We start from the raw sequence: 72,089 nt of genomic DNA on the forward strand, positions 1-72,089 counted from the left end.
CTTACTGTATTGCCTGATGATTTCCAAAAGCTTCTTGCTGGATTCCTTAGGTTTTTCTATGTATACTACCATGTCATCTGCAAATTGGGAGAGTTTGATTTCTTCTTTTCCAGTTTGTATCCCTTTAATTCCTTGCTCCTGCCTGATTGCTATGGCAAGAACTTCCAACACTACATTGAATAGTAATGGTGATAGTGGGCAGACCTTTGTAGTACCTGATCTGAGGGGAAATGCTTCCATTTTTCACCATTGAGTATGATGCTGGCTGTAGGTTTGCTATATATAGACTCCACTATCTTCAGGAATTTTCCATCTATTCCCATTCACTGTAGTGTTTTGATAATAAAGGTTTGTTGTATTTTGTCAAAGGCTTTCTTTGCATCTATTGATATAACCATGTGGTTTTTGGTCTTGCTTTTATTGATGTGGTGGATCACGTTGATGGATTTACCTATATTAAACCAAACTTGCATTCTGGGGATAAACCCCACTTGGTCATGATGAACAATCTTTCAAATATACTGCGGTATCTGATTGGCTAGTATTTTGTTCAATATTTTAGAATCTATGTTCATCAGAGATGTTGGCCTGTAGTTTCTCTCTCCCCTCTACTGTTTTCTGGATTTCATCTATTTTGTTACCCTGTTCTGATTCTGTTTTAGCTTGTTCAGATAGTTGTGTTCTTAGCTCAGCTATTTCAGCTTTCATCTCTCTACTGTCTTTGAGATAATTAGTGTTTTCTTCCAGAGTCTCATTTGTTGTTTCTGCATTTCTGATGACAATTCTTTCAAACTATTTACTTATGTGATTATTTACTTAACTAATGTTTGGATGTTGACCTCATTATTTTTTGGTTCACTTTTTGTGGGCTTTTAGCTGGACTCTTGTCCTGTTTCATTTCTCCAATATTTCTTTTTGTTCATTTAGCCATCCTATATAGTATGCTATGAGGTCCCTCTCTCAGTACTTTTCAAATTACTGATCGCTCTTGCCTGGATTGACTTGTGTCTAAGTCAGGTACTTAAAGGGTTCACAGTTGTAAAAATTAACAGTTGTTACAATATTAGTTTAATCTCTGATTTGGAGCACAGTAGCTTAAAAACCACTTTTGCAAAAACCCTTTTTTTGTCATCTTTGCTTCACAGCTCCAAGCTGACTTTTTCAGATGGGGAAGGGCAGAGAGCAGAGATAGAGAGAGATCACAACACTGAAACCTCTTTCATTGTAGTGAGTGCTGGGCTCAACTCTGAGCTGTATGCATGCTAAACCACTGCATTAACCAAGGGATCTATTTTTCCAGCCCTATAAGGAGACATTTTAGTAAATGAATTAGACGTGACATAAGAGATCTAACTTAGGGTCTCATGCATCCACTGTACTGCTGAAACAATTGCCTGGTGCACTTTTTATTTTTTTAAATAAAGGAATATTCATTTTAAATATTTTCTTTATTTTGTTTTCTTTATCATTTTATTGGGAGGTAAATGGTTTACAGTACAGCTCTGGCACATGGATACAACTTCTCATCTAAACAAGATCAGTGCAAAGCATCCATATCCCCCAAATTAGGTCCATCATTGTGTACCAGAATCTGAAACCCCCATTCCCCACCCACCCCCAACCCTCTTGCTGTCTTCCTTCCTCAGAGTCCTTTGATTTGGTACAATTACCTAGAGCAGTCCAAGTTTGACTTTATGTTTCCCCTTTCTGTCCTTGTTCCTTAAGTTCTGCCCATGAGAGAATGAGATCATCCCATATTCATCCTTCTCTTTCTGGTTTATCTTACTTAACATGAGACCTTCAAGGTCTGTCCAAGATGAGAGGGAGAAGGTGAATTTATCATTGTTAATAGCAGAGTAGTATTTCATTGTGTGTATATACCACAACTTTCTCAGCCACTCATCTGTTGTTAGACACCTCTTTATTTTTATTTTTTAATGAGATATATAAGAAGAGAAGATAAAACAAGAGAGACCAGAGCACAGCTCAGCTCTGGCTTATGATGGTGCTTTTGATTGAACCTGGGACCTTGGAGCCTCAGGCATGAGAGTCATTTGCATGACCATTATGTTTGTCTCCCAAGTCCTCCCTCTGCTCCTCCCCACCCCCACTCCCCCCACGATTTTTTAATTCTTTTTTTATTTATAAAAATAAAACATTGACAAAGCCATAGGATAAGAGAGATACAACTGCACACAGTTCCCACCACCAGCACTCTGTATCCCATCTCCTCCCCCAGTAGCTTTCCTATTTTTAATTAATTAATTACATAGGCTGAGTCTTTGATATGTTGATTCTTTCAAAAGCCTAGACCAGGGAGAACAGAAGCAACTGGTTGCACAGCTATATACAAATAATGTCAAAAGACATAAATTATGGTGATACTGGGTACTATACAGCTTTCCTATTCTTTAACCCTCTGGGAGTATGGACCCAAGGTCATACTGGTTGCAGAAAGTGGAAGGTCTGTCTTCTGTAATTGCTTCCTCGCTGAACTTGGGCATTGACAGGTCGATCCATACTCCCAGCCTGCCTCTCTCTTTCCCTAGTGGGGTGGGGTTCTGGAAAATCAGAGCTCCAGGACACATTGGTGGGATAGTTTGTCCAGGGAAGTCTGGTTGGCATCATGCTAGCATCTGGAACCTGGTGTGTGAAAAGAGAGTTAACATATAAAGTCAGACAAGTTGTTGACTAATCATGGACCAAAAGGCTGGAGTAGTGCAGATGAAGAGTTGTGGGGGGGGGGTCTCTGTTTTGTAGATAGAACCTGGTACCTTGGAGCCTCAGGTATGAGAGTCATTTGCATGAGTATTATGTTTGTCTCCCGAGTCTTCCCTCTGCTCCTCTCCATCCTCACTCCCCTCCCCATGATTTTTGTTTTTTTACAAAACTAATAGAGAATGAAAGGCAAATGGGGGAGGAAAATAGTGTGAGAACTAAGTACCACTCTACCATTCCTGGGGTTCTCCATGGGACTGCTGTGGGTCTCTTTCATTCATGTTCTACTGCCACCACCCCTGTTTCTGCTTTTTTTTTTTTTTAAGCAGAGCACTGATCAGCTCTGGTTTATGGTGGTGCAGGGGATTGAACCTGAGACTTTGGAGCCTCAGGCTTGACAGTCTGTTTGCATAACCATTATGCTATCTACCCCTGCCCCTGTTTCTGCTTTTTTAGTTGTTTGCCTGAAAGAGGCCTGGGTCCTTTCTCAGAGAGAATATGTTAAATAATATTAAGTGCCAGCAAGTCTTTGTGTTTCTTCTCCTCCTCCTCCTCCTCCTCCTCCTCCTCCTCCTCCTCCTCCTCCTCCTTCTCCTCCTCCTCCTCCTCCTCCTCCTCCTCCTCCTCTTCCTTATTCCTCCTCCCTTATTAGTTCTTTAAAATGGTTTGAAATTGGGTGGGGGGAAAATGGTTTGAAATTAAATAAACAATGATGATAAATTAAAATGATTTCAAATAGTTCTACTTCTTCATTCCAATAGATATGGAATCTCAATAGAGAAAACCAGAGATAGCTTCTCTCTGTGTTCTGTTCTTTCTCCCTGTCTTGAGCATTCTCTGTGTCTCCTTTTTTAGATTTACTTTTATTTTTTTTGTCAAGAGTTAACTTCAATTAACAGTTTCAAAGAGGCCTCTCTGGCACAGTACATGCAGGTTAACTATGCACTTCTGAGCACATTCTGTTTTTACATTCTCATCTCTTATTTTCAGGATACTATGCATTTCCAGGACATTCTACTTTTTTCTGTCTGTTCTCCTGTCATTTAGTTTACATTGCATGTCTACCAAACCGAGGACCAAGAACAAATATCATAATTTCCAAAGAAGTAGACCCCTGATCATGGGACAGATGACCTACACAGTAAATCAGAAGGTAGTCTGGGAAGTGGTGCAGTGGATATAGCATTGGTCTCTCTCTCTCTCTCTCTCTATATATATATATATATATATGTGTGTGTGTGTGTGTGTGTGTGTGTGTGTGTGTGTGTGTGTGTGTATTTCGACTTTAATCTGTATTAGTTTATTATTGTTATTTACCAGAGCACTGCTCAGCTCTGGCTTATGGTGGTGCAGGGGATTGAACCTGGGACTTTGGAACCTCAGGCATAAGAGTCTCTTTGCATAACCATTATCCTATCTACCTCTGCCCTTTAATCTTTATTTATTTATTGGATAGAGACAGCCATAAATTGAAAGCTAAGGGTGTTACAGGAAGGGAGAGAGACAGAGAGACGCCTACACTCCTGCTTCACCATTCACAAAGTTTTTCCCTTGCAGGTGGGGACCGGAGGCTTGAACTTGGGTTCTTGCACACTGTAACATGTGCACTCAGCCAGGTGCGCCACCACCTGGCCCCTAGCATTGGACTCTCAATCTTCAGGTCCTGAGTTCACTCCTCAGCAGCACATGTACCAAAGTGATGTCATCTCTCTCTCTCTCTCTCTCCCCATCTCTCTCTTTCTCTGCCTATCTTCTTCATGAATAAATAAATAAATAATTTAAAATAAGTAAATAAACCATAAGCAAACTAACACAGATGAAAAGTAGCATTGTAAACCAGCAGTAAGATTTCCTGTATAAATTCTAAATCCTCTCTCTTTACCTAAAGTTCACTTCTCTCTGCCTTCTGTCTTCTGTAGTTCTCTGTTCAGCGTATTTCCAATAAACATCCCCCTGCTCCGTCCACATTCTGCTTTCTCTAAGTTCTTTCACAAACCTGCAAAATTTGCCATATTCAGGCATGCCGCTGACCATCACCCATCTCATTTTTTTCTCTCCCATATTTTTTCTCCATGTTTCTCATTTCTTTTGCCTTATTTCCTTTCACTGTTTTTTCTTTCTTTCATTTTATTCTTTAGCCCCCATCATCACAGCTCTCTTTTAGTAAACATTTTAAAGAATTATAATTGTTTTTTTCTTTTTTTTTATTTTTAAAATGGGAACACTAACAAGACCATAGGATAAGAGGGGTACAATTCCACACAATTAGCACTACCAGAACTCCGTATCCCATCCCCTCCCCTGATAGCTTTCCTATTCATTACCCCTCTGGGAGTATGGACCTAGGGTCATTATAGGGTGCAGAAGGTGGAAGGTCTGGCTTCTGTAATTGCTTCCCTGCTGAACATGGGCATTGGCAGGTCGATACATACTCCTAGCCTGTCTCTCTCTCTCCCTAGTGGAGCAGGACTCTGGGGAAGCAGGGCTCCAGTACACATTGGTGGGGTCATCTTCCCAGGGAAGTCAGGTTGTCTTCATGGTAGCATCTGGAAGCTGGTAGCTGACAAAAGAGTTAAGACATAAAAAAAAAAATTGTTGACTAATCATGGACCTAAAGGCTAGAATATTGCAGATGAAAATTTGGGGTCTCTATTTTGGAAATAGCTAGTAGGTCTATTTTAGTTATATTCCAAAAAGTCCATGATTATACTAGTTTTTTCCTGAGCCTGACTTCTCATATGCAGGTGGACCGAAGTTATTGTCTGAGGAGATGATATGACGGCTGGAAAAATGGTTACAAAGCTGAATCAGGGAAGAGAGTAGCTCCTAAATATGGGAAAAATATATAAATATTATTGACTCTAAACCCCATCAATTTGAACTGGGGCCCATATTCAGCATAGGAGCCTATGTAACCTCTGCATTCCTGTAGGTCTGAGCTCACATTCTGTGGTCAAGAATAGGAAGGTCCCTAGCTGCCCCAATTCCAGGACCCATATTCCTCAGGTGGTAGATAAAGTATGTTTTCCAGCATCCCTTCAGAGGATGGAACATTCTCTACCTTTGTTGATCCACATTGAGGTCGAGGTCCTATGGGGCCCCCCAAAGGGGTCCTTTGTGTTGTTCCTGATGGAGATGACCAGTGACAATGGAGAGATGGATCTATTTGAGTTCTAGTCCCATCTTGTCTGTGTGGGAATGCCAGGACTCCTTGACTAGGGACCCAGATTTTGGGGTGGCCTGATAGTGACTAAAGAGTCATCATTAAAGTATGCCAGTCTCTTGCCCTTATTCAGCTTTTGCAGTCCTTACTTTGATAAGGTTAGCTTTGGAGTGACTGAGGGAAATTAATAGGAAGTAGGTAAGGAGCATATCTAGTTCTAAGGAGAAACTATTTCATTAGGAACTTTAAGGTGTCTTTTTAGGTCTTTCTACTTGCTTGCTTCATTTATTGACTCACTGCAGACTATTGTGCACTTTTACTTTCAGGTATATATTTTGCCCTAATTGCATTTGAACATATGCCCTGTCTCATGGGACCTGGTCTATATCTAGGTTTTGGGGCTTTTTTAGGAAGTGAACCACCCAAAATGGAATTAAGGAGTCCTATGAGAAAGGAAGGGTCATCACCCAAGTAATGAGGCTGAAGGGTTGACATTCCACGTCTGATGTCACTGGACACAGTCCAAAGTGAAGCATGCATGGTAGTGGTTGTATTGATTAGTTTGGGATCAGCAGATGCAGTATCAGTTGGTATGGATTGAGAGAAAAATGAAGGAAAATGAGTCCAGTCCTAGAGGTTCCAGGACTGGGGGAGATATGGACTTTATAGAAGAATCGGGAGGTTCCTGCTGTCTTAAGGATTAAGAAGACAATCGTTACTGTTATAATCAAATTATTTGGCAATTGGGTTAACTTTGAAAATTCCATTGTTAGGATTTTCTGTATCATAGAGGACCTCAACATAATTTATGTTCTTTGATGTTATTTTTATATAGCTGTGTCTTATAAAGTAACTTCACCGGTTGCTTCTGTTCTCCCTGGTCTAAACTTTTAGGAGAGTCAACATTTCAAAGAACAAGTCATTATTAGAAATGTATGAACAATTTGAGCCCACTGTTAAAATTCAGTCTGATTGTGAGCTCAGATCTACAGGGATGTAGAGGTCACATAGGCTCCTAAGCTGAATATGGGCCCCAGATCACATCAAATCTATGGGGTATACAATCAACAATATTTATACACCTTCCCCATATTTAGGAGCTACTCTATTCCCTGATCCAGATTTCTGGTCCTTCTGCCAGCCATGACATCATCTCCCCAGACAATAATTTGGATCCACCTGCATATCAGATTTCAGGATCAACAACAACAAAACCCAGTAGTACAGCCACAGGCCCTTTGGAATATAACTAAAATATGCCTACTAGATATCTACAAAACAGAGAAAACCCCCCCCCCCCAACTCTTCCTCTGCACTATTCGAGCCCTTAGGTCCGTGATTGGTCAACAGTTTTTTTGTCTTTTTATGTTAACTCTCTTTTCAACCACCAGGTTCCAGATGCTAGAAGGATGCCAACCAGACTTCCCTGGGCAGATGATACACCAATGTGTCCTGGAGCCCTGCTTTCCCAGAGCCCTGCCCCACTAGGGAAAGAGAGAGGCAGGCTGGGAGTATGGATCGACCTGCCAATGCCCATGTTCAGCAGGGAAGCAATTACAGAAGTCAGTTCTTCAACCTTCTGTATCCCACAATGACCTTGGGTCCATACTCCCAGAGTGGTAAAGAATAGGAAAGCTATTGGGGAGGGCATGGGATACAAAGTGTTGGTGGTGGGAAATGTGTGAAGTTGTACCCCTCTTATATGGTTTTGGCAATGTTTCCTTTTTTTTTAACTTTCTTTTTTTTATTTAAGAAAGGATTAATTAACAAAACCATAGGGTAGGAGGGGTACAACTCCACACAATTCCCACCGCCCAATCTCCATATCCCACCCCCTCCCCCGATAGCTTTCCCATTCTCTATCCCTCTGGGAGCATGGACCCAGGGTCATTGTGGGTTGCAGAAGGTAGAAGGTCTGGCTTCTATAATTGCTTCCCCGCTGAACATGGGAGTTGACTGGTCGGTCCATACTCCCATTCTGCCTGTCTCTTTCCCTAGTAGGGTGGGTCTCTGGGGAAGCTGAGCTCCAGGACATATTGGTTGGGTCTTCAATCCAGGGAAGTCTGGCCGGCATCCTGATGGCAATGTTTCCTTTTTATAAATAAAAAATTTAAAAAAAAGAAAAGAAAAAAATAAAAATATTCAGTCTGATTACCCATTTGAAGTCTTAAGTGCTTAGATTGAAGGAACATGACTCAGCCTATGGTCTGTGCATTAAAAAGTTTCAGACATTCAATCAGTTTTTCCCCTCACATTAATTAAATATTTATGAGACTACAGGTTAATAGAAGTGTACATCAACACCATTCCCACCACCAAAGGACTGTGTATTTTAATTGTTTTATGAGAAAGGGGGCTAGGTTCCATCCCTGGAAATACTAAGGAATTAAAACTTTAATGGAGACGGTCTCTGGATGTTCTTTGTGTTTATATTTCACCCCATCCCTACCCACTACCCCCCAGAAGTGCCCATATCTTACCAAGGTGTCCCGTACGCTTACTACTTCCTGTACACCTGGTTCCATTAACAGGACGTCATCACTATAACAGAAGAACTGCAAGGTTCTCCTCAATGTCCACTTCCCTTTGGACTATATTAAGACAGAAGTCTGTGAAGTCCATGTAGCATTGAGAGAAGATCATAAATGTCTTGTACTATCTTGTCATTCCCACGTAAATGTGAACTGTCTCTAGCAATTTTTTTTCTGATGGGATGGAAAAGAACTTGTCTAGATCTCAGTGAGGCATGCCTCATACCTGACACTGTTGTAAGTCACTCCAGGAAAGATAGTTTCGAAGCAGCACAGCAGCTATAATTAGGGCTACTACTTGGTTAGGCATACAATAGTCTACTATCATGCTGTAGGTTCTGTCTGCTGTTTGCAGTATCTGTCCTGGCAAGTTCAATGGTAATGTGATAAGGACAGACACTCCTTATCAGTGAGATGGCGCAGTATGACGCTGATCTCTTTGGCTCATCCAGAGGGTTTTAATTTATTCTGCCTGTGGGGGTTAGAAGTCAATGTCAGTAACACATTAAGTCTTGTAGAACAAGCAAGAGAGGGATAGGGTAATTCTACAAGACTGGAGGATCTAGAGGAAGTTGAAGAGTTATTAATCCAGATTCACTTGCCTATATTTTAGGTTCTTACTCCTTAATCAGACCCTCACCTCAACATACTAAGTCAACTGGGGATGAAGATTCGACTTTCTCTAGAGACCTGCTACTCTGACAATTAAGACCAGGGTGTGAGATTTAGAAGGAGCAAAATACAATGTTTTTCTTAGTTTTTTGTTTGTTTGGGTCCAGGGTTAACTCTGGGGTTCGGTGTTGGCACTACGAATCCACTGTTCCTGGCTATTTTTTTTTTTTTAATGTGAGTCCCTGTCATAACATCCCTTGTTTCCTAGCTGCATGATTCGGAACAGCAAAAGTGGGTGGAAGGTTGCCTCTCAAAGTGACTACACAGTAAAGTTCAAAGAAGAGAAACTTCTCAAACTTGGCAACTTGTGTCCGGTTGCAGTATTCAATTCCATTTGCAGCTGCGTGCTAATGAGTAAGGCTGTCAGAAAGCTCCAGCCTTGATGGGTGAAGAAACACCAATCTGCAGCCCTGTCAGATGCCCTGTGGGAGACGAAGCATTGTTTACTGAACAATCTGGTAACAAGAGGCTCTTACCTTCCCTCATACTAGAAGCCTTCCTCTGCCAACTTGAGGGAATTATAAGTACAGGAAGTTGCCCTTGAGTCCAGTGTCATCACAAGGAGTCATTTACCATTGCTGCATTTTGTTTTGTTTTTCATAAATGAACAATTATTCTAGGACTCCAGGAAAAAACAAACCTGAACACTATTACTATAGACAAATGGGAACTTTGAGTTGTTTTCTTTCTTTCTTCCTTCCTTCATTTCTCTCTTTCTTCCTTCCTTCCTTTCTTTCTCTCTCTCTCTCTTTCTTTCTTTCTTTCTTTCTTTCTTTCTTTCTTTCTTCTCCTCCTCCTCCTTCTTGTTCTTCTTCTTCTTGTTCTTGTTGTTGTTCTTATTCTTCCTCCTCCTCTTCTTCCTATGTTTATTAGTAATTTAATAATAGTTTACAATATTATAAGATTACAGGGGTATTGTTCTATACCAAACCCACCACTAAAGTTCTGTGACTCCTCATTTTTATTTATTTATTTTTTTTTAAAAAGACTGCTTAACCCTGGCTTATCATGGTATGGGGGATTGAAACTGGGACCTCCGACTCAGGCATGAAAGTCTATTACTTAAATCTTTGTGTTATTCCCTAACCCTATAAATTCCCCATTTGAAAGAAATTGGCCAAGAGTATAAGTTTCTCACAAATGTACAAACAGGCCTGGGAGACCACTACAGACTTATTCTATTTTTTAAAAATCTATTTATTTATTTCCATGAAAGAGAAAGACAGAGAAAGACAGAGACCAGAGTACTGATCAACTCTGGTGTTGAAGTTGGAACCTCTTTCATGAAGCCCTGTGTGTTACCATTGATCTACCTCTTCAGCCCCACAATGAGTTTTAATACTAAGTGATCAACTGACCTTATTAACTGAGCCCTGACAGTGGTGTTTATAGGTAGCAGAAAGGTATATTCACACTGTGGTCAATTATTGCAATCAAGAAATATTTGTTGGGCTCTGGGAGATAGCATGATGGTTATGCAAAAATACTTTCATATTGAAGGCTCCAGAGTTCCAGGTTCAACCTCTGGCACCACCATAATACAGAGGTAGGCAGTGTTCTTGTTTAAAAACAAAAAATAGAAAAACACGGTATATCTACTTAACCATTTATGATTTGCATCCTTCTTTTTTATTGATTTAATACTGATCAACAAGACTATAGGATAAGAAGGGTACAATTCTATGTAATTCCCACTACCAGAGTTCAGTATCTCATCTCCATCCATTGGGAGCTTTCCTATTCTTTATTCCTCTGGGAGTATGGACCCAGGATCATTATGGGGTGCAGAAGGTAGAAGGTATGGATTCTGTAATTGCTTCTCTGCTGGCCATGAGTGTTGGCAGATGGATCCATACTCCCAGCTTGTCTCTATCTTTCCCTAGTGGGGTAGAGCTTTGGAGAGATGGGGTTCCAGGACATATTGGTGAGGTTGTCTGCCCAGAAAAGTCAGGTTGGTGTCATGGTAGTATCTGCACCTTGGTGGTTGAAAAATCATTAAGATATAAGGTGGAACAAACCATTTAATAATCAGGAACCTAAGGGCAAGAATATACCAGATAATATTTGAGGTCTCCATTTTGGAAAAAGCTAACAGGTCTACTTTAGGTATATTCCAAGGTGCTCATGACTTTATAAAATTTTACCTGAACCCAATAGCTAACATGCAGGTGGGCCAAAGGTGTTGTCTGGGGAGATGGTGTCAGAGTTGGAAATAGGACTAGAAAGCTGGATAAGGGCAGAGAGTAGCTCTCAAATATGGGGAAAGTATATAAATATTGTTAACTATAAACCCCATCGATTTGATCTGGAGTCCACATTCAGCACCCTAGTAGTCTGTGTAACCTCTGCATCCCTGTAGGTCTGAGCTCACATTCTGAGGTCATAGCCAGGAATATTCTAGGCTGCACTCATTGTAGAGTGTGTTGTCCAAACCTCCCTTTGGGAAATAGAGTTGCCCTACGATTGTTGATCCATATTGAGGGCAAGGTCCTGTAGAGGCCCACAAGAGGGTCCACTATGTTGTTCCTCATGGAGATGACTAGCTTCAGTGGGGAGAGGGATCTGCTAGAGGTCTAGGCCCATATGATGTGCATTCTTTTTTTTTTAATTTCTTTATTGGGGAATTAATGTTTTCCATTCAACAGTAAATACAATAATTTCTACATGCATAACATTTCCCAGTTTTCCATATAACAATAAAACCCCCACTAGGTCCTCTGTCATCCTCTTTGGACCTGGATTCTCCTACCCACCCACCCCAGGGTTTTTAACTTTGGTGCAATACGCCAATTCCAGTTCAGGTTCTACTTGTGTTTTCTCTTCTGGTCTTGTTTTTAACTTCTGCCTGAGAGTGAGATCATTCCATGATGTACATTCTTATCACCTCAACTATCTCAGCTTTCTCCTGAACTGATACAATAGTACTGATGTTTTTGTCACTATTTCCTTTGAATCTTTCCTTCCAACGGCTTTATATAAATGCTCCTATACCACAAGCTTTCCAACATCAGTCCTTCCACTTAATCCCTTCATTGGCAACTAGGTCTTACAGCATAAGGTACTTTGACATGCCTCCAATTCTCCTGTTATTATGGAGGACAAGCTTTATGTTTGTAGTATACTAATGGCTTTATGCTTATCATTTCATTAAACTTCACAACAACTCTAAGAAGTGAGTATGATCATTGATGCAATTTTTTTTTTACAGATGAGGAAACTTTAGTTTCTGTATTCAGTGTGATAAGGCCAGGAACTGCAGAGTTGAAATTCAGATCCAGACATTCCCCCCAATACTAAAGCCATAGCAATAACCCTCTCGTGTAAATTATCTCTGTAGCTTCCTTCCTTGCTGTGCCTATTCCTATTCCATTCTCTTAGCAACACCAGACTGCCATGTTTTCCCCCAAACCCTGGGCTTTATTCCTTTGCTCACACTGTAATAGAAGTTTTGGATTTTCGTTTTTATTGTGAAATTCTGAGAATCAGAAACCATTCTACACCATATAAATCTCTACAGTTATCTACAACTGCCTAAAAAATCATTGCTGCAAACATCACATGGTGTCTGAGAGGGTCACATACATATTATCTCACAACTCCCATGAGTCAGGAATCTGGGCAGAGCTTAACGGTTCCTTTACTTAAAGTCTTACAGGACTGAAACCAAGATGTCAGCTGGGACTGCTGTCTTATCTGAACTTGGACTGGGAGAGCATTTTCTTCCAAGTTCTTGAAGTTGTTGACAGGATTCAAGTCCTAGGAGGCTGTTCAGCTGAGGGACTCCATTTGCTATGAGATTTTGGCCAGCGGCCATCCATCTGCAACTCCTTCTCCATGTAGCAGCTCACAAAATGGCTGCTTTCTTCCACAAAGCCAACAGAGGAGAGCCTCTCTCTTAGGGAATTAAATTTTTATGTAACAAAACCCCACATATATGCACTTTCTTTGCTGTATTCTATTATAAGCAGTCACAGGTCATGCCAACACATTAGAGGAAGGTAATCATTCAAAAGTGTAAAAAAACAGCAGTAGATGGGGGTGGGGTCACGAGCCTCCAGTGACTCATGACTTAGATAGACATAGACATACAGGTTTCCCCCACTTCGTGAAAGTTTAGTACCTCTTTCTTTTTTTTTTTTAAGATTTTATTTATTTATTTATTAATGAGAAAGATAGGAGGGCAGAGAGAAAGAACCAGACATCACTCTGGTACATGTGCTACCAGGGATTGAACTCAGGACCTCATGCTTGAGAGTCCAATGCTTTATCCTCTGCACCACCTCCCGGATCACCCTCTTTCTTTCTTTTTTCTTTTTTTTTTCTTCAGTTTGTTTTGTCATTGCCAGTGCTTCACCACACCAAGTCAACTTTTTCAGTTAGGAAGAGACAGAGAGGGAAAAGGAAAGACATTACAGCATTGACACTTTACCCAGTGTGGTGAAGAGTTGGGTTAAAACCCAAGTCTTGAGCCCAACAAAGCAGGAACACTATCTAGGTGAGCTATACTACTGCATCGCACCTGTTTTCACTTGCTGAAAGAAAGCTGAAAAGGATTTCTGCTAATGGGACAAAAGAAAAGCAAGATCAGCTCTTAGCTCAGTACCAGATTTGTGGAGGCCTTTCTCAAAGAAGCTGCTCTGTGAGCACGGTGACTTCCACCAAACTCCTTCCCTGGAAATGAACTTACATGTGCTAAGCATTTATCACGCCATTCCTGATCTGACTAGTCATTAGGCTTTTGTTTTTGTTTTGTTTTGTTTTTTCAACACTTCTTCTATCAGAGGTTAGCGGGTCTAAAAATACAAATACAAATAATTTGCTAGTCCCATTCTAATCTGCTCTGTTCCGACTTTTGGGTTTCTATTCTTTAATCATTTTGTCCTGCTTTGTATCCTGCTGCTTCTGGTGTATATAGCACACTGTCTCTTGCTCTAAAAGGGATAGAAGAGAGCGTGAGTGAAGGAGAAGAAACCAATTTTCAAGGCTTGACGGGGTATAGTTAGGATTTCCTTTGCTCTCATGATTCCAATTTGAGGCTTAAACACCCCCGAGTGGAAGGAAAGGGAGACCAGTTATCATAGCTCTTGCTCAAATTGGGCATCTCAGCAGAGCATGGAAGGCAGATTGGTCAAGCCACAGATCAGCACCATTAGCAATGGGAGAAAGCATCCCAAAAAGCAAAAGCAGGGAATTAGAAGACTTCACCTGCCTCCTCGTCCTAGGGCAAATGCCTTTTCCCCTGTGACTGTTCTGACTGTTTGGCTGGACTATGCTTCTTTCAGGTTCGCAATTTCCAAGTTGCAAAACAAGTAGGGAGGGGGCAGGCTTGTCTGGGTGGGAGTTGGGTGATTAAGGCATTGGAGCAGAACATACCCCAGAGTGACAGTCTCTTATTCATTAAATTATCAACTCCCTGACAAAACAGACTTGATTGAGTCCAAGGAAATCCTTAGGCCTGAACTGGGCAGGCTTAGTTCAGACACACTGCTCCATCAGGAACTGGATTTCTTTAGCAGGTATAATCCTATATCAAAGAGTAAGGTGTATTCAGAGGATTTTTTTTTAAAAAAGTTATTACTCTACTATGAAGTGTTGGTTTCTGATGCAAGGAATGAAATAGGGCTAAACCAGGCATTCTGATCTCTCAACCCCTTTCTATCTAAATGAAATAGAATCATCCTGAGTGGCCTACTTCATTGCACCCATGGAAACATCAGTTTAGGGTTTTTTTTATGGGATAAAATCAACAATTTAATGGAGAGAAATAAAAAGTTATCTCTTTAAGGATCACTTAGGAGAGAATGAAAACTCTGGCAACCTCTTTCACCCAGCCTGCAGAATAAAAGGGGGCTTTGGGAGTGGGGTGGGTTCAGGCCCATGGGGCATTCAAGCAACATCTATAGGGCTGCCTTCTGGGGGCTCTGAGGCTTTGAGGCCTCACCTCTGTTAAGTTAGCAATGGAACCTGAAGGGATTTTCCTTGGGAGACAAAGGAACTTGTTGCACTGCTTTGAATATGTTCCCAACCTTTGATCCTCACATCCAATCAGCTTAGAGATATTCAGATTTAATGAGGGACATTAAATGCAAGGTCTTTGCTCAGATGGATCATTAGGAGGTCTTAATGTGAGAGAATTCAGAAATTCTACCCTAGTCTAATGGTAAATTAACAAGTCTCACCCATGATGGCTTGGAATATGAACTTGCAAGCTTGCTGTCTGGGCTCAAGTGTGAACACTCTGACTTACTAGCTGTGCAATCCTGGGCAAGTCACTCAGCCCCTCTGTGCCTCTGTGTGCTCATCTGCACAAGACAGATAGAAGTATCTATAGTGTGTTACAGATTTTTATTTTATTGTTTTGTTTTGTTTTATTTGTTTTCACATGAGTCAGAGTATATTTCCTGTGGGGCAAGCTCTAGATGGCCTCTATTAACCACCCCATGCCCACCAGTCTGTTGGACACCAGAGAGGTGTCATAGGGGAGGAGGCGAACAGGCCACAGTGGGGGTGAAGGCCCAGGGACACTTCTCTGAACGCTATGGCAAAGAACAGTGCATTTATTGGGTTACACGAAGGTATTTTTATACTTGAACAAGCAGGCAGAAAAAAAAGAAGTATGGTCAGACCAATCATTGTAAAGGTCAGTATTATGAAGTGGGAACAATCTGGGGACAGGGAAGTTACATTCTTATCAGGAACAGGCTGGGGCAAAGTCTGATACAATCTCAATGGTTAACTTTTTTTGTGGCAACAACCTTTTGCCTGTGGGAAATGGAAATTCAACTATAATCTGTGCAGCAATTTCAGTAAACAGCTCCTGCCCTCGGGCCAGGTGCAGAATGCTGGCAACAAGGCTGGCTAAGGAGAGGGAGGAAGGTCAGGGAGGCTTTTTTTGGGTGAACTACTGGTCTCAGAGAGACGATGGGGTGTCAGCCCTGCTTGACCTGCCATAGCCCCACAATTTCCGATGAGAGTTGGAGAAGATCAGAGAGAAGTCAGAGAAGTACTCCAGCACATGAGACAAAAGGAATGGAACCAGGCGCTTCAGGCATGCAAGCCCTGTGCTCTACCAACTAAGATATTATCTAAGTCACTACACCTATAAGGTCATTATGAAGACTGAATTTAAAATTTGTGTTTAGAGTCCAGTCTGACAGTATAAGCATTATGTGAGTATCAAATAAATAAACCACTTTTTATTGTGTGTAGGCTTTTTTCCCTTTCTTAAGTAAAATATATACATTTGGGGGCAGGCAGTGGTACACCCAGATGAGTACACATATTATCACATGTAAGGACCCCAGTTCAAGTCTCCCCTCCCCACCTGCAGGGGGAAGCTTCATGAGTAGTGAAGCAAGTCTGCAGCTGTCTCTCTTTCTCTCTCCCTCTCTATCTCTTCCTTTCCTCTCAATTTCTCTCTGTCCCATCAAAATAGAAAAAAATGTCAGTCAGGAATAGTGGATTCCTAGCACCAAGCCCCAGCAATAACTGTGGTGGCAAAAAAGAGAGAGGGAAAGAGAAGCAAGAGCAGTGCTCAGCTTTGGCATAGGCTGTGTTGGGGAACTGAACCTGTGACTTCAGGGACCTGAGACATACACATTCCATGCTATAACAAGTGGCACTATTTCCCTGGTCCTCACATTGAGGTTTTGTATTTCCTTTCCCTTCTCCTTCCCCTTTTCCTTTTCCTATCTCTTCTTTTCTTTTTCTGCTGCTATGGCTTTGCTCAGGTTTCAGACATGCACAATTTCATCATTCCAGTTGGACTCTTTCTTATTTCCTCCCAGACGGACATTGACAGATGGAGAAGGAGAGAATGAGTAACAAGAAAGACACCACAGAATCATTCCATCATTAGTGATGTTTATCCTTTGCACAGTGCTCCCTTATGGTGGCCCCCTAGCTAGATCTAAGGACATAAATTCCTCTCTTGTTTCACAGAACTACACAACAATATCGATAGTCGTATGCCTTTTCTACTGACATGCAGATTGAGCTCAGACAGTGTAGAGTCACTCAAGTCACACAGGCTATATATTTCACACTAAGATTCAAAATCTCATGTGAAGTCTGCTTTCACCACACCTGAGATGGCATTCCTTTTGTAATTCTATGTGCTTTAGCTCTCCATGTTCTTCAAAGATGCTCTGAAGTCCCAGGTTCAGTCCCCAGCATCACCATAAACTAGAGCTGAGTAGTGCCAGTTCCTAGTGCAGCATACCTAGTCCCTAATTAATCTTAATTCATCAAAAGTCAGTTTGTCACAAAGATAGAAATAAGTGAGTCCCCATGTGGTTTTCTTTTCTTCCTTTTTTCTTTTTTAATTTTTTATTACCTTTATTTATTTGTTGGATAGAGACAGCATGAAATCAAGAGAGGCAGGGGAAATAGAGAGGGAGAGAGACATGTGCAGCACTGTTTCACTGTTTGTGAATTTTTCCCCATGCAGGTGGGGACCAGGGGCTCGAACCCCGAGTCCTTGTGCAATGTAACATGTGCACTTAAGCGGATGCACCACCACCTGGCCCCTCAAGTTTTTATTTTTATTTCTTTTTGTTGCTAGGTCTTCACTGCTCCAGGCCAGCCTTTTCAAAGAGAGACAGAGACTGAGGGAGAAAGGGGAAGACAGCACAACACTAAGGCTTCCTTCAGTGCATTGGGGGCCAGACTTGAACCCGAATCATATATGACAAAACAGCCGCCCATCCTTCCAGATGAGTCACCTTGTCATGCCCCCCAACCCCTCCATGTGTGATTCCATAGAGAGGGACAGAGATGGGGATACAAATCTATGTCTTCTTGGTCATGACATCAGACGCTATCATTAATTTCACCTTAGAACCAATGTTAGTTCTTGTTCAGCTTTGATTATGGACAGGAATGTGAGAACTATCAAAGGAGTATAAGAGTCATGAGGTGAATAACCTGTATCTCTTCATTTGGTCCTTAAAGGTCATTACTTCCAACCAGTGCCAGACACCACCTTCAAATGCCAATTGATTTTCTCTTTCTGCACCAGGACTCCAGTGTTTTCTGGGTATGAAAATTCCAATACTTTAATAGACCCTAGTCAAATGATATACTTCTTCTTTGTTCAGTCATTATGAGAGGCCTCATCCCTGGGTTCTGTTGTCTTGAATATATGATTGTGGAAATGCTGCTCAGTATCTTGGACAGTTAAAGTCAGTTGTTTCATGAAATGCCTAGCTGTAAATCATCAACTGCTATTGAATCCTATGTTGATTCTGCCAAGATGCCTTCTCCCTAGCAACAGCGTCTACCTGCCTAATGTACTGATTAGGCATCCAACAACTAACATGCACACAGAGACATGGAAACCATCTTTGGTAGACTTGCCCTAGAGAATCAACCTGCTCTGGGAATAAGCAATCCTAATTACCAATTGTTGTTCAGCTGATCATAATCAGATTGGAAAGGTATCTGACCAGAAGTAACCAAAATTTTCAGTGAGCATTAACATCCTCTAAATAAGAGAACATTTGTTCACCAAGCAAATGAACAAATATCCAGTGTACTCACTGTTGCAAACAAGTCATTTGACAATTGTACTGGAAAGTAAGGATCCACAATTTAAAAAGGCACTTAAATGCTCATCCTACTCAATGAAAGCCCTAGACTTGACTTCTTTACTTGGGCCTATATCTCTGACCTGCTTCTGTTTGTCTGAAGGACATTTTCCTCAAATGGCAGTACTCAAATGGCTAATGTCAGCCAGCCAACACAGGCTATTGTATCTGAGTTCATTTAAACGACAGTTTATTATTTTCATCCTACATTTACTCATTGCTCATTACTCTTTCATCGCTGTGATGAGAACAATTTGTATGTGTCCCTCGTACATTGGCCAGATAATGAACTCATCGTTTGTGTGTCTACACTGTGTTTTACACTTACTGTTCACAGGTTAATACACTCTCTATATAAAGTCATTTTATCTTTCTCTCACAAGGAGGGGACCTGAAGCATCTGAACAGTGGTGGTAGTTGATTTTATTCAATAAGTGTTTACCATGCACATTATCTGTACTATGCAATTTTCTAGATATTGAGAAAACAGACAAGAACTACTGTCTTCATGAAGCCGATAGTCTAGAGAGGAGAGACAACAACCAACAAAGAAATAAATACATGGGGGAAAGATTGAGAGTGGAGAAGGGATGCTAATCAGAAGATATGTGTAATTTTTTATTTATTGATTGATAGATTGATTCTTGCTAGAGAGAGACAAGAGTGCTGCTCTAGGATTTTCTGTGGTACTGGGAATTGAACCCAGGGCTATACCATGACTTCATACTAGCAAACATGGGTTTACACCTGAGTCATCTTACGTGGAACCATTAAATACAGCTATTGAGAACAGCCTAGGATAAGATGAAATGGCATTTGAACAAATCCTTGAAGGATATGAGGGTCCCAATAATCTTTGTAAATACAGCTGAAAGAACATTCCAAACAGGAAGGACAAGGCATGCAAAAGCAGGAGTATGCTTGAGTGTATTTGAGGAACACTAAAAAGCTCCTACATCTAAATGTGAGAAAGAAGAGCAGATGCTACCTAGATAATGCATTGTTTACTTTCTTATAGGCCATCATAAGAGCTTCGTCTTTTATGATGCTTAACGTGAGAGAGTCAACAGAGGATTCAAGCCTTAGATTGATAGGTGCTTACATTTTCACAGAATCATTGTCTGATACTGTGAGGAGTGACTACAGAACAGCAAGATCAGTAGCAGGAAGACTAATTCGGATAATCAAATCTATGAGAGATGACAACAGTTTGGAGGAAGGTGTTGTATTGGGGGAGATCATCTGAGATTGCTCCCCACATGGCTTGGAGATATCTCATTCATGAACTGAACAAAGAATTGAGGAGAAAAGCATGATTTCTGGAATGTTCAGCTTTATTCAGGAAAATTAAGAATACACATACTGGAGTACAAGAGTACACATGGGCAGAGAGAGAGAGAAAGAGAGACCATGCCTATAACATCAACTTTTGTGGACTTTTAAAAATATATTTATTTTCCCCTTTCTTGCCCTTGTTGTTTTTTATTGTTCATGTAGTTATTATTGATGTCGTTGTTGTTAGACAGGACAGAGAGAAATGGAAAGAGTCGGGAAAGACAGAGAGGGGGAGAGAAAGATAAACACCTGCAGTCTTGCTTCAACACTTGTGAAGCTACTCCCCTGTAGGTGTGTGAGGGACTGGGGGCTCTAACCTGGATCCTTATGCCGGTCTTTGTGAACTTTCATGGACTTCAAAGGCCCTGTGTTCACATCCTTTTAAAGTCACACACATACACATTACCAAACCTGTTTCCTGTGCAACCTTTTTTTTTTTCCTTCCTCATCAGGGAAACATGTGCCTGGGGAATGGGAAACACGTATTCTGGTGTGGTATGGCAGCATCCGTGTTCCAGGTGCTTTCCAGGCCTGGCTCTCTCCTATCTGTCCCTACCTACACTGACCCCAATATTTCCCCCTCTGGAAGTATGAACCATAATTCTTTTTGTGATGCTGAAAGAGGGAGTTTCTGTAACTGCTTCCTGCTGGGCAGGGGAAACATGACGTGATTGATCCACACTCCTAGACATGTCTGTCCTATCTATAACCTGTCCTTGTCAGGGTGAGGTCCTGGAGAGATAAGGCTGGAGCATGGTCTGGGAAGTAGAGGCAGGGTGGTATTGATGGAACATCATTTGGAACTTGAAAGCTGAAAGACAGTAATGTGTACAAATGTTTAATAAACAAAGGTCCAAGGAGTAGGATTAGAGCCAATGAGAATAGGAACCATAGGATGAGTGGAAGATAGGATGCCTGTTTGGTTAAAAATATTCCTAGGAGTTTAGGACTTTAATAATCTTTGGACTGATTTACATGAAAGTAGACTTGAGAAATATCTGGAAGTATGGTATTAGAATGAAGAATGGAGCTTGAGAGCTGGGTTAAGGCAGAGTGATTGGCTCCCATATTTAAAATGTGTAGTTTCTTCCCCAGCAGCCAAAGCAGAGCAGCATCCATTACCATGTTTTACCACATCGCCATCAGCCTCAACAAGGGCCACAAGGTGACCAAGAATGTCAGCCTGTGGAAGCACAGCTACTGCTGTGGACAAGTCACCAAGCACACCAAGTTCAAGTGGGACATGATGCCCAAGGTGTGCAGCTTCACCCCCTATGAGTGCCACGCCATGGAGCTTCTCAAGCTCTTCAAGGACAAGCACGGGCTCAAGTTCATCAAGAAGCAGGTGGGGGACTCCCCAAGGCTCTGCTACGGAGCAGCAGCAACTGTGTTTCTCTCCTCTGCTGGGTCAACTAAGAATACCAAAGGACACCACCTGGGGACAGCAACAAGGAAGGACTAGAATGACTTCAGGAACCCACCAAACCACCAGTGAGTGCAAACACATATGACTCGAGGACAGAGAGGAGCCTAGGGAGAGATTAAGTGGCTGGTAACAGTGCGGTAGTTTACCAGTTGAGACACCACCTCCAGTCTGTTTCACCAACAAAAAGATGGCTGAAAGGAAGAGAGGACACCGTAAGACTCACCAAATGCAACTGTGAGTCTACACTGCTACTGCCCTCAGAATCTGGAGCAGTGGGGGGAGACCCTGTACTGAAACCAGGGGACAAAGAACTAACTAATGAGGAAACTCAGGAGAGGATCTATATCTTGGTAGCCTAGCAGTGGGGCTGTGAGAGACTCTTTGCATAACCACTGGTTTACCTCTGCCCCACCCTGCTTTATCTCTTGGTCAGAAGTCAGTGATTAAGCTAAGAAATCTACTCATAGTTTAAAAGCTTTCAGTCTCCCATAGCCTACAGGGAAGAAAAAGAACAAAAGAGCCTTTTAAGACACTGTGCTCCAACTCAGGGATTAAAATGATATTGAAGCAGCTGTCAATTACTACAACTGTGAAACCTCTACTTACCTTACTTAGACACAAGTCAATCCAGGCAAGAGTGATCAGTAATTTTAAAAGTACTGAGAGAGGGACCTCATAACATACTATATACAATAGTTAAATTAACAAGAAGAAATATTGGAGAAATGAACCAGGACAAGAGTCCAGCTAAAAGGCCTCCAAAGGTTGAACCACAAAATAATGAGGTCAACTTCCAAACTCTAGTTAAGGAAATAATCATAGGAGTGAGTAAAGAGTAATTTTGAAAAAATTGTCATCAGAAATGCAGAAACAACAAATGAGACTCTGGAAGAAAACAATAATTGATAAAAAACATGAAGGAGCTAAATGAGGTATAGATAAACTAGAACTGTTGGACATTTTCAGAGTCAATCATCCAAAGAAACTGGAATACACATGTTACTCAAGTCCACATGTGTCATTATCAAGGATAGACCATATGTTAGGTCACAAAGACAACATCAACAAATTCAAGAGCATTGAAATCATCCCAAGCATCTTCTCAGATCACAGTAGAATTAAACTAACACTTAGCAAGCAACAAAAGACTAGTAGTAGTCCCAACATGTGGAAGCTCAACAGTACACTACTTAACAACTACTGGGTCAAAGAGGAAAAAAAGGAAGAAATCAAAATGTTTCAAGAGTTAAGTGAAAAAGAAGACACAAATTATCAAAATATTTGGGACACATTTAAGGCGGTACTGAGAGGGAAGTTCATAGCCATACAAGCATACATTAAGAAACAAGAAAAAGCACAAATAAACAACCTGATTGCACATATTAAAGACCTAAAAAAGAAGAACAGTGGAACCCTAAAGCAACTAGAAGGAAAGAAATAACTAAAGTTAGGGGAGAAATAAATAACATTGAAAATAAGAAAACCATACAAAAGGTCAATGAAAGTAAATGTTGGTTCTTCTAAAGAGTGAACAACATTGACAAAACTTTAGCCAGACTCACAAAACAAAAAGGGAGAAGACCCAAATAAATTAGATCATAAATGAAAGAGGAGATATCACAACACACACTTTAGAAATTCAACATATCATGCAAGGCTTCTATGAACAACTATATGCCACCAAGCTAGAGAACCTGAAAGAAATGGACTATTTCCTAGATACCTATAAACTTCAAAAATTAAGAAAAGAGGAACTAGATAACATGAACAGACCCATCACAGCTAATGAAATTGAAACAGTTCTCAAAAACCTTCCCAAGAGTAAAAGTCCTGGACCAGATGTTTTTACAAATGAATTCCAAAAAACCTTCAAAGAAGAACTAATATCTCTACTTTTAAAAGTCTTCCAGAAGATTGAAGACATTGGAATACTCCCCTCCCGCTTTATGAAGCCAACATCACTCTGATACCAAAAGCTGACAGGGACACAAGCAAAAAAGAAAACCACAGGCAAATATTTCTGATGAACATAGATGCCAAAATATTGAACAAAATACTAGCCAATCAAATACCACAGTATATTTGAAAGATTGTTCATCATGACCAAGTGGGGTTTATCCCCAGAATGCAAGTTTGGTTTAATATAGGTAAATCAATCAACGTGATCCACCACATCAATGAAAGAAAGCCACATGGTCATATCAATAGATGCAGAGAAAGCCTTTGACAAAATACAACATACCTTTATGAGCAAAACACTACAGTGAATGGGAATAGATGGAAAATTCCTGAAGATAGTGGAGTCTATATATAGCAAACTTACAGCCAACATCATACTCAATGGTGAAAAACTGGAAGCATTTCCCTCAGACACAGGGCTGCCCACTATCACGATTACTATTCAACATAGTGTTGGAAGTTCTTGCCATAGCAATCAGGCAGGAGCAAGGAATTAAAGGCATACAGATTGGAAGAGAAGAAGCCAAACTCTCTCTATTTGCAGATGACATGACAGTATGGATAGAAAAAGCTAAGGAGTCCAGCAAGAAGGTTTTGAAATCAGCAGGCAATACAGTAAGGTGTCAGGCTACAAAATTAACATTCAAAAGTCAGTGGAATTCCTCTAGACAAACACTAAGGTAGAAGTAGAAATCCAGGGAGTTGGGCGGTAGTGCAGCGGGTTAAGTGCACGTGGCGCAAAACGCAAGGACCGGCTCAAGAATCCCGGTTCAAGCCCCCGGCTCCCCACCTGCAAGGGAGTCGCTTCACAGGCGGTGAAGCAGGTCTGCAGGTGTCTATCTTTCTCTCCCCCTCTCTGTCTTCCCCTCCTCTCTCCATTTCTCTCTGTCCTAGCCAACAACAATGATGACATCAATAACCACAACAATGTTAAACAATAAGGGCAACAAAAAGGGAAAATAAATAAATATTAAAAAAAGAAGTAGAAATCCAGAAATCAATTCCTTTTACTATAGCAATGAAAACAATAAAATATCTAGGAATAAACCTAACCAAAGAAGTGAAAGACCTGTATACTGAAAATTATGAGTCACTACTCAAGGAAATTGAAAGACACAAAGAAGTGGAAAGATATTCCATATTCATGGGTTGGAAGAATTAACATCATCAAAATGAGTATACTACCCAGAGCCACCTACAAATTTAATGCTATCCCTATCAAGATCCAAACCACGTGTTTAAGGAGAATAGAACAAACGCTACAAATGTTTATCTGGAACCAGAAAAGACCTAGAATTGCCAAAACAATCTTGAGAAGAAAGAACAAAACTGGAGGCATCACGCTCCCAGATCTCAAATTGTATTATAGGGCTGTTGTCATCAAAACTGCTTGGTACTGGAACATGAATAGACACACTGACCAGTGGAATAGAATTGAGAGCCCAGAAGTAAGCCCCCACACCTGTGGACATCTAATCTTTGACAAAGGTGCCCACACTATTAAATGGGAAAGCAGAGTCTCTTCAACAAATGGTGTTGGACAAAATGGGTTGAAACATACAGAAGATTGAAACTGAACCACTATATTTCACCAACTACAAAAGTAAATTCCAAGTGGATCAGGGACTTCGATGTTAGACCAGAAACTATCGGATACTTAGAGGAAAATATTGGCAGAACTATTTTCTGAAAAATTTTAAAGACATCTTCAATGAAAGAATCCAATTACAAAGAAGACTAAGGAAAGCATAAACTGATGGGACTACATCAAATTAAAACACTTCTTCACAGCAAAATAAACCCCTCAAGAGACCCCTCACAGAATGGGAGAAGATCAGACAAGAAGCTAATAACCTAAATAAATAAGGAGCTTGCCAAACTTAACCAGAAGAAAACAAATAACCCCATCCAAAAATGGGAAGAGGACATGGAAAGAATATTCACCATAGAAGAGATCCAAGTGGCTGAGAAACACATAAAAAATTCTCCAAATCTTTGATCGTCAGAGAAATGCAAATAAAGACAACAATGAGATGTCACTTCAGTCCTGTGAGAATGTCATATATCAGAAAAGGTAACAGCAACAAATGCTGGAGAGGTTGTGGGGTCAAAGGAACCCTCCTGCACTGCAGGTGGGAATGTCAATTGGTCCAACCTCTGTGGAGAACAGTCTGGAGAACTCTCAGAAGGCTGGAAATGGACCTACCCTATGATCCTGCAATTCCTCTCCTTGGGATATATCCTAAGGAACTGAACACACCCATCCAAAAAGATCTTTGTACACATATGTTCTTGGCAGAACAATTTGTAATAGTCAAAACCTGGAAGAAAACCAGGTGTTCAATAACAGGTGAGTGGCTGAGCTAATTGTCGTATATATACACAATGGAATACTACTCAGCTATTAAAAATGGTGACTTCACTATTTTCAGCCTATCTTGAATGGACCTTGAAAATTTCATGTTATGTGAAATAAGTCAGAAACAGATGAATATAGAATTATCTCACTCTCAGGCAGAAGTTGAAAAATAAGATCAGAAAACACAAGCAGAATCTGAACTGGAATTGGTGTATTGCCCAAAGTAAAAGACTCTGGTGAGTGGGTGGGATAATCCAAGTCCAAAAAGGATGACAGATGACCTAGTGGGGGTTGTACTGCTATATGGAAAACTGGAAAATGTTTTGCATATACAAACTATTATATTTACTGTCAAATGTAAAACATTAATTCCCCAATAAAGAAATAAAAAAAATTGGTTGGTTACCCACATCTGTTCCCAGAGTAAGCGCAAGGAGCTGATCTAAGTGCTGTTCGCATGGGAGTCGGGCTGCACCACAGCAGGTTAAGTGCAGGTGGCGCAAACTGCAAGGACTGGAATAAGTATCCCAGTTGGATCCCCCAGCTCCCCACCTGCAGGGGAGTCGCTTCATAAGCTGTGAAGCAGGACTGCTCGTGACTTTCTCTCCCCCTCTGTCTTTCCCTCCTCTGTCCACTTCTCTCTGTCCTATCCAACAATGACATCAATAACAATAATAACTACAGTAATAAAAAACAAGGGCAACAATATAGAATAAATAATTAAGTAAATATTTTTAAAAGTCTTTAAAAAAACAAAAGTGCTGGTAAACAAAATGCTGGCCACCATGAACAAGGCAGAGGACTAGAAAGAATGAGCCTCCTCCCCTTCCTCCCCTTTCCACCCCGAATAAACTCTCTTTCCTGGAAAAAAAATGTATGTATTTTACTATGTACCACATCAATCTGACCCAGGGTCCATGTCTATTAATATTTAACAAGAAGCCTGTATAACTCCTGGGTCTCTGTCAGTTTAAGCTCATAGTCAACAGTCATAGCTGGGGCTATGTCAAGCTTCACATATTGCAGGGCTAGTTTTCCTCAAATGGCAGAGTACAGTGACCCAGACTCTCTTCAGAGAATGGAGTAGGTAGGCCTTACTAGTGTTACTTCTCAGTGAGCTCCTGAAAGTCCCACAAAAGCACTGACAAGAACATCCCCAATGGAAATGAGTACTGATAGAAGATAGAGGAATCCCTTGAAAGTCTAGGCTCATAGTATTTATAGGAGAATATTAAAATTCCATTAGTAGGACTCCAAGTGATGAAATGGTCTGGCATTTGTCAAAATAGTCATCATTTAGGTAATCCCATCTCTTGTCAGCATCCAGTTTCTGTAGTCCCACTATCTAATTAACTAAAACTGTTCTCAACTGTTAAGACCTCGAAGGCAATTTGTTATACAATAACAACAACTATAACACATGCTGCTGGACTTATGTCTAAATTGGTACATTTAGAGTCCAGCTTTGAGTCAAGAAAGGAACATAAGTTTTCAAAGGGGGCTATCTTATCCTTGAGATTTTTTAAATTTAATTATTTATTTAAGAAAAAAGACATTAACAAAATCATAGGATGGGGGTACAACTCCACACAATTCCCACCACCCATTCTACATATCCCATCCCCTCCCCAATAGCTTTCCCATTCTCTATCCCTCTGGGAGCATGGACCCAGGGTCATTGTGGGTTGCAGAAATTGGGAGGTGTGGCTTCTGTAATTGCTTCCCTGCTGAACATGGGTGTTGACTGGTCGATCCATACTCCCAGTGTGCCTCTCTCTTTCCCTAGAAGGGTGAGTCTCTGGAGAAGCTGAGCTCCAGGATGCATTGGTGGTGTCTTCAGTCCAGGGAAGCCTGGCCAGCATCCTGATGGCATCTGGAACCTGGTGGCTGAAAAGAGAGTTAACATACAAAGCAAAAAGAAAAGGGGGAATTGTTGGTATGCTTCTAGTTCTGCTTCTGGGATCTAGTTCTGCTTCTGTTACATTGATTGACATTGTGCTCTATTTACATGGTCTTTTCTGTTACATTGGTTTGGTCTCACTCTCCCCCCCTGCCTCCAGGAGATTTGGTTTAGCCCTTGCTAGTTTCATGCTTCTCCCTTCTCCCCGCCCCCTAGCCTAGGTTTCCTGGGTTCCACTCTGCTGCTGGAGGAGAAAGATGGAGGAGCACATGGTGTGGTGACTAGGTGTTGGACTGTTTGCCCGCTGGTGAATAAAGATTAAACTGCATTTTTGGCTCAGCTACGAGTTTCTAGTCATCTTACCCGCCCGTGAAGCCAGCCCGGTAAAAACAACACAAAGCCAAATGAATTGTTGAAGAATCATGGACCCAAAGGTTGAAATAGTGGAAATGAAGTGTTGGGGGGTACTCACTGCAAACTCTAGTGTGTTGGGAACATGTGTAAGCCTGATAGAGCTTAGGGAGAACCACCCCATCTTTGGATGGAGGTCTGAGAAGATAACCTCTTGGTAAGTCTCTCTCAACCGAGGTGAGCATAAGGGGGGAAACTCAGACTTGGTTCTTTCCTTCTTGACTCTCAGGCCCACAGATACCCCAGTACTTTCCTCCATTAACTGCAGGCCACATGGCCACAGGTTCACTTATTCAAAGTCACCTTCTGATCACAGAAGAACACACATTATCACACACTTCATCACACACCTCAGACCCCAGACAAGAGAAATTCCAAACTATATGGCCTTTTGATATTTATCTTCTCTCTGTCTCATCCTACAGGTTCAACCCCTATGCTTCTCTCAAATACCTTTGAATAATTAAGTTGCTTGTGTCATGGAAAATAACTGTCTTGTATCTCATCAATTCCTGTCATACCAGCCCCCTACCTTAGGGGCATGCTGACTGTTAAGAAACCTGTAATTTCTGACATATTTCAACAATAATTACCTCCATTGCTTTTCTATTTAACTCATGTCCACTTTGCTAATAAATGGACTCTAGGATTCTGGGATTCTAGGACTCATATTCTAGGAACGCTAAGAGTCCCCTGGTGTCTTTTACTTCATGTCACCCCTGTCGTAAGTGAGAAAGAACCAGCCCATTACCTTTCTCCTGGAGACTACCCCGCCGGAGAGGGAGAGAGATACCCTGAAACTAGTGTACTACTGCTTTCAGGTATATATTTGCCCTAGTTTATGGATACCTGTGAGCATATGCTCTATCTCCTGGAACCTAGTCTATATCTAGGTTTTGGGACTTTGTTAAGAAGTGAACCACCTGGGATGGAATTAGAGAATACTATGAAAGGAAAGGTCTCACCCTAGTGATGAAGCTGAAGGGTTGTCGTTCCACACCTGAAGTCTCTGGACACAGTCTGAAGTGAAGCGTGCTGGGGTGGCACTCGTTGCATTGACTAGGTTGAGATCAGCAGATGCAATATTCTTTGATAAGAATTGGGAGAAGCATACGGGAAAGTGGGCCCTACCCTAGGGTCCCAGGACTGGGGGAAGTTTAGGCTTTATAATGGAAATGTGAGGTTCCTGCTGTCTTAGGGTTCGAGAAGACAAAGGGTAGTTACTGTTATCATCACATTATTTGGTAATTGGGTTAGCTTTGAAAAGTCCCTTTGTTAGACAATCAATTTTTTTTAGTACTAAGTTGTTTGATAATTAAAATAAAGGGTGCATTAAGGACAGAAGTTGTCCTTTGCCCAATGTGTACTTGTCAGAATATTTTTAAATTGATATCTATATTATATTATTTATTTATTTATTCATTTTTGCTTCCAGGGTTATCGCTGGGACTCACTGCCTGTGCTACAAATCCACTGCTTCTGGCCACATTCCATTGCTGCTGTTGTTGTTGTTGCTGCTGCTGAATAGGATAGAGAGGAATTGAGAGAGGAGGGGGAGATGGAGAGGGAGATGGAGGATGAGAGAAAGATAGTCACCTGCAGACCTGCTTCACTGCTTTTGCTCCAAGTGGGATCCTTGAGCTGGTTGCTGTACTTTATACTATGTGTTTTTAACCTGTTGTGCTACTGCCCAGACCCTACATATCAGAATATTTTTAGCCAATTGTCAATGTGTATATATTAAAGGTTGGCAGGTGGTGACAATGTTAAGATCCTATTAGAAGAGATTTAAAAAATGGAATAGTAAACTTTATTTACTACTTTTTGTAGGGAAATTGTGAGGATGTGGTAGAGCCTGGCAGGGCTTGACCTGAGGGGTGCATCCATCCTGTTAGTCTCTCTCTACCAAGAGGTTGAGCAAGGGGGGAACAGGAACCCAAAAGGATTACCACGACGTATCTGACTCCCTGCCTCACAAAACACCTCACATTTTTCTGCCTCCAGGAGCCTGGCATTCTTTAAAACATTAAGCCAGCTCTCCCTGCTCCACCCTACATTCCTTGATACTGTGGCCCTTCCTTTTTATTATCTGCATATCAATCTTCTGCTTTGTCTTACAAATGACTAAATGTCTCCTTCCTAATTCCCCACAGGGTATTATTAATCCTACCAGTTTAACCCATAGCAACAGTTGCTAAGTTTCGGGGTGTCTCTCTTCTTCTCCGGCAGGGTGTCCTCCAGGGGAAAGGTAACGGGCTGGTTCTTTCTCGCTCACGACAGGGGTGACACGAAGTAAAAGACACCAGGGGACTCTTAGCGTGAATCTAGAATCTGAGTCCTTGAGTCCCAGAATCCTAGAGTCCGTTTATTAGCAAAATTGACATGACTTAAATAGAAAAGCAATTGAGGTAATTATTGTTGCAATATGACAGAAATTACAGGTTTCTTAACAGTCAGCATGCCCCTAAGGTGGGGGGTTGGTATGACAGGAATTGATGAGATACAAGACAGTTATTTTCCATAACACAAGCAACTTAATTATTCAAAGGTATTTGAGAGAAGCATAGGGGTTAAACCTGTAGGGTGAGACAGAGAGAAGATGGATATCAAAAGGCCATATAGTTTGGCATTTCTCTTGTCTGGGGTCTGAGGTGTGTGATGAAGTGTGTGATAAGGTGTGTTCTTCTGTGATCAGAGGTGACTTTGAATGAGTGAATCTGTGGCCATGTGGCCTGCAGTTAATGGAGGAAAGTACTGGGGTATCTATGGACCTGAGAGTCAAGAAGGAAAGAACCAAGTCTGAGTTTCCCCCCTTATGCTCACCTCGGTTGAGAGAGACTTACCAAGAGGTTATCTTCTCAGACCTCCATCCAAAGATGGGGTGGTTCTCCCTAAGCTCTATCAGGCTCACACATGTTCCCAACAGCTAACGAAACCCCCTACCATTCCCAGCCCCTTTCACCTTTATCCACCCCTTTCCTAACCATGTATGGTATTGTTAAGCCACTTCCGTTTCTGACTTCTCTCTTCCCTTTTCCGGCCTGGAGAAGCATGTGGGTAGACTGGGAGGCTGTCACCGGCCATTGTGGTTTGCACCACTTGGCTTAACCAGGTGTGCTACCACCTGACTCCGGTGCGTTCAAATGAATAAAGATTTGAATTGCCTTGTCACCACTAGCTTGGTTCCTGGGTCATCTCTCTCTCTCTCACTTTGCTAGCCTGACAACTTTTAATATAATTAGTTAAATAACAAAAGAGTAGGATAAGAGAGATAAAGGTAGGAATAAAAGGTATCTAAGGCTAAGTACTTAAGTGAGGAATTTATATTGTCATCATTAGGCTGTTCTATTATGCTGCTAAGCTTACTACGTCTGAGTCTACTTATAATGGACTACTAAGCACTCTGAAAGCATAGACTTGCACATAGCTTATAGAAATGGTAGTCCCCACCCATGAACATAACATAAGGACATCTCTGGAAAGCACACATGCTGAAATTGGATTGATATTTCCTGTTAAGTGTTATATTTCTAACATATTTAAACAATTTAAGTCCAATATTAGAATTTAATTAGTATAAATATTTGAAATTTAATAAAAAATTTATACTTAGTACCAAATCAGTTAGCTTAAGAATAACAAGTTATTTTACCAAAGAGGAAAACAGAAAACCAAAAGGGTTTGGGGCAAGCTCTGGAAGGCCTGCCTGGTCCACCTCATGTCCACCACTCCATTGGCCACCAGAGAGGTGTCATAAAGGAGGAGAAAACAGGCCGCGGTGGGGGTGAGAGTGTAGAGGGAGAGTGAGGACTCTGGACACTATGGCAGGGGATAGTGTGTTTATTGAAGAAAAAGGCAGGGCTTATATGGGGTAAAAAGAAGCCAGGTCGTGTGGCAGGGTGCCAGGCAACAAGGTGAATAGGGGCAAACATTTGACAGCAAGAACCAATCAGATATTTTTAGACTCTAGCTTCCTTCTAAGAACTCCGTCTCTTGACTTCCCCTTACCTGGGGCATGGGACTTAAGAATGAGGAAGGGGCTCTTTGGGTTTATCCACATTCCACTGGGTCTAACAAGATGGAGGTCAGGGAGGGGTGCACCACCAGCCAGCCCCTGATTTTTAGTTTTAATGAGAAGATTTTTATAACTAAATGTCAATTTCAAATCTAGTTAAGATAAATTGTAGTCTGTACCTGGTAGTGGTACATTTTTTACAGTACAATTTTATTTAAACAAATATTTAAAAAGTTTTGCAGGAGTTGGGTGGTAGCGCAGCAGGTTAAGCTCACATGGCGCAAAGTGCAAGGACCAGTTAGGATCCTGATTCAAGCCCCCAGCTCCCCACCTGCAGGGAAGTCACTTCACAGGTGGTGAAAAAGGTCTGCAGGTATCTCTCTGTCTCTCTTCTCTATCTCCCCATTCTCTCTCCATTTATCTGTCTCTATCCAATGACAAGTAGATAAATTAAAAATAAAAGAAACATAAAAAGATAATAAAATTAATTTTTAAAAAGTTTTGCTTATCAGTCATGTTTTGCTGCATTAGGTCCACATATATCTTTAAACTTAAAAGATGTTGATTAATAATGCTATCTTTATTGATTAAAACCCCATCCATACCTTTCAACTGAGATACATCCTAGATGGGGTTTTTTAGTTTCCCTAGTCAAAAATAAACAGAAAAGGAAAAAAGAAGAACTCAAACTTTAAAATAGTTTACATCATCCTGTGTAGCAGGACCATACACAACTGTCTTTATGGCAACCCAAATCTAAGCTGGGAAATTACTACATGGAATTAAAGAGTTCTGATTTACTTATTTATTGAACTATGGTAATGGACATTTCAGAATATAAAATGTTCAATAAACACAAGTAATGTTTAAAAAGTTAGACACATGTTACATGATAATGCTTCTCAGAAACATTAAGGTGTTAAATAAAGCCAAATTTGTTGTGGATCATTTTTCCACTAAGAGAGTTCACAGAATATTCTGGGGCCCTTAGAATACCCTGGAAAAATATACATGTTATATATCTCTCATATATATAACTTTGACTTTAGAGATTCAAGGGTGAATTGTCACATGATATACATTTTAAAGGATATGGCATCTATTATAAAGATTGTTCTTACCTACATTAACAAATAAATTTTTACTTTGATATTACCAGGAATGGAGAGTGTTAAAACTGCCTCTTTTTTGTTGTAGCTAGAAGGCAGCTTGCAGCTAGCCGCCCTGTTGAGAACACAGGCTAGGCAACTTAGTGACAAAGAAAGCAGTTAGCTGTTAAAATTCAGTTTGATTACACATTTGAAGCCTTAAGTGCTTAGACTGAAGAAACATATATGCAGCCTATGGTCTGTGCATTAAAAGGTTTGAGTCATTCAATCAGTTTTCCCCTCTCTTATTAATTAAACAGTGATTCATGAAAATACAGGTTAATAGTAGTGTACGTCAACACCATTCCCACCACCAAAGGACTGTGTTCTGCTCCCTAGATATTTTTAATTTGGTGCCTTACTCCAAACTCAGTCAGATCTTGCTTTGAGTTTCCTTTTCTGTTCTTCTTTCTTAAATTCTGTTTATGAGTGGGATCATTCCATACTTAGCTCACTTAACATAATTCCTTCTAGCTCCATCCTAGTTGGGTCAGAGAAGGTGGGTTCATTGTTAATAGCTGAGTAGTATTCCATTATGTATATATACCACATCTTTCTCAGACACTCATCTATTGTTGGGTACTTGGGTTGCTTCCAAGTTTTAGCTATTACAAATTGTGCTGCTATGAACATAGGTGTACACGTATCTTTTTGGTTGGGGGTTATGGAGTCCTTGGTGTATATCCCCATGAGAAGAATTACTGGGTCATATAGAAGATACATGTTTAGCCTAGTGGGAGTTCTCCAGACTGCTCTCCACAGAGGTTGGACCAATTTACATTCCCACCAGCAGTGCAGAAGGGTTCCTTTGTCCCCACAAGCTCTCCAGCACTTGTTGCTGCTGTCCTTTTTGATGTATGCCATTCTCACAGGGGTGAGATGGTATCTCAGTGTTCTTTATTTGCTTTTTTCTGACAGTGACCTGGAGCAATTTTTCATGTGTTTGTCAGCCTTTTACATCTCTTCTGTAGTGAATATTTTGTTCATATCCTCTGCCCATTTTTGGATGGTGTCATTTGCCTTTTTGTTGCTGAGTTTGGTGAGCTCTTTATACATTTTGGTTATTAGTCTCTTGTCTGATGTATGGCCTGTGAAGATTTTCTCTCATTCTGTGACGCGTCTCTTTGTTTGAGTGATGGTTTCTCTGGCTGTGCAGAAGCTTGGCGATTTGATATAGTCCCATTGATTTGTTTATGTTTTAATCTTCCTTGAACATGATGTGTCCTTTGAAATGTTGACTCTCCTAAAGGCTTAGACCAAGGAGAACAGAAGCAACCAGTGATGTTACTCTAAAAGGCACAGCTATATATAAATAATGTCAAAGGACATAAATTATGGTGATGTCCTGTATGGTACAGCAAATCCTAACAATAGGTTTTCCTTTTTTAAAAGTTTTTTTAAAGTTCTTTAACTCTTTCTTTTTTTTCTTTAAATATTTATTTATTTATTCCCTTTTGTTGCCCTTGTTGTTGTAGTTAATATTATTGTTGTTATTGATGTCATCATTGTTGGATAGGACAGAGAGAAATGGAGAGAAGATGAAGACAGAGAGGGGGAGAGCAAGATAGACACCTGCAGACCTGCTTCACTGCTTGTGAAGAGACTCCCCTGCAGGTGGGGAGCTGGGGGCTCTAACCGGAATTCTTATGCTGGCCTTTGGCGCTTTACACCACGTGTGATTAGCCCACTGCACTACTGCCTGACTCCCAACAATGGGATTTTCTAAGTTAACCCAATTTCCAAATAATTTGATTATAGCAGTAATGATTGCCTTCTTAAACCCTAAGACAGAAGAAATCTTCCAATTCCTCCTTGAAGTCCATATCTCCCCCAGTCCTGGAACATCTAGGGTGGGGCTCACTTTTCTTCATGCTTCGCTCAATTTATACCAACTGATACTGCATCGACTGATCCCAAACTAATCAATGCAACCAGTACCACCTCAGCATGCTTCACTTCAGAATGTGCCCAGAGACATCAGGCATGGACTCTTAACCCTTCAGCCTCATTACTCGGGTGAGAACTTTCTTTTCTCATAGGACTCCTTAATTCCATTTTGGGTGGTTCACTTCCTAAAAAAGCCCCAAAACCTAAATATAGACCAGGTCCCAAGATATAGGGCATATGTACACATGTATCCATAAATTAGGGCAAAATATATACCTGAAAGCAAAAGTGCACAATAGTCCGCAGTGAGTCAATAAATGAAGCAAGCAAGTAGAAAGACCTCAAAAGGCACCTTAAAGTTCCTAATGAAATAGTTTCTGCTTAGGCCTATATACGCTCCTCACCTACTTCCTATTATATTTCCCTCAGTCATTCCAAAGCTCATCTTATCAAAGTTAAGGACTGCAAAAGCTGAATAAGGGCAAGAGACTGGTATACTTTAATGATGACTCTTTAGTCATTACCAGGCCACCCCATCATCTGGGGCCTAGTCGGGGAGTCCTGAAATTCCCACACAGACATGATGGGCCTAGACCTCGAATAGATAACTCTCTCCATTGTCACTGGTCATTTCCAATTTCCATCAGGAACAACACAATGGACCCCTTTTGGGGTCCCCATAGGACCTTGCCCTCAATGTGGGTAAAGAATGTTTCATTCTCCAAAGGAAGACTAGATAACATACTCTATCTTCCACCTGAGGAAAATGGTTCCTAAAATTGCTACAACTTGGAACATTCCTACTCATGACCACAGAATGCAAGCTCAGACATATAAGAATGCAGAGGTTACATAGACTCCTAAGCTGAATATGGACCCCAGATCAGATCAAATCCATGGGGTTTAGAGTCAACAATATTTATACACTTTCCCCATAGTTAGGAGCTACTCTCTTCCCTGATCCAGCTTTCTAGCCATTTTTTCCAGCCATAGCATCATCTCCCCAGAAAACAGCTTGGGTCCACCTACATATCATATGTCAGGCTCAGGAAACAACTAGTATAGTCATGGTCCCTTTGGAATATAAGTAAAATAGGCCTACTAGCTATCTTCAAAATGGAGACCCTAAATCTTCATCTGCAATATTCCAGCCTTTAAATTCATGATTAATCAACAATTTATTTGGCTCTATATGTTTCCTCTTTTTTCAGCCACCAGGGTCCAGATGCTAACATGATGCCGACTGGACTTCCCTGGGCAGACAATCCCACAAATGTGTCCTGGATCCTCTCTTTCCTCACTAGGGAAAGAGAGAGGCAGGCTGGGAGTATGGATCAACCTGTCAATTCCCATGCTCATTAATGAAGTAATTACAGAAGCCAGACCTTCCACCTTCTGCACCCCATAATGACCCTGGGTCCATATTTCCAGAGGGATAAAGAATAGGAAAACTATCGGGGTAGGGGTGAGATATTGAGTTCTGGTGGTGGGAACTGTGTGGAGTTGCATCCTTGTATCCTATGGTTTCGTCAGTGTTTCCTTTTAATAAATAATTTTTTTTAAAAAGCAGTTAGCTAAAAACTTATGGTATGGCATAGGGAGTATAGGAAGCCTGGTGCTCTAAGGATATCTGACAACATTTTAAAGTTATTACTAAAACTGTTAAGTCTAAAAGTGAAGCCTAGTGATATATGTATAGGGTGTCAATCACTGTATCTTAGCCTTTCCTTTTCTCTAGCATTGTAAACCTAATTGAAGAATTACATAACAATCTTAAAGCTATTATAGGGCCCTTGTACAACTTATACTTAGGCCAAGCTAAATACTCAGACTCGTCCCATTTTGTGAGGATGTTTCCCAGCTGCGATTTAGGCAGAGTTCCTGAAGGCAGGGGAGTCGAGGAGGTACCCATGTAAAAAGCACAGTGTGGTGGGCACTATATCTAGGCTATAGCCCAAAGTCTCTTCATATTGCCTGCAAGGGGTCTCAAAAGACAATATAGAGAACAGGACCCCTTTGTAGGTATCCCCACTTTTAGAATTCCACTACAAAAATACTCCCATGTCTGAGAGCCTTTAACCTAAAAAATTCTTTACTGTGCATACCCTTCATGCTACTGGCTAAAAGAACAGGGTGACTTCAACTTACTTGAGAAAAGACAACAAAAACAACAAAAACCAAGATCAAAGAGTAACACAATACAAAACAAAGTGAAAAATGCAAAATAACATCACAAATAGAACAAAAATCACAGCACATTCATCTGTTAAAATGGAGTCCACACTCAGTTTTAAAGTTGGGTAATTATTGATGGTAATCTCCATCTAAAGGATTAATTTACCCAGACATTTACCAAAAAGGTTAGCTAGTTTTAGCATAAAGCAAAAGAAAAAATTAGACCAGAGGGGAAAAAATTCACAAGCATTAAGATGTACCTCATGTGGATGTGAGGGCGATCTGGCTGCAACATCTGTCACCCCATTGATAGCCAGGGTTGATTCTGCTGATCTGGCTGGCTAGGCGGGTGTTCCCTTCTTCCCTGACCTCTCCATGTGCGTCCCTCCCGAAGCTGCGCGCTAGGTGGAAGAGGACGGCCTTCCTCAAATAGAGACAGACCAGTCTTTAGTCGAGTGTGTACGAGTAGCGGCGCTACCCTGCTAGAACCTCCGAACAAGCTCACAAGATGTACCTCATGAATTTAAATCTCCAGTGTAATGGATTCCCAGAATGGCAGCTGACCACGTGACAATTAAAGATGGTGCTTTCATGTAGCAATTCAAGATGGGGTCCCAACCATGCAATTGAAGGTCAACAAGGTGCCATATGTGGTAGAAAACAATGATGGGTAGGGGTAGATAAAAGAATGGTTATACAAAGAGACTCTCACACCTGAGGGTCCGGAGTCCCAAGTTCAACCCCCACACCCCACACCACCATAAACCACAGCTTATCAGTGCTCTGGTAAAACAGAAAAAAAAAAAAAAGAAAAAGAAGAAAAGAAAAAAGCCACTGACCATATGACAATCTGTTTTTTTCTTTCTTTCTTTATTCTGCCACCAGGATTGTTACCGGAGCTCTACAAATCCACCACTCCCTGCATCCATTTTTTTTTGGGGGGGTTAGTACAGAGAGAAACTGAAAGGGCAGGGGGAGATAAAGAGGGATAGAGAAAGAGAAACATCTCCAAGCCTACTTCTTTGCTCATGAAGTGTCTCTCCTGCTGGTGGGGAGCGGAGGCTTGAATACAGATCCTTATGAATGGCAATGTGTGCACTTAACCTGGTATGCCCAGCCCACTATGTGACAATCCAAAATGGCTGCCACTGTGGTCAAAGAAAAATGGCACCACTTATAGAGGCTGAAGTGAGGAATGTAACATACAAACACTAGGCCAAGAGGAGAGAAATGTTGGAACCAGCAGTGCAGAAGCATTTCCAGTACATATTTGAGACAATGAAGAAACCAGAGTAGAGTTATTTTTAACATGAAAACCATGATCTCTAAGGCCACAAACGTCAGACTATAGGAGTGAAATGTAGTCTCAAAGAAACATTTTCAGTATAGAAGTTTGAAGAAGGAGTAAAAACTATAATTTTGAAAGAGGAAAGAACTCAGGAAATATTCTCAAGAGGGTACAAATTATTTAAAACATGTATAGACAACTTGGAGTTTTAGCAAAGGAGCTTGTTCAGGGAAAGGATACAGGGTCCAGGCAGGAAAAGAAGGCACAGCTGAGAAATTTAAAGGCATGGAAAGGCAGGCTAGCAAAAAGCCAGACTAAGAAGCAACATGTGAAGTTTGCTTCTCTACTGCAAAGTATGCACACCAAGCAAAGTACTATGCTCTTTAGTTAAGCAAAACCAAGTGTCAGGCACCTTAACAGTGCTAGTATGCCTACTTGCTATCTACAAAATGGAGGACCCTCCAACTCTTCATCTGCATTATTCCAGCCCTTGGGTCCATGATTGGTCAACAATTTGTTTGGATTTGTATGTTAACTCTCTTTTCAACCACCAGGTTCCAGATGCTAGTATGATGCCGACCAGAGTTCCCTGGACAGACAACCCTGCCAATGTGTCCTGGAGCTCCACTTCCCCAGAGCCCCATCCTATTAGGGAAAGAGAGAGACAGGCTGGGACTATGGATTGACCTGTCAATGCCCATGTTCAGTGGGGAAGCAATTACAGAAGCCAGAACTTCAACCTTCTGCATCCCACAATGGTCTTGGGTCCATACTCCCAGAGGGTTAAAAAATAGGAAAGCTATCAGGAAAGGGGATATGATAGAGTTCTTTCTGGTGGTGGGAATTGTGCGAAGTTGTACCCCTCTTATCCTATGGTTTTGTCAATGTTTCCTTTTTTAAAAAAAAAATGTATTTATTTTCTCTTTTGTTGCCCTTCTTCTTCTTCTTCTTCTTCTAGCGTTTGCCCTTCTTCCATAGCCAGTCAACAGCGTCAGGTTGAAAGCTGTCAGGAGCTGCTTGTTGCTGGCTTTGAAAGTGACTGGGATCCATGTGGATTCAGTCGGCTAGGAAGGACCGTCAGTTTCCCCAATGAATGGGTACTCACGGGATGCACCACGAGAAGGTCGATCCAATGCATCCCTTTCTTGCCCTTGTTTTTTTATTGTTGTTGTAGTTATTATTGTTTGATAGGACAGAGACATCAAGAGAGGAGGGGGAAGACAGAGGGGGCAAGAGAAAGACACCTGCAGACCTGCTTCACCAGCTGTGAAGTGACTCCCTTGCAGGTGGGGAGCCGGGGTCTCTAACCGGGATCCTTGCTCTGGTCCTTGAGCTTTGAGCCATGTGCACTTAACCTGCTGCACTACTGCCCACCTCCCAATGTTTCCTTTTTATAAATAAAAAAAAAATTTTAAAAAGAGTGCTAGTGTGGCCAAGAGAGGAAAGACACACTCTCCAGAGAGCAGAAAGTGTACTTCTTTTGAAGGCAAGCTATGGTCTGAGAAAGAAGCTGCCTGTGCATGAGAACTAGTGTGTGGCAAATTTAAAGAACTTGGGACCACAACCACCCAAGAAATCCAACAGGAAGGACAAGAAAGGCATAGATAATTTGTCTTGCGTCCCAGAAACACTTGGTCAGGAGAGACAGGAAAGCCCCACATGGTGCTGGCAATGAAGTTACAGTGGAAACAGAGTCAAAGATAGAAAACGCATTAATACTATGAAAGGAAAGGTCTCACCCGAGTAATGAAGCTGAAGGGTTGTTATTCCACACGTGAAGTCTCTGGACACAGTCTGAAGTGAAGCATGTTGAGGTGGCAATCATTGTGTTGGTTAGGTTGTGATCGGCGGATGCAATATTATTTGATGTGGATTGGGAGAGGCATACGGGAAAGTGGGCCCTATCCAAGGATTCCAGGACTGGGGGAAGTAGGGGCTCTATAGTGGAGATGTGAGGTTCCTGCTGTCTTTGGGTTCAAAAAGACAATCGATAGTTAATGTTATCATCACATTATTTGGTAATTGGGTTAACTTTGAAAAGTCCTTTTATTATGGTTTGCTATACAGTACCCAGTATCTTGTATATAGCTGTGCTATTGGATGCTTCTGATCTATTTGGTCTAGGCTTTTGAGAGAGTCCGCATATCAAATACACAGCCTATATATTAAAAAGATTCAGTTTGTGTTTTGAAAAAAGTCCCAAAACCTAGATATACACCAGTTTCTGTGAGAGAGAGCATATGTTTACACGTATCTGTAAACTACTGCAAAATATATACCTGAAAGCAGAAGTACACTAGAGTTTGCAGTGAGTACCCCCCCTAACACTTCCTCTTCACTATTCCAAGCTCTGGGTCCATGATTGCTCAACAATTTGTTTGGCTTCGTATGTTAACTCTCTTTTCAGTCACCAGGTTCCAGATGCCATCAGGATGCTGGCCAGGCTTCCCTGGATTGAAGACCCCACCAATGTGTCCTGGAGCTCAGCTTCCCCAGAGACACACCCTACTAGGGAAAGAGAGAGGCAGACTGGGAGTATGGACCAACCAGTCAACGCCCATGTTCAGCAGGGAAGCAATGACAGAAGCCAGACCTTCTACCTTCTGCAACCCTCAATGACCCTGGGTCCATGCTCCCAGAGGGATAGAGAATGGGAAAGCTATCAGGGGAGGGGGTGGGATATGGAGATTGGGTGGTGGGAATTGTTTGGAGTTGTACCCCTCCTACCCTATGGTTTTGTTAATTAATTCTTTCTTAAATAAATAATAATAATAAAAACGCATTAATGTGCAAATACCCAGAGAGAAGAACTGGTTGGTGCAAAATAATAATAACAATAATAATAGTTTAAAATGTTTGAATTTAGATCCCACCAGAGTCGACAAATGCTTTGGGAAAGATAGAGATTGCTCCCCATATGCTTGTAGATTCTTCATACTCAAATTCAGCAAAGAATTAAGAAAAAACAATGATCTTCAGGAATTTTAAGCTTTATTCAGAAAAATTGAGAACACACATGTTGGAGGACACTTGGGGAGAGAGAGAGAAGGGAGAGAGGGAGAGAGAGGAAGAGAGAGAGAGAGAGAGAGAGAGAGAGAGAGAGAGAAGAGAGAGAGAGAGAGAGAGAGAGAGAGAGAGAAGAGAGAGAGAGAGAGAGAGGGAATTTAAAGGTAAAGAACTGCAACAGACTTGCAACCAAACCAGATGGAAGATATTGGAGAAGAGAAAGTCAAGCATTACAGACTCTAAGTTTTTAGCCAGAAGTGCTGTTCACTAATGTGAGAAGACTGATGGAGAAAACAAGTTAGGTGAAAAAGTAAGGGGGTTCTTTTGGGATGTGTGAAGTCTGAAATGATCTGTGATAGAGTCACATTTATACAGATGGTATTTAAGCCATGAAGGTGAGTGAGATGTCTACAATGGTAAATAGTTTGAATAGCCATGCAAGGGCAGATATATATTTTTTTGTGATTTCTAATGTTTGAAAGTAAAGGAGAATTCAGGAACCCCTAAAGATCCTTCGAAATCCAGCTAGTCGTCAACTGTAAACCATTAATCCCCCCCCAAAGGAAACGAAATCTAGATAGTTGCAGCTGTTTGAATCACTATTAATGGGCAAAAACATCTATGGTTATGATTTTTTTAAAATTCTAACTGATGCTTTAACAAAGATCCTGTAAGGGGAATCACAAGAAAAGAAAGGAAGTGAAATAATTCTTTGTATTGCCAACATCTGGATTATAGAATGTTTGAACTCAAAAGGACCTTAGAGGACATCTCATTCAACTCTTCCAATGTCCACACAGAGGTCAAATCACAGGGCTGTTACGTCTGTAGTTAGAATTTAAGTTCAAGTCTCTAGTCATGCTGGTTCAAGCTCTTCAAATCATTGTCCCCTCCTTCAGAGCTGAGAATGTTCAAATAGATCCAAACTTTGAGAAGACAGTAAATAAAGATTTTCTCTTGGTGTCAAGAGTTGTACTAAATAAAATAATTATTCTGAGACTAAACAAGATTACCATTTGGTGTTTCCATTTCCCTTGTGTAAATCTGTTTCTAGTCAAGTAATTAAAAAAGGCGTATGTTTGGCTCTTCATCTATCAGACATTAGTATGTAAAGACAGGCTTAGTTTTCTCTAAGAAAAGGTCAGCGCCTGCATTTTAATGCTCCAGTGAGCTCCTATATCCCTCAGAAACTTTACAATCACTAATTCATGGAGGACTTAGGATGTTAAGTGGTTTCTGGGTCAAAAGACTAGATGTCATTGTATGCTAAGAAATTGCCTGTGATTCCACAGTGTCATTGTATGCATACAGTATAAATATATGCATTGAAGAAGCTGACTCAGGCTCTCTGCCTCTCAGGAAATGAACTTCCCTTGCCATGCCCAAGATGGTAACCAGGAGAGTGTTCTCACTGCCTAATCTCCCTTTTAGAGGAGAATGAAGTTCTAGAATCAGATGAGAACTTTGAGGTCCCAGTCTAGATAGGTTCTAACTCTGAGGTGAGCACAGAAAGGCAACCACATGGGCTGCCAGGGCTTCCCATCTGGCCTTTGCATCCTCTCCGTATAGTGCTGATATACCCACAAGAAACCCTGAATAATTATGATATCAACTATTGTGAAGCCGCCAAGCTTTTCCTTTTGGTGGTGCCAAACTGAGTAGGTCCTTGCCTCTTCCTATCTCCCAGAGAAAGGGACACACTTTTCAACATACCCAAAGGAATTAAATCGGGGACCTCATCTTTTAGCCACCAAGTTGCAGGCACTAACATGCTTCAATCCTGACTTCCTAGGGCAGACAAACTCACCAATGTGTCCTGGAACCTCACCTATCCAGAGCTCTACCCCACTATGGAAAGATAGAAACAGGCTGGGGGTATGGATCCACCTGGCATCATCCATGTCCAACAGAGAAACAATTACAGAAGCTAGACCTTCGACTTTCTGCACCCCAAAAAGAATTTTGATCCATACTCCCAGTGGGGGAGATATGTCAGGAGGAAGATGTTCAGAGGGCTCTGAACTCTGATTCCATCAGGACCTGGAAAGAAGAGGAGAAAGAGAGGGAATGACATTTGGATGTAGTAATAGATATATATGTGATTTGGAAAGAAGAGAGGATGGGACTATAGGAAAAATAATGAGCAAATATATAAAAATATAGACAAATAGTTGAAATAATACTTAACCTCTTATCTGTAATAGTTTTTTAATTAAGTTTTTATTTATAAAAAGGAAACATTGACAAAACCATAGGATAAGAGGGGTACAACTTTGCATAATTCCCACCACCAGACCTCCTTATCCCATTCCCTCCCCTGATAGCTTTCCTATTCTTTAACCCTCTGGGAGTATGGACTCAAGGTCTTTGTGGGATGTAGAAGGTGGAAGTTCTGGCTTCTGTAATTGCTTCCCGCTAAACATGGGTGTTGACAGGTTGATCCGTTCTCCTAGCATGTCTCTCTCTTTCCCTAGTGGGGAAGGGCTCTGGGGAAGCAGAGCTCCAAGGCATATTGGTGGGGTTGTCTGTCCAGGGAAGTCTGGTTGGCATCATTCTAGCATCTGGAGCCTGGCGGCTGAAAAGAGAGATTATATATAAAGCCAAACAAACTGTTGGACAATTATGGACCTAAAGGCTAGAATAGTGCAGGTGAAGCGTTGGAGGGTCCTCCATTTTGTAGATAGCTAGTAGGCATATTTTAGTTATATTCCAAAGGGCCTGTAGCTATACTTTTTTTTTTTCCGCCTGAGCCTGAAATTTGATATGCAGGTGGATCCTAATTATTGTCTGGGGAGATGATGTCATGGCTGGTAAAAGGACCAGGAAACTGGATCAGGGAAGAGAGTAGCTCCCTAATATGGGAAATGGGTATAAATATTGTTGAGTATAAATCCCATCGATTTGATGTGATCTGGGGCCCATAATTAGCTTAGGAGCCTGTGTGACCTCTGCATCCCTGTAGATCTGAGCTCACATGAGTAGGAACATTCCATGTCATTCTGTGGTCATGAGTAGGAACATTCCATGCTGCCCCAGTTTGGACCCATCTTCCTCAGGTGTAGCATAGAGTAAGTTGTCCATCCTCCCTTTGAAGGATGGAACATTCTCTACCACTGTTGATCCAAGTTGAGGGCAAGGTCCTATGGGGGCCCACAAAGGGGTCTATTTTGTTGTTCCTGATAGAAAGGACCGGTAACAATGGAGAGAGGGATTTATTTGAGTTCTAGGCCCATCAAGTCTGTTTGGGAATCTCAGGACTCCCTGATTAGGGCCCCAGATTGTGGAATGGCCTGATAGTGACTAAAGAGTCATTGTTAAAGTATGCCAGTCTCTTGCCCTTATTCAGCTTTTGCAGTCCTTGCTTTGATAAGGTTAGCTTTGGAGTGAGTGAGAGAACCGTAATAGTAATCTTAAGAGAACTGTTGTAGCTTACAGTGGAGAGAATGGGAATACAGAATTCTGGTGGTGGGAAAGGTGTCTAGTTGTATCCCTGTTATCTTGTAATTTTGTATATAAATATTAAAACACTAATAATGAAATTTAAAAATAATAAATCTGGGGCCTCTTTGTCAGAACCAGGTCTGACTTGAGCCTCTGATGGCCAGTGTTCATTTAGTCAACTGGGACAGACACTGATGTAAGCCAGGGGAGGGCAGCAAAGAGCTGATGCTGAGTGGGATCTGTGTCCAACAGCAAACCTGGCAGACAGGCAGGCAGATGCAAAGAACGGGACCTACTTGATCCAATGCCTTTATGAGTAACATCTTGAGGACAGGGGGAGAGCAGGAGATATTGGCAGATGTTACACTTAGAAATGAGGGCAGTTAGGGAGTCCAGTGGTAGCGGGTTAAGCTCAGGTGGCACAAAGCACAAGGACCAGCGTAAAGATCCCTATTCGAGCCCCCTGCTCCCCACCTGAGGGGAGTCACTTCACAGGCAGTGAAGCAGGTCTGCAGGTGTCTCTCTTCCTTTCCCCCTCTCTGTCTTCTCCTCTCTCCATTTCTCTCTGTCCTATTCAACAAAGATGACATCAAAAACAGCAACAATAATAACTACAACAATCATTGTTGTAAATTAACTTAAAAAGAGGTTAGGTTGGGGGCTGTTGCTGAGGCACATGAAGGGATTCACAGCGAGGAGCTGGGAACTGGTTTAAACAATACACAGTTTATTGGGGTGAAATAAGTAAAAAAGCAAAATAAGCAATTATCATCAAGGGTTAAGCGTATGCTAGGTCTATAAAGTCTGAATACGCTTATCAAAGTTTAGTCCCATAAGATAAACAATTATCAGCTCTGGTAAATGTTGCTCATGGCTGTAGAGGGGTCTAAAAGTTTACCTGCTAGCAGAGTCACACGTGTTCAGTTCCCAGGAGAAGTAGACATGGCGGATGGATACCTGGAGCACCTGCGCCAGAGATCCATCGGACCAGGAGAAGAAGCAGCAGCCAAAAAGAGCTCTTTGTACCAATTCTGTGTAGATGTTTGATATCAGTTTGATGTGTGGTGTGCAAACATCTTCTCCCATTTATTACTTGCCTGATCATCCTTGTGTAGTTTTGCTTTCTTTTTTTAAAAAAAAATTATTTATTTTCCCTTTTGTTGCCCTTGTTTTTTATTGTTTTTGTTGTTATTTATGTCGTCATTGTTAGATAGGACAGAGAGAAATCGAGAGAGGAGGGGAAGACAGAGAGGGGGAAAGAAATATAAACACCTGCAGACCTGCTTCACCGCTTGTGAAGCATCCCCCTACAGGTGGGGAGCCGGGGGCTCAAACTGGGATCCTTACACTGTTCCTTGCGCTTTGCCGCCACCTTTGCTTAACCCGCTGCGCTACCTCCCGACTCCTTGTAGTTTGCTTTCGATGTGTATGAAACTAACACTGACAGAAAAGAAACAAGATAAGCAATTCAAAATTAAATGTTCAAGATCGAGAGAGATATAGGTCATTACTTTAGAGTATCATCTTACATGTCTGAGATACCACAGGCCACAAGATCTGTCCCTGGCACATTCTTATACCAGAACTGATCAGCTCTCTAATCTTTACCTCCTCTCTCATAATAAATACATATTTTAAAAATATGAACATTTAATTTTGAATTGTTTATTTCTTACTTCAGTTCTGTCAGTGTTTGATTCATACATTTTGGTACTTTGGTGTAAGGAGTGTGTATATCAGTGGTTTGATTTGTGGAGTTATTTCTTCTTTTCTCATAAGTATTTTGTCTCCAGTGACAATTTTTTCTCTGAAAGCTGTTTTTTTTGCCTGATATTATTGGGTTGTTGGAAAAGCTATGATGCATTTTTGCATAGAAAAGCTTAGGAAAAATATGTCATGAATTTTCTGGCAACCTAATAGTACAGCCATTCTAGCTCTCACTGGTTACTGCTTGCATGGTGTGTTTTTCCTTTTTCCTCTTCAGCTCTTCTCTATTTGAATCTAAATAGTGCCTGTTTCATGCAACATACAGTCAAGTGATCATTCCTCCATTCTGCCTTTTGCCTTCTCATTGTTTCCCTCAATCCATTTACAATTATTTCATTCATAAGTCAGGCTACATCTTCATAATCTTATATTTTAATTTCTAAATATCGTAATGACATTGGAATCCACTGCTCCTGGAGGCTATTTTCCCCATTTTGTTGCCCTTGTTGTTTTATTGTTGTGGTGGTTATTAGTGTTGTTGTTGTTGTTGGATAGGACAGAGAGAAATGGAGAGGGGAGGGGAAGAGAGAGAAGGGGAAGGAAGCAACCACCAGGGGCTCAGACACGGATACTTATGCTGGTCTTTAGGCTTCTCCCCATGTGCATTTAACCCGCTGTGTTAACACCCGACCCCCCATTATTGCCTTCTTTTATGTTAAATAGACATCATGCAATTTCCATTAATTTCTTTTACTCTATTTTTTTTTGTGTGTGTGCTTGCCCTATAGACCATAATTAATGTCTCACCTTATAACAATACAATTACAGAATCCAGACCTTCCACCTTCTGCACCTCATAATGATCCTGGGTCCATACTCTCAAAGTTACAAAGAGTAGGAAAGTTTCCAATGTGGGGGATAGGATGCAGAATTCTGATGGTGGAAATTGTGTGGTATTGTACCCCTCTTATCCAATGCACTTGTCATTCATAATTAAATCAATAGAAATAAATATATATATATATAAATAAAATAATATAGTCTGACTTTTACTAACTAAATCGCAGTAGTATACTCTGAGGAATGATGCCTCACTAGTACAGGACTTCTCGCTCATAAGCTCTAAACTTTACAGTGGCAATCGGCATACTTAATGCCACTGTACAGTGCTTTCTTTTGCTGGGGCTTCATTGGTCTGGGCCAGCTTTTCTGAGATAGCGACAGAGAGAGAAGCACATCACAGCACCAAAATTTCTTCCAGTGTCATGTAGACTGTGCTGAAACCTGGGTCGTGTGCATGGCACCATAAGCATTCAGGGGAGCTGTTTAGCAGGTCTAAACTGCACAGTTTTAATTATCCAGAATGAGTGGCCCACTAAATGTCTCAGTGTATAAAGTACTGTACATTTTTTTTTTTTTTTGCCTCCAGGGTTATTGCTGGGGCTCGGTGCCTGCACCATGAATCCACTGCTCCTGGAGGCCATTTTTTTCCCTTTTGTTACTCTGGTTGTTCTTATCTTTGTTGTGGTTGTTATTATCGTTGTTATTGATGTCATTGTTTTTGGATAGGACAGAGAGAAATGGAGAGAATAGGGGAAGACAGAGAGGGGGAGAGAAAGAGACACCTGCAGACCTGCTTCACTGCCTGTGAAGGGACTCCCCTGCAGGTGGGGAGCCGGGGGCTCAAACTAGGATCCTTATGCTGGTCCTTGCGCCATGCCACGTGTGTTTAACCTGCTGTGCTACCGCCAAAGCCCCAGTACTGTACTTTTCAAGCATGAGAAGCTGAGTTCAGTTCTTGGCATCGCATATGCCAGGGTGATGCTCTGGTTCTCTTGCCCTCTCTGTCTCTCATAAAAATATAAATCCTTAAAAGTGTTCAATATAGTAAATTTATTTTGTTTCTTTTAATAAAACCAAAAGAAAATAAAAGGGGGAAGAAATTGAAACATTCCTCCATAAACAAAAGCAAAAGATTATTGCTAGCTAACCTACTCTGTAAGAAATATTAAATATTAAAGGATTATATATATATATATATATATATATATATATATATATATATATATTCCAGGGTTATTTCTGGGACTGGGTGCTTGCACTACAAATCCACTGCCCCTGGAGGCTTCTTTTCTCATTTTGTTGCCCATGTTGTTGTTGTTATTGTTGTTGTTATTGCTGTTGTTGTCAGATGGAGCAGAGAAATCAAGAGAAGAGGGGAAGACAGAGAGGAGGAGAGAAAGATAGACACTGGTAGACCTGCTTCGCTGCTTGTGAAGTGATCCCCCTGCAGGTGGGGAGCTGGGGGCTCGAACTAGGATCCTTACACTGGTCCTTGAGCTTTGCTCCAGGTGCACTTAAGCTGCTGCACTACCGCCCGACCCTCTCAATATTTCATTTTTTATTATTTTATTTTACTTATTAATTCATTGGATAGAAACATAGAGAAATGGAGAAGAGGGGGAGATAGAGAGGGGGAGAGATAGACAGAGATAGATAGATAGATACCTGCTGTACTGCTTTACTGCTTACGAAGCTTCCCTTCTAGACGTGGGGACCCAGCAGCTTGAACTAGGGTCATGTGCATGGTAATGTGTGAATTTAACCAGGTGAGCCACCACTTGACCCCAAGACAATTATTTTAAACAGGGGATGTTGCTAGACTCATTGCCTGTATGACTTTTTTAAAGGGTGATACATACATACATATATATATATATATATATATATATATATATATATATATATATATATATATATCACTGCAGCAATGCTCCAAAACTCACGAATTTTCCCTCTTGCAAATACTACCATGTGGTGGCCTGGAGCTCAAACCTGGGTCATGCAGGCTCATGATGACTGTGTGCACTCTACTGCCAGTCCCCTAAAGGTAACATTTATGCTAAAATTAAAAGACATTAACTGTAATTTGAATTCAGATGAATAAATAAAAATATAGGTCAAGGTAGCTGCATAGATAGGAAGTAGAAATGTACACTTTTAATTTTTTCCTTTTTCTTTGCCTCCAGGGTTATGGCTGGGGCTCAGTACTGGCACTACGAATTACTGCTCCTACTGGGCATTTCCCCCCATTTTATTGGATAGGATAGAGAGAAATTGAGAGGGGTGGGGGGAGATAGGGAGAGAAGGGGCCAAGCTATGGCTCACAGGTTAAGGGCACATAGCCCTAAGTGGAAGGACCCGTACATGGATCTGTTGCTTCCTACCTGTAGAAGGGAGGCTTCAGAGGTCTACAAGTGTCTATCTTTCTCTTTCTTAACATCTTTCTTTCTTTCTTTCTTTGTTGTTAAAATTCGTAGGCTCTTGCTGGCCGGGCTAGCTTCACGGGCGGGTAACAGAGACGACCAGAGACATACGGTTGGGCAGGGAAGCTGTATGTCTTTATTCAAGAACAACAATTCATAAACTAAGACAAACTAATCACCAAACAGAACTCTGCTGTCTCTTTGCGGCGGCGCAAGCACTCTCTCTTCCTCTGGAACTCAGGAACCCTCCCAGGGTTCCTAGGGGCGGGGCCAAGTAGGCCCGCGAAACTAACTGGACTGATCCAATTTTCTTGGCAGGGGAGAACTAGAACAACCCAATGTAAAGCATACAACAATTCCCCCTTTTCTTTTTAACTAAATGACTACAGTATCAAGGGTGTGAGGTGAACAGAAACATATATCATACAGGCATTTTTTAAAAAGAAACTGGCACAAACATGGAGAAACATGTAAGCAAGTAACAAGAACCAGTGTGCTGCCAAGGGAAGACCTGAGGGGGCCTTTTTTGCCTCTGTGGGCAAAACTTTATCAGCTTAAAAAAACATTTCTTGCCTCTGGGGGGCGTACTTGTCTCGAAGGACATTTGTATGGGGGTGTGGAATGGCCTAGAGTCCCAAAGGCAGCTGGCTGCAATTTACTTACTATGAAACAAAACTTGTTATTAGCATATCTACAGCACAATCTAATGTTCTAATAGAGAAGGAATTTGAGACTTTTACATATCAACAACGTCTTTTTAACCTTTTGTTACACCCATTTAAGATGGAGTCACACCCTAGTTGTGCGCAGGAAAGGAAACCTCAGGCATGAGAATAATTAGCATAGCCATTGTGCGATCTACCATTTCTAATAGAGAAGGTAATGGAGAGTTTTACATATCAACAAGTCTATTTAACCTTTTGTTTAGACCAATTTAGTTAAAATATATTGATTGTTAACTAATTTTTACCTCAGACTTTAAATGTAAGTTAATTTTATCTTTATGAGAATTACGTTGAAAACCTTTTTCATTTAACTTTGACTAGTAAGAATTTAGCCTTAAAGTTACTGTTTACCAAACTTTAAACATACATATAAACATGGTCATTAATACACAAGGAGAGAAGCCTTTGTTACGAAGACATGTCATTTTAAACACGAATTTAAATCTGTACTGTCTTAGTTGTTGGGGGGTGCGTTGTCCAGTGGTGGTCTCTTGGGCAGCTTCACTTCTAGGAATTGCAGGTTGCGATCTCTGCACAAATCTCTGCGTACTCCAGCTTGTCTGCCTTCAGACCGGACCGGCAGCTGGAGATCTCGTGTGCCCAGTTTCGGCAGGGAGCCCGGGGGTCCGGGAGGTCCGGGATCGTTCCAGAATTCATAGCAAGAGGGCGGGCAGGCCAGCCTTGTAGAAGGCGTGGGCCTAGGTGCCCAGGGGTGGCGGCCATGATAGGCCACTGCAGCCCTGTTCCATGGCCCTGCCATGTCTGCTGCCCTGCTCGCAGTGGCTGAGCAGCGTGGAGGGATCACACGTCCAGTGCCCTGCGCCACGCGGCGGAGAGCCGGCTCCTGTGGGCTGGCCTGCGTGCTGGCATTGGGCTCCTGCGTGGTGGCATCGGGCTCCTGCATGCTGGCATCAGGCTCCTGTGTGGTGGCATCGGGCTCCTGCGTGGTGGCATCAGGCTCCAGTGTGTTGGCATCGGGCTTCTGCGTGCTGGCGTCAGCCTCCTGCGGGCTGCTGCGGGGCTGCGGGGCTGCGGGAGCGGTGCGCGGGGTTGTCTGGGTGCAGCCGGCTGGCTGGCTGTTTAACCAGGTGGAAACAGCAGCTCCGCGCCTCGCCTCCCGCCCGCTGGCTATTCCCGCTGGCTGTTCTGAGTTCACACGAGCGAGTGGAAACCACAGAGTGGTCCAGAGATAAATGTTCTAGAAACAGCCAAACAGTCTCGTGAAGAAAGAGCAGAGGCCTTTGGAGATCTCTTCACAAGCAGAAGAGAAGGCCATAGTACATAGGTAGCCAAGTTGTCTTTACTTATCTGAGAGATGCGTAGGTCAGATCCACTTGGGTGCCATTTGTTGTTAAAATTCGGAGGCTCCAGCTGGCCGGTCTAGCTTCACGGGTGGGTAACAGAGACGACCAGAGACATACGGCTGGGCAGGGAAGCTGTATTTCTTTATTCAGGATCAACGATTTATAAACTAAGACAAACTAATCACCAAACAGAATTCTCCTGCCTCCTTCCCCCGCAGCAGCGCCAAGCACTCTCTCTCACTCTCGAACTCAGGAACTCTCCCGGGGTTCCTAGGGGCGGGGCCAAGCAGGCCCGCGAAACTAACTGGACTGATCCAATTTCCTTGGCAGGGGAGAACTAGAACAACCCAATGTAAAGCATACAACATTTCTTTCTTTCTTTCTTTCTTTCTTTCTTTCTTTCTTCCTCCAGGGTTATTGCTGGGGCTCGGTGCCTACACTACAAATCCACTGCTCCTAGAGGCTATTTTTTTCCACAACTTGTTGCTCTGATTGTTTATCATTGCTGTTGTTGTTGTTGTTACTGCTCTTGTTGTTGGATAGGACAGAAAGAAATCGAGAGAGGAGGGGAGACAGAGAGGTGGAGGGAAAGATAGGCACCGGCACACCTGCTTCACTGCTTGTCAAGCGACCCCTCTGTAGCTGGGGAGGGGGGGGCAGGAGCCTTATGCCGGTCCTTGCGCTTTGTGCCATGTACGACTAACTCACTGCTCTGCTGCCTGGCCCCTGGTGTCTATCTTTCTAGCACCCTCCTTACTTCCGCTCTTCTCTCAATTTCTGTCCTATCCAATAAAAGAAGAAAAAATGGCTGCCAGGAGCAGTGATTTGTACTGCTTGCACCGAGCCCCAGGCAATATCCCTGGAGACAAAAAAAAAAAGAAGAGAAGAGAAGAGAAGAGAAGAGGAGAGGAGAGGAGAGGAGAGGAGAGAGAAAATAGAGGGGGAGAAACAGACACGTGCAGATATGCTTCGCCACTGTGAAATGTCCCCCTTGCAGTTGGGGAGACTGAGGCTCCAACCCAGATCCTTGCGTGAGTCCTTGCACTTTGAACTATGTGTGCTTAACTGGGTGCGCCACTCTGCACCCCCCTTTTTACCTTCTTTACTAATATTATTCTTTATTACCACCAGGCTTGTTGTTGGGGCTGGGTGCTTGCATGATGAATCCACCCCCTGCACAATGAATCCACCTCTCCCAGTGGTCATTTTTTATAGAGACAGTGAGAAAGTTAGAGAAAAGGAGGAAATAGAAAAGGGAAGAGAAAGAGACATCTGCAGCACTTTCACCACTCATGAAGCTTTCTCCTTGCACGTGTGGACTGGAAGCCAGGTACTTGTGCAGGTGTGTGTGATCTAGTGCTCGTACCGCCACCTGAACCTGTACACTTTTGTTTTTAAGTCTGCTTCTCTCCTTTCTTATTCAGAGCCATTGGCAAAAGCTAGTTAAGTCTGAATGTGTGGATGACCACAGAATAACAATGCAGTTTGCTTAACACATAAAGGAAGAACAGAATTGTCAAGAGCACAGACTGTGTATACTGTTAAATTTAAGTGGGTATCGAAAAACTCTGTATGTTTTTAAAAATGAAGATAGGGGTAGTGGGGCAGTAGCGCAGTGGGTTAAGTGCACCTGGCTCAAAGGGCAATTACTGGCGTAAGGATCCCGCTTCGAGCCCCTGGCTCCCCACCTGCAGAGTAGTCACTTCAAAGGCGGTGAAGCAGGTCTGCAGGTGTCTATCTTTCTATCCCCCTCTCCATCTTCCCCTCCTCTCTCCATTTCTCTCTGTCCTATCTAACAATGACGACATCAATAACAATAACTACAACAATAAAACAACAAGGGCAACAAAAGGGAATAAATAAATATTTAAAAAATAATAAAAAGGAAGATAGGGATGATATTTCTCTAAATAACTGAATGCCCACTAAATTATCCTAAAATAATCACTAGAAAAATAAAATCGGGAGTCAGGCGGTAACGCAGCGGGTTAAGCGACCGTGGCCCAAAGCGCAAGGACCAGCGTAAGGATCCCGGTTGGAGCCCCGGCTCCCCACCTGCAAGGGAGTCACTTCACAGGCAGTGAAACAGATCTGCGGGTGCCTGTCTTTCTCTCTCTCCCTCTCTGTCTTCCCTACCTCTCTCCATTTCTCTCTGTTCTATCCAACAAGGACGACACCACCACCAACAATAATAACTACAACAATTAAAAAAAAAAACAAGGGCAACAAAAGGGAATAAATAAATATTTTTAAAAAATAAAATCACAGTTTATAATAAAACAATGGAGGGGCCAGGAAGTGTTTAAGCAGTAGAACACACACACACACACACACACACACACACACACACACACGCACAGGCACCTACCTCACCATATGGTGTACCAGTTTGGCATGGATTGGAAGGGGGAACTCAATGGAGTGGTGCTATAGTGTTTGTCTTTTCTCTATGCCTTATTTTCTCTCCGTCACTCAAAAAAATAAATATAAATAAAGGATGAAAATTTGAACAGGGGTCTGGAATAGAGCTGACCCTCTAGAGGACACATTTTATCAAACATCCAGCACCATATAGGTGCACCGTGCACAGCACCAGAGGAATCTTCAGGAACACTGGAGCAACGCTGTGTCGCTTTCTCTCCCCTTCTCTGTTTTGCTGCTGTTGCTGTTGCTGCTGCTCCTCTTAGTCTTTCCTCTTTCTCCTCCTTTATCTACTTCTTTCTTCTTCTTCTCTCCCCCTCTCTGTCTTTATCTGAGATGAAAGAAGTAAAAAGCTTGTTGAACTTGTAGAATTACGTAGTTATTCTCACCACACACACACAAAAAAAGATCAATTAAAATGAGAAAGGAATGAAATGAAATAATAGAAAAATAGAGACTACTATATCTGAAATATAAAATTGTCAAATCAGTGTAAATAGTACATGCCTAACTACAGAGTTCTTTGAATATTTGGGTGAACTGAGTTAGTTAAGTGAATTTTGCTTTGTGTGTAGTGATTGTTTCTGTTGTTATAAACTAGACTTTTTGTTTAAACTTTATTTTTCCCTTTTGTTGCCTTTGTTGTTTATCATCATAGTTGTTGTTATTATTGTTGTTATTGCTTTCATTGTTGCTGAATAGGACAGAGAGAAATGGAGAGAGTAGGGGAGGACAGAGAGGGGGAAAGAGAAAGATAGACACCTGTAGACCTGCTTCACCACTTGTGAAGTGACTTCCCTACAGGTGGGGAGCCAGGGGCTCGAACCAGGATCCTTAGACCCTGCAGGTGGGGAGCCGGAGGCTTGAACATGGACGCTTACACCAGTCCTTGTGCTTCATGCCATGTGTGCTTAATCCACTACACCACCGCCCCGGCTCCCAAACTAGACATTTTTATTTAGGTCTATTTAGATTATCTAGTCCTACTTGAGCCAGTTTCAGTAGTTTGTGTATTTTATTTTATTTTTATTTATTTATTCATCAGAAAAATAGGAGGAGAGAGAGAGAAAGAACCGGACATCACCACTGTACATATGTTGCCAGGGATTGAACTCGGGACCTCACGCTTGAGAGTCCAATGCTTTATCCACTGCGCCACCTCCCAGACCACAGTATTTTGTGTATTTTAAAAATGTTTTTCACTTCACTTGTTATATAATTTGTTGGCATTCAGTTGTTTATAGTATTTTTTGTAGTTAAATTTTTTTTTTTAAATCTTTAACTGTTGGATAGAGACAGTCAGAAATTGAGAGGGGGGAGTCGGGCGGTGGCGCAGTGGGTTAAGCGCATGTGGCGCAAAGCGCAGGGACTGGCATAAGGATCCCAGTTTGAGCCCCCGGCTCCCCACCTGCAGGGGAGTCGCTTCACAGGCGGTGAAGCAGGTCTGTAGGTGTCTATCTTTCTCTCCCCCTCTCTGTCTTCCCCTCCTCTCTCCATTTCTCTCTGTCCTATCCAACAACAAAGCAACGTCAACAATGGCAATAATAACCGCAACGAGGCTGCAACAACTAGGGCAACAAAAAGGGGGAAAAATGGCCTCCAGGAGCGGTGGATTCATGGTGCAGGCACCGAGCCCAGCAATAACCCTGGAGAAAAAAAAAAAAAACATTAAAAAAATTAAAAAAAAAAAGAAATTGAGAGGGAAGGGGGTGATAGAGAGGGAGAGAGACAGAGAGGCACCTGCAGCACTGCTTCACCACTTGTGAAGCTTTCCCCCTGCAGGTGGGGACCAGGGGATCGAACCTGGGTCCTCGGGCACTGTAACATGTGTGCTCAACCAGGTGCGCCACCACCTGACCCCTTGTTTATAGTATTTTATAGTCCTTTTTATATCCTGTTAGCACCGGTGTCCTTTCTTTAATTAATTAATTAATTTTTTTAACCAGAGCACTGTTTAGCTCTGGCTTATGGTGGTGCGGCAGATTGAACCTGGGACTTTGGAGCCTCAGGCATGAGGATCTGTTTGCATAACCATTATGCTATTTACCCTCCGCCCCTTTCTTTAATTTCTGATTCTAGAATTTTGTGTTTTCGCTTCTTTTTTCTTCCTATTAATCTTAGCTGCATGGTTGTCAACTTTGTTCTGTTTAAAAGTCTTTTGAGGGGCCAGGCGGTAGTGCAATGGGTTAATCGCACATGGCACGAAGTGCAAGGAGCGGCATTAGGATCCCGATTTGAACCCCTGGCTCCTCACCTGTAGGGTGGTCGCTTCATAAGCAGTGAAGCAGGTCTGCAGGTGTCTTTCTCTCCCCGCTCTGTTTTCCCCTCCTCGCTCTCTCCCTATCCAACAATAACAACAGCAACAACAGCAACAATAACGATAACAACACCTGCAACAAAATGGAAAAATAATGGCTTCCAGGGGCAGTGGATTCGAAGTATAGAAACTGAGCCCCAGTGATAACCCCGGAGGAAGAAAAAAAAATGGTTTCATTTCTTTTTTTTTCTATGTTGTTTGTATTTGTTTATCTAGTGTCTGCTCTATTTTTTGTTTTTCAGATGAACCCTCTTTAATTTCGTTTTCAAGAGACGGAGCCAAGATGGCGACTTTGGAGCCTCCGCTTCCTTGAGCTCCAAGAAGCAGCAGCTTGCACCCCGGGATCTGCGGGATAGGGTAGGATACTGGGCTGTCTGTAGGAGGCTGAACATGGGCTGGTCAAAGTGGCACCAAAATACAGTCCCATAATTTAGTTTTCAAATTTTGGTTAATGATTTAATAGTGGCTTATAAGATTATCAAATTATAGGAGGGTGGGTGGGCAGCGGAGCATCCGGTTAAACACGCAAGGACCTCAGTTCTAGCCCCTGCTCCCCACCTGCAGTGGGTCGCTTCACAAGTAGTGAAGCAGGTCTGTCTGTAGGTGTCTATCTTTCTCTCTACCTATCTCCTCTTTATTTTTTGGCCTCCAGGGTTATTGTGGGAATCCACTGCTCCTGGAGCCTATTTACCCCCCTTTTGTTGCCTTTGTTGTGGTTATTATTACTGTTATTGATGTCGTTGTTGTTGATAGGACAGAGAGAAATGGAGAGAGGAGATGATGACAGAGAAGGGGAAAGAAAGAGACACCTGCAGACCTGCTTCACTGCCTGTGAAGCGACCCCCTCGTAGGTGGGAAGCCAGAGGTTTGAACTGGGATCATTATGCCAGTCCTTGCACTTCGCGCCATGTGCGCTTAACCCGCTGTGTTACCACCCGACCCCCTCTCCTCTCCCTTCTCAATTTCTCTCTGTTCTATTCAATAAAATGGAAAAATGGCCCCCAGGAGCAGTGAATCCGTGGTGCCTTGGTACTGAGCCCCAGTGATAACCCTGTAGGGAAATAATAAAATAAAATAAAATAAAATAAAATAAAATAAAATAAAATAGTAATAGAGGTATTGTTCCACACACATACTCACCACCAAAATGTGATGTACCCTAATATATGACCACTGAAGATCTCAGTAAGTCTTAGAGATGACTTACTGAGACTTACTGAGACTCAGTAAGTCTCAGTAAGTCTTAGAGTGCAATTTGACTACTTTTTTTCAAATTCAAGTGATTCAATATCTTTCATATATGAACTAAACCATTCAGTACTTGCTTTTCATTTCCTTATTTTACTAAGCATGATCATGTCCAGTTCTATCCATTTTGTCCCAAAGGAAACAATATCATCTTTTTAAATCTCTGCTCTATTCTTTATTATTCCCATTCTCCTTGCTTCAAGTTTTGTTTGCTCCTTTTTTTCCTGACATACTAAGGTGGAAGATTGGACTCTAGATTTGAGATCTCTCCTCTTTATTTTTATTTATTGAAATTTATAGCCATAGATTTCCCTGTAACAACTGTCTGGCTGTGTTCCATATGTTTTGGTATGCTGACTTCCTTTTTAAAGATTTATTTAATGCCTCTCTTGCTTTCTTTTTAACACACTGGTTAAGGGGTTGTCTTAACATTTGTGTGAATTTTCAAATATTTTCCTTCTCACTGATTGCTAGCTTTGAGAACACACTTCCTATAACTTCGATCCCTTTAGTTGTACTGAGGTTAACTTTATGACTTAACATAATGAATATCCTGGGAAAAAAGTTCTATTTTCTTATAAGAAGAGCATGTATTTTGTTGTCACTGCATGGTGTGTTTAAGGATGCCTGTCAGCACCATTCTGATTATAGTGATGTTCAAGTCTTATATGTCCTTGTTTATCTTTCTAGTTGTACCATTCAGTATTGAAAGTGTACTATTCAAACTTTCCAGGGGGCAGGAGGTGACACACCTAGTTGAGCACACATGGTACAATGAGTAAGGAACCTGGTTCAAACCCCCAGTCCCCACCTGAAGGGGGAAAGTTTTGCAAGCAATGAAGCAGTGTTGCAGATATCTCTCTTTCTTCTTCTTCCCTCTCAATTCCTCTCTGTCTCCTTCAAATTAATGAATTAATTAATTAAATGTGTGTAACTTTTGAAAAAGGGCAATTTATTACTTTATGTTATTTTTTATTTATAAAAAGGAAGCATAGACAAAACCATAGGATACAACTCCACACAATTCCCAACACCAGAACTCCATATCTCATCCCCTCACCTGATAGCTTTCTTATTCTTTATCCCTCTGGGATTATGGACCCAGGGTCATTATGGGATGCAGAAGATGCAAGTTCTGGCTTCTGTAATTGCTTCCTCTCTCAACATGGGTGTTGACAGGTCAATCTATATTCCCAGCCTGTCTCTCTCTTTCCCTAGTAGAGTGGGGTTCTGGGGAAGCAGGGCTCCAGGACACATTGGTGGGGTTATCTGTCCAGGGAAGTCTCGTTGGCATCATGGTAGCATCTGGAACCTGGTATCTGAAAAGAGAGTTTACATATAAAGCCAAACAAGTTGTTGACTAATCATGAATCTAAAGGCTGAAATAGTGCAGATGAAATGTTGGGGCGTCTCCGTTTTGTAGATAGCTAATAGGCATAGTTTAGTTATATTCCAAAGGGCCTGTGACCATACTAGTTTTTTTGTTGTTGTTTGTTTTTCCCTGAGCATGAAATCTGATATGCAGGTGGATCCATGTTATTGTCTGGGGAGATGGTGGCATGGCTGCAAAAAGGACCAGAAAGAATCAGGGAAGAGAATAGCTTCCTCAGGGATCAGGGAAGAGAGTAACTCCCAAATATGCAAAAGGTGTATAAATACTGTTGACTGTAAACCCCATTTATTTGATCTGATCTGGGGTCCATATTAGGCTTAGGAACCTATGTGACCTCTGCATCCCTGTAGATCTGAGCTCACATACTGTGGTCATGAGTAGGAATGTTCCAAGCCGCCCCAATATCAGGACCCATCTTCCTCAGGTAGAACATAGAGTATATTGTCCATTCTCCCTTCAGAGGATGGAACATTCTCTACCATTATTGGTCCATGTTGAGGGCAAAGTCCTATGGGGGGCCCACAAAGGGGTCAATTGTATTGTTCCTGATAGAAATGACTGGTAACAATGGAGAGAGGGATCTATTTGAGGTCCAGGTCCATCATGTCTTTTCTTCATTTTTGTTGTTGTCATTCCAGGGTTATGCTAGGGCTCAGTGCCTGCACTATGAATCCACTGCTCCTGAAGGTCATATTTTTCCCTTTTGTTGCCCTTGTTGTTTTATTGTTGTTGTTGTCATTGTTATTACTGTCGTTGTTGCTGGATAGGACAGAGAGAAATGGAAAGAGGAGGGAAGACATAGCAGGGGAGAGAAAGACAGACACCTGCAGACCTGCTTCACATTTGTGAAGCGACTCCCCTGCGCGGCGGTGGGGGGGGGGCAAGGGCTCAATGTGCTTAACCAGATGTGTTTATTCTTTTTGATAGAACTATCTTGTTCAAATTTTAGCTTGTTTGTTTATTTATTTATTTATTTGTTTGTTTATTCTAGATAGATAGATACCACAGCATTAAAGCTTCCTTCAAAGCAATGGGGACTAACCTTGAACCTGGGTTGAACACATGGCAGAGCAGTGCACTATCCAAGAGAGCTATGTTATCAGTCCTATTTAATTTTTATTTATTTATTTATTTATTTATTTATTTATTTATTGCCTCCAGGGTTATTTCTGGGGCTCAGTGCCTGCACCATGAATGACGACATCAGTAACAACAACAGTAATAACAACTGCAACAACAATTAAAAAACAAGGGCAACAAAAGGGAAAATAAATATAAAAAATTTAAAAAAAAGGTCTCAAAACTGTCTTTAGCCACATATAGCAGCGGGTCTGGCAAAATGGCTCATGTGGATAATCCACTATTTTGCCATATGCACAACCCAGGTTCAAGACCAACCCCTAGCACATTTTGAAGGAAGTTTCAGTGCGTGGTTTCTCTCTCTCTCTCTCTCTCCTGGAAAAATAAGACTAAGATGATGAAGCGTCAGTGACAACAACTGCAACAAGAGCTAGGAGTGTTGAGGAAAAGGAAAAACATGCATAGAGGAAGGAATCAGAGGTCCAGGCAATGGCACGATCGGTTCAACACACATAACACCCATGCACATGGGTCTGGGTTTGAGCTCCCACTCTCCACCTGCAGGGAGGATTCTTCACAAGTGGTGAAGAGGTGTGCAGGTGTCTACATTTTTCTCTCCCTCTCTATCTCCCTTTCCCTTTCAATTTCTCTCTGTCCTGCCAAACTGAAAAAAAAAATAGGGAGAAGAAAAAAGGAAAAAATGGCCACTGAGAGCCATGAACATAGTTTCAGCACCAAGCCCCAGTAATAACCTTGGTGGCAATAAAATTTAAAAAGATAGTAATAAAATAATTTGAAAAAGACAAATTTATCAAAAATATGAATATAGTCACCAGCTTGGCTTGGAAAACATTGCAAAGGATCAGGTCTATATCACTGAGATTACTAGTATATAACCTATCATTATCATCATTGAGTTTGGCATTAACAATTAATTTTGAACTATGAGGGAAAAGATGAAAGGAGGAAAATTTCACAATTTTCCAAAATTGTTTGAGCTCAAATATAAACATCAAAGCAAGAAGACACTGTTTGAAAGGTTTATTTTTTTGTTTGTTTTGTTTTTTGCTTCCAGGGTTATCTTTTGAGCTCAGTGCCAGCACCATGAATCCACTGCTCCTGGTGGCTGTTTTTTCCATTTTAGTGGATAGGACAGAGAGAAATTGAGAGGAGGGGGGAAGACAGAGAAGGGGAGAGAAAGACAGACACTAGCAGAGCTGCTTCACGGCCTGTGAAGTGACCCCCCTGCACATGGGGGAGCCTGAGTCTCAAACTGGGATCCTTGCGCAGGTCCTTGTACTTCATAGTATGTTCCCTTAACTGGATGCACCACTACTGGCTCCCCAAAAGAAGGTGTGTGTGTGTGTGTGTGTGTGTGTGTGTGTGTGTGTGTGTGTGTGTATGTGTGTGTGATTTAATAATGATTGACAAGATTGTGGATTAAGAGGAGTACAAATCCAAACAATTCCCACCACCAAAGTTCTGTTTTTTACCCTCAGCGTTGGAAGCTTCCCTATTTTTTTTTTCTTTTTATTGCTCAGGCTCTGTGCCTGCACTACGAATCTACTGCTCCTGGAGGCTATTTTTTCTCCATTTTGTTGCGTTGGTTATCTATCATTGTTGTTATTATTGTTGTTGTTATTGCTGTCCTTGTTATTGAATAGAACCGAGAGAAATCGAAAGAGGAGGGGAAGACAGAGAGGGGGTGTGAAAGATAGACACATACAGACTTGCTTCACAGTTTATGAAGCGACCCCTTGCAGGTGGGGAGCCAGGAGCTCCAACAGGGATCCTTATGCTCTTCCTTGCACTTCACTCCATGTGCACTTAACCCGCTGTGCTACAGCCCGCCCCCCAGAAGCTTCCCTATTTTATATACGTCTAGGAGTGTGTTCCAAAGATCTTTGTGGAGGTGCAGAAGATGGCAGGTCTGGCTTCTGTAATTGCTTCCCCGCTGAACATGGGCGTTGGCAGGTCGATCCATACTCCCAGCCTGTCTCTCTCTTTCCCTGGTGGGGCGGGGATTTGGGGAAGTGGGGCTCCAGGACATATTGGTGGGGTCGTCTGCCCAGGGAAGTTCAGTTGGCATCATGGTAATATCTGCAACTTTGTGGCTGGAACACATTAAGATGTATAGCAGAATAAATTGTCTTAATAGTTATGAAGCTAAAGATAAGAATATAGCAGGTGAGATTTGGGGTCTTCATACTGGAAGAATCTAGGAAATATATTTTAGGTTTATTCCAAGGAGCCTATGACTTTTTAAAGTTTTTAAATGATCTTTTTGAAGTTTAAATTTTTTTGAAAATATTTTATATCATGACACATGATTTCCGATTAAAGAAAAGTCGTTTTAACAAGACACAGACTGAGCCAAAACCAGATTTTGCAGATTTTAGATTATGCATTTTACACAATGGCCACCATTTTCCTTTTTCTAATGTTAGAGTGAGAGAATTCATAGCATTATAAATTTATAGCTTGTGACTTTACATAGTTCATCGATTAAAAAATGTCCTTAATTTTATTTTGTTCTTTTAAAATATCTATTTATTTATGGGAGGAAAGAGAGAGAGAGAGAGAGAGAGAGAGAGAGAGAGAGAGAACCTGAGCGTCACTGTGGCACAAGTAACACTAGGGATCAATCTGCTGACCTCGCCTTTGAGAATCCAATGCTTTTTATCCACTCTGACACCTCCTTGATCATGTTTGTTTTGTTGCTATGAATACAGCAGAACCTGCATATGCTGAACTCATTAGTATTTGCAGTAGTTTGACTGGGCTGTGCTTATGAATACAAGAGGACCCATAGATAAAGAACTCATTATTATTTCAATTAGTCTGACAGGGCTGACAAAATTGCTCACTTGAACACTGCATTGCTTTGCAATGGCCTCCACAACGCTGGCTGGAGGATGTTTCAGGGCTGTAAACTGTGATTTCTTCCCTGTGGCCCCCTCTTCACTCTTTCTATCTGAAAGGAGAAAGTCAGTCTAGAACAGCAAAACCCTGGCAAAGACAAAAATAATAAAATAGCTTGGTTATAGTTTACCTAGGTCTTTCCATATAGACAATACGGTCATCTACAATCAATGGCAAAATTGCCTCTGTATCTCAAAGGACTTAGTTGTGTCAGCTCCATAATTAAGTAACTACAGAAAGCAGTGAACTTCCCTTCCTTTCCCTACCCCTTCCTTTCCCTCCCCCTGTCCTTACCTCCCCTCCTCCCTTCCCTTCCTCCTCTCCCCTTTCCCTTCCTCCCCTCCCTTTTCATCCCCCATCCCTCCCCTCCCCTCCCCTCCCCTCCCCTCCCCTGCCCTCCCCTCCCCTCCCCTCCCCTCCCCTTCCCTTCCCTTCCCTTCCCTTCCCTTCCCTTCCCTTCCCTTCCCTTCCCTTCCTTCCCTCCCCTCTGCCCTCAATTCCCTTCCCTCCCCTTCACCCTACCATTCCTCCTTTCCTCTTCCCCTCCCCTCCCCTCCCCTCCCCTTCCCTTCCCTTCCCTTCCCTTCCCTCTGCTCTAGTCCTCTCTCCTTTCTTTTTTTCCTCCAGGGTTATCAGTGGGGCTCTATGGTGCCAGTACTATGAATCCACCACTCCCAGAGGCCATTTTTCCTTTTCCATGTTTTTTTTTTAAATTTCATTATTTTTTTTCCATTTTATTTGATAGCATAGAGAGGAATTGAGAAGGGATGGGGAAGATAGAGAGGGAGAGAGACAAATATACAGCTGCAGACCTGCTTGGAAGCTCATGAAGTGGCCCCCCATAGGTGTGGAGCAGGGTTTCGAACCCAGTCCTTGTATGGGCCTTTGTGCAGGTCCTAGTGCATAATTCTAAGTGTGCATAACTGGGTGTGCCACTGCCTGGTCCCTAACTTTCTACTCCTACTTGTAGTGACAGCATTTACAAGGTTTTGTCATTCAATGCACCTGTTAGTTTTTGTTAGATCAGTTTAAGAATTTATTATCTATTTGACATTTTACCAAGGTCCTAAAACAAGTGAAAGGGTTTAAAACTTATGAACTGTTCATAGGCCATACAGTTCTATGTATCAGAATTTCTCTCTCTATTAGTGATTTAGTAATGATTTACAAGATCACAAGATTATGATAACATTTCCACGCTAATGTTTTGTTCCCCCAACCCAACAATAACTACAATAGGACTAATAAGCATGAAATACTGTTATCTGAAGATTAACTTCAGAGCTGGGGAGGTGATTCAGTGATAGAGCACGTGCTTGGCATGTTCGATTCTTGGCATTGCACGGCAAAAATGACAAAAAGGAAATAGAACAAAAATGGGCCTGTGATGCTCTGATTTCATCGGTGTGTCCCTGTCAACTTTATTCTCCCTCATAAAAAAACAAGATGAATTGCAGCATCAGTAGACTATTTTCCAAACAGTGGGCCAGTTAAGGGAATCAGGAAAAGAAACAAAGAGTGGTGGCTTCTTTATTAAGTTTGTGATCATATATGCTTTCAGCTTTTCATTTGCACCACCAATAAAAAAACGCAAAAAGAAGTAAATGCATTTTTGAAGATCAATAAACACAGGAATAGACAAAGACACTACTCTGATCAGTCAGGAAGCACATCTATGTTACTTTGGACTTTTGTTTTTAATTTTTTCACAACATGTTTATTTATTGCATAGAGACAGACAGAAATGAAAAAGGAGGAGATAGAGAGGGAGAGAGACACAGAGACACCTGAAGCCTTGCTTCACCACTCCTGAAGCTTTCGCCCTGCAGGTGGAGACCGGGGGCTTGAATGCGGTCCTAGCACATTGGAACATGTGCACTCTACCAGGCGCGCCACCATCCGGCCCCTTACTTTGACTTTTGGTTTACCTAGAATTTTGCAGAATATTCACAACCTCAACACAAGCAGAAACTCTCGCTCTTTTCCAAGTCCGGTTCAGTGTACGTTAGGGTGCTGGGGTACGTTAGCACTGAACTGGGTTTAGCGTCTATCTGAGGGTTTCTGTATTCCTCATTCCAACTGTCTGTTACCTATGGCAGAGTGGAAGGAGGCTGGGGGAAGCTTCACCCTGGGGGCTATACTTGAGCTGGATGCTGAAGGGTAGGCAGAGATAGAGAGAGGCCAGGCAAGTCACTCATGAGTCACTTGTAGGCATATATAGGAACCTAAAGTTTGAGCGTCTGTGCTCAAAGGCCACGGGCTAAAACCACTTTGCCCGTTTTCTAGTTACTAGGATCATCGCACCTGTCTGTTCTCTCCTCCCATCCTCATCCTCCCTCTTCTACGAACCCTCTTCTCAATGGCCCATGTGTATATGGCTCAGTGGTTAGAGTTTTCCTCAGCTAATGCCCTCGTGCATATGCGCAATTTCAGCTGGACAGTACTTTGGCTCAACTTTCACTGGGGATAAGCTCTCTACCCTGGATGTCACCTCCGTGCCTTTTTATTCAATATAGTTGCCGTGGGGTAGAGAGGTTAATTTCCCTAGGAAGGCTAAGCAGGTTTGAACAGTAGAAACTGAGGGAAGAACTTTGTAGAAGTAGAGAAGAATGGTTGGTTGAGAGACTCCTTGAATATATGGGTGGACGAATTCCGAGTCTGACTTAGCTTTGTTCCTGCTGTTCAGTTTTGGCATCCCATAATTCTTGCAACTCACTTTCAATTTTTATTTGAAATCATTTCCACCAGTAAGAAGCGCACATTTCATAATGGGTGGGCTTTCCACTTGCAGAGAAGAGGGAGTTGACGGCACCCCTGTCAATCATTCTTCACTCAACGAATTAGGATCCTTGTAGGCAGGGCCAGGGAACGGCTATAAAAGGAGCGTGTTCACGTCTTTGGCGCCCATTTCTTCAGGAGGTTCGTGGAGTTTGTGTGGACGTGGCAGGGTTTCACGCGTGAAATGGTAAAAGTTACTTCAAATCTTGTACATGGTGGTTGGCGATGTGGCGTGCATTGTTTCTAGGCTGCTGTAGGAGAGCAATAGTAAAACTAAGATGATGACAAAAAGCTCACTTTTGCTTTGCAGAGGACTCTGGCTTTAGGAGACCGTGCCCCTCAATCAAATTTGGGAATGGCTTTGTGCTTCTGTAAAATCGGGCTGCTCTTTAATCATTTCTCCCTTTAGATATTGGTCGTGCTCCCCTCCCCTCTGTGTGTCCTGCCTGGTAAGAGGCGTTATTTTCAACTTAAAAATTGAGATTAAAGACAAGGCTTTTGGCTAAGCAGGTACAGGGCAGCACTATGGCCTCGAGGGAGCTGCTTTTGCTGTTTGTTTTACATTTTTGGACGGTTATTATCATGTGTTTTTATCAAGGCCCCTGTAATTAATGTTATTTTTTTTTTTTACCTGAGAAGGCAAAAAAAGAAATAATCGCATGCGGAGAGATTGGCTGTTCCGAATCGTTAGGAGGTGTGTGTGTGTGTGTGTGTGTGTGTGTGTGTGTGTGAGTGTGCACGCGCGCACGCTTTCTTGTTAAATTTTTAACTTTTATTTTACTTGATAGACCAGAGATTGAGAGGGGTGACTGGGAGGGAGCAGGAGACCGAGAGACCTACAGCACTGCCTGCCTCACCATTTGTAAAGCTTTTCCCCTGCTGGTGGGGCCTGAGGCTCCAACTGGCGTCCTTGTGCCCTGATACGTAAAACCTAAGCAAGTGCGCTACCACCGGCCCTTATTTTCTTATCTATAGTTGTGTGGTCGAATTTTGAAATCAGGATTCTTATAGCCCGGTGTTTTTTTTCTTTTGTTTTACAAAATCGTTTTCTGCCATTTTTCAGTTCGAAAACGGTAGTTCGTGGCCTCCTCTCAGCCGGCATTCACCCCAAAGCCTTCCATGGCTTTTGATGTCACAGGATGCCACCGGGCTTCGCCTGGTGCCACGCCTGGCGCCACTGGGCGCCTTTTGGCGCCATGGGACATTTTACTGCGATCCTCCCATACGCAGGCGTTCCTCATACGCATGCGTGCCTCCCATACGCATGCGTGCCTCTCATAAGCAGGCGTCCCTCAAATACGCATGCGTGCCTCAAATAAGCATGGGTTGTAAGATTGTATTCATCCAGGCGTAGTCACCATGATTTTCATGGTTTCCTAGGAAGATTCGGTCTGACTAGCACTTAAGTTTTTATAAATGCAGTGGGTGCTTCTTTTTTTAATTTTATTTATTTATTTTCCCTTTTGTTACGCTTCTTGTCTTTTTATTGTTGCTGTAGTTATTGATGTCGCCGTTGTTGGATAGGACAGAGAGAAATGGAGAGAGGAGGGGAAGACAGAGAAGGGGAGAGAAAGACAGACACCTGCAGACCTGCTTCACCGCCTGTGAAGCGACTCCCCAGCAGGTGGGAAGCCTGGGGCTCGAACCGGGATCCATACACGGGTCCTTGCACTTCGTGCGGCATGCGCTTCACCTGCTGCACTACCGCCCGACTCCCTCCGTGGATGCTTCTAAACCTCTTTTCAGCTAGTATTGCATTTTGATGCTTAAACTGAGCCAAAAAAAAAAAAAAAACCCAACCAACCAAATAAAAATCGTACCTGACCCCACTGAATTCAGCCTAATTTGGTTGTTGGCAATTTCAAAGTTTTTTTTTTTTTTTCGGGGTTGTGTGTGTAAATTACTGCAGAGGAAATTAGTGATTAGAGCGTGTATCTTGTTTTAAATAATGTAATTGTGCATTTGGTATAAATTTATCTGGATCCTGATCTGTTCCTTGACAAATTTCCATAAACAGGGTCAGACGGTGGCACACCTGGCAAAGTGCAGACATTACTGCACAAAGACTCAGGTTCAATCCCCTGGCCCCCATCTGAAGGGAGAATGCTTCCTGAGAGGTGAAGCAAGGCTGCAGATGTCTCTTTCCCGCTCTGTCTTCCCCTCCCCTCTCAATTTCTGTCTGTCTCTATCCAATATAAATTAAGAAGAAAATTCCATAAAAGATAAACATTTTGGAACAGTCTGGATTTTACGATGCAAATAACAGGACAATAAATGTGCTCTGCTATTTAGAGCAGTTTGGCTTTTATTTTAGATGACAAAGAGCGGTGGCTTCTTTATTAAGTTTGTGATCAAATATGCTTTCAGCTTTTCATTTGCACCACCAATAAAAAACGCAAAAAGAAGTAAATGCGTTTTTGAAGATCAATAGACACAGGAATAGACAAAGACACTACTCTGATCAGTCAGGAAGCACATCTATGTTACTTTGGACTTTTGTTTTTAATTTTTTCACAACATGTTTATTTATTGCATAGAGACAGACAGAAATGAAAAAGGAGGAGATAGAGAGGGAGAGAGACACAGAGACACCTGAAGCCTTGTTGCTTCACCACTCCTGAAGCTTTCGCCCTGCCGGTGGAGACCGGGGGCTTGAATGCGGTCCTAGCACATTGGAACATGTGCACTCTACCAGGCGCGCCACCATCCGGCCCCTTACTTTGACTTTTGGTTTACCTAGAATTTTGCAGAATATTCACAACCTCAACACAAGCAGAAACTCTCGCTCTTTTCCAAGTCCGGTTCAGTGTACGTTAGGGTGCTGGGGTACGTTAGCACTGAACTGGGTTTAGCGTCTATCTGAGGGTTTCTGTATTCCTCATTCCAACTGTCTGTTACCTATGGCAGAGTGGAAGGAGGCTGGGGGAAGCTTCACCCTGGGGGCTATACTTGAGCTGGATGCTGAAGGGTAGGCAGAGATAGAGAGAGGCCAGGCAAGTCACTCATGAGTCACTTGTAGGCATATATAGGAACCTAAAGTTTGAGCGTCTGTGCTCAAAGGCCACGGGCTAAAACCACTTTGCCCGTTTTCTAGTTACTAGGATCATCGCACCTGTCTGTTCTCTCCTCCCATCCTCATCCTCCCTCTTCTACGAACCCTCTTCTCAATGGCCCATGTGTATATGGCTCAGTGGTTAGAGTTTTCCTCAGCTAATGCCCTCGTGCATATGCGCAATTTCAGCTGGACAGTACTTTGGCTCAACTTTCACTGGGGATAAGCTCTCTACCCTGGATGTCACCTCCGTGCCTTTTTATTCAATATAGTTGCCGTGGGGTAGAGAGGTTAATTTCCCTAGGAAGGCTAAGCAGGTTTGAACAGTAGAAACTGAGGGAAGAACTTTGTAGAAGTAGAGAAGAATGGTTGGTTGAGAGACTCCTTGAATATATGGGTGGACGAATTCCGAGTCTGACTTAGCTTTGTTCCTGCTGTTCAGTTTTGGCATCCCATAATTCTTGCAACTCACTTTCAATTTTTATTTGAAATCATTTCCACCAGTAAGAAGCGCACATTTCATAATGGGTGGGCTTTCCACTTGCAGAGAAGAGGGAGTTGACGGCACCCCTGTCAATCATTCTTCACTCAACGAATTAGGATCCTTGTAGGCAGGGCCAGGGAACGGCTATAAAAGGAGCGTGTTCACGTCTTTGGCGCCCATTTCTTCAGGAGGTTCGTGGAGTTTGTGTGGACGTGGCAGGGTTTCACGCGTGAAATGGTAAAAGTTACTTCAAATCTTGTACATGGTGGTTGGCGATGTGGCGTGCATTGTTTCTAGGCTGCTGTAGGAGAGCAATAGTAAAACTAAGATGATGACAAAAAGCTCACTTTTGCTTTGCAGAGGACTCTGGCTTTAGGAGACCGTGCCCCTCAATCAAATTTGGGAATGGCTTTGTGCTTCTGTAAAATCGGGCTGCTCTTTAATCATTTCTCCCTTTAGATATTGGTCGTGCTCCCCTCCCCTCTGTGTGTCCTGCCTGGTAAGAGGCGTTATTTTCAACTTAAAAATTGAGATTAAAGACAAGGCTTTTGGCTAAGCAGGTACAGGGCAGCACTATGGCCTCGAGGGAGCTGCTTTTGCTGTTTGTTTTACATTTTTGGACGGTTATTATCATGTGTTTTTATCAAGGCCCCTGTAATTAATGTTATTTTTTTTTTTTACCTGAGAAGGCAAAAAAAGAAATAATCGCATGCGGAGAGATTGGCTGTTCCGAATCGTTAGGAGGTGTGTGTGTGTGTGTGTGTGTGTGTGTGTGTGTGTGAGTGTGCACGCGCGCACGCTTTCTTGTTAAATTTTTAACTTTTATTTTACTTGATAGACCAGAGATTGAGAGGGGTGACTGGGAGGGAGCAGGAGACCGAGAGACCTACAGCACTGCCTGCCTCACCATTTGTAAAGCTTTTCCCCTGCTGGTGGGGCCTGAGGCTCCAACTGGCGTCCTTGTGCCCTGATACGTAAAACCTAAGCAAGTGCGCTACCACCGGCCCTTATTTTCTTATCTATAGTTGTGTGGTCGAATTTTGAAATCAGGATTCTTATAGCCCGGTGTTTTTTTTCTTTTGTTTTACAAAATCGTTTTCTGCCATTTTTCAGTTCGAAAACGGTAGTTCGTGGCCTCCTCTCAGCCGGCATTCACCCCAAAGCCTTCCATGGCTTTTGATGTCACAGGATGCCACCGGGCTTCGCCTGGTGCCACGCCTGGCGCCACTGGGCGCCTTTTGGCGCCATGGGACATTTTACTGCGATCCTCCCATACGCAGGCGTTCCTCATACGCATGCGTGCCTCCCATACGCATGCGTGCCTCTCATAAGCAGGCGTCCCTCAAATACGCATGCGTGCCTCAAATAAGCATGGGTTGTAAGATTGTATTCATCCAGGCGTAGTCACCATGATTTTCATGGTTTCCTAGGAAGATTCGGTCTGACTAGCACTTAAGTTTTTATAAATGCAGTGGGTGCTTCTTTTTTTAATTTTATTTATTTATTTTCCCTTTTGTTACGCTTCTTGTCTTTTTATTGTTGCTGTAGTTATTGATGTCGCCGTTGTTGGATAGGACAGAGAGAAATGGAGAGAGGAGGGGAAGACAGAGAAGGGGAGAGAAAGACAGACACCTGCAGACCTGCTTCACCGCCTGTGAAGCGACTCCCCAGCAGGTGGGAAGCCTGGGGCTCGAACCGGGATCCATACACGGGTCCTTGCACTTCGTGCGGCATGCGCTTCACCTGCTGCACTACCGCCCGACTCCCTCCGTGGATGCTTCTAAACCTCTTTTCAGCTAGTATTGCATTTTGATGCTTAAACTGAGCCAAAAAAAAAAAAAAACCCAACCAACCAAATAAAAATCGTACCTGACCCCACTGAATTCAGCCTAATTTGGTTGTTGGCAATTTCAAAGTTTTTTTTTTTTTTTCGGGGTTGTGTGTGTAAATTACTGCAGAGGAAATTAGTGATTAGAGCGTGTATCTTGTTTTAAATAATGTAATTGTGCATTTGGTATAAATTTATCTGGATCCTGATCTGTTCCTTGACAAATTTCCATAAACAGGGTCAGACGGTGGCACACCTGGCAAAGTGCAGACATTACTGCACAAAGACTCAGGTTCAATCCCCTGGCCCCCATCTGAAGGGAGAATGCTTCCTGAGAGGTGAAGCAAGGCTGCAGATGTCTCTTTCCCGCTCTGTCTTCCCCTCCCCTCTCAATTTCTGTCTGTCTCTATCCAATATAAATTAAGAAGAAAATTCCATAAAAGATAAACATTTTGGAACAGTCTGGATTTTACGATGCAAATAACAGGACAATAAATGTGCTCTGCTATTTAGAGCAGTTTGGCTTTTATTTTAGATGACAAA

At 42.1% G+C, this 72,089-nt stretch overlaps 1 protein-coding gene across 1 annotated transcript; it reads left to right on the plus strand.

Annotated features, from left to right (window-relative positions):
• The first annotated feature begins 15,622 nt into the window (after positions 1-15,622).
• LOC132535878 (large ribosomal subunit protein eL36-like) lies at positions 15,623-33,348 on the plus strand. Its single transcript, XM_060183406.1, has 4 exons — positions 15,623-15,659; positions 18,597-18,660; positions 21,102-21,351; positions 33,274-33,348. Exons 1-4 carry the CDS (start codon positions 15,623-15,625, stop codon positions 33,346-33,348), a joined length of 426 nt encoding a protein of 141 aa, XP_060039389.1.
• Positions 33,349-72,089: the final 38,741 nt, after the last annotated feature.

This window comes from Erinaceus europaeus, chromosome X (assembly GCF_950295315.1).
Source record: "Erinaceus europaeus chromosome X, mEriEur2.1, whole genome shotgun sequence".
In the NCBI taxonomy this organism is placed as follows: Eukaryota; Metazoa; Chordata; class Mammalia; order Eulipotyphla; family Erinaceidae; genus Erinaceus; species Erinaceus europaeus.

Excerpts from the sequence above, each read along its gene's own strand:
- LOC132535878 (XM_060183406.1), top strand. The coding sequence starts at position 15,623 with ATGGCAAAGAACAGTGCATTTATTGGGTTACACGAAG. Across the intron at positions 15,660-18,596 it reads ATTTATTGGGTTACACGAAG|CAAATGAACAAATATCCAGT; the intron begins GTATTTTTATAC and ends TTGTTCACCAAG. Across the intron at positions 18,661-21,101 it reads TTTGACAATTGTACTGGAAA|CAGCCAAAGCAGAGCAGCAT; the intron begins GTAAGGATCCAC and ends TTTCTTCCCCAG.